This window comes from Juglans microcarpa x Juglans regia, chromosome 1D (assembly GCF_004785595.1).
Source record: "Juglans microcarpa x Juglans regia isolate MS1-56 chromosome 1D, Jm3101_v1.0, whole genome shotgun sequence".
NCBI lineage: Eukaryota > Viridiplantae > Streptophyta > Magnoliopsida > Fagales > Juglandaceae > Juglans > Juglans microcarpa x Juglans regia.
The window spans coordinates 25,165,542-25,237,630 of NC_054594.1; the positions used below are offsets into that span (position 1 = coordinate 25,165,542).

The following is a 72,089-nucleotide window of genomic DNA, read 5'->3' on the forward strand; positions in this document are numbered from 1 at the left end:
AAAATTGCTTTTGCCTATTTATTCCCTAGTTTTCATTGGGTTCTTGAAAATATTCAGAAAAACATACAATATTACTCATTCATTCTCACCCAAACACAATCCATCCTGATTAAAACAATTTTTTATAAAATCAATAAAACAAAGATGATCTTCTAGTGTTTATATATTAAATTTGATTACTAAAGAAAAATGGGGAGCTCATCCCTATAATACCAAGAAGATTCTTGATTCCTATGTTACCTACTGCAAATATAATTATGTCGAAGTATGGTTCAAATTCATGTTATTCCAAAATGCTGATATGTTTCATTCTTGGTTCATTAATTTTAACAAAAATTTCAATTCCCAATTCCCTCTTTGGTTTATGAGATGGTGGACATAATTTGGTCTTATTTCAGAAAGCTTCCCTGATAAACTCAATGGTGCTATTAAATATTTTACTACTGTCTACAAAACTAACCAGCATGGTCAGAAGTTCCATGTTTTTCTTCACTTTTGCAAGAAATACAAAGCTCTCTGGATCCTGAAGTGAAGTTATGCTAAGAAAAGTGATATTCTTGTTCGAAATTGGTATGGCAAGTGGCGAGACAAATTTCCTCACACCCAATACGTTAGTGAAAATGTTACTAGAGATTTTACTCTAACTTCTCCGAATTTGGAAAGTATTGAGGAATTTCCTACTATTAAAACCATGATTCAAGAGCCTGTATATCCTATTGCTTAGGCAATACAACAACAACTTGCTTCATCTAATAAATCAGGTAAATCTTCTAAGTCCAAGAATTAGTCTTTTCTCCAAGGGCTCAAGAAATAATATTTAATTTATCTGTTAAAGAAGTCCCTCCAGGATGATGGTGACAATTCTAATAATGAGTCGAAAGCATTCTCTGAAGCCTCTATTGATAATACTAATTCTTATGATGATATATTTAGACATGATCCAAAAACCACTCCAAGATTATTTAGAGATAGATCCCCTCTTTTGATGTTAGAATTATTGGCGTTCGCACCAACCAAGCAAAACTACTACAATTATTGCTAAAGATCCCATGATTTCCGCGACTGGTGCATGCAAAGTCAAATCCGTTGCTTTACTCTTATTTTCAATAGCTTTCTTCTGGTCAAATGAATAGTAAAAAAATTTAAAATTACGATTTATCACTATTCATCCCGAGAATTATTGTACTAGTAAGCCACTCTCTTGTGAGTATTATTTACTTTTTCTAATCTGAGTGTTATTTACTTATTTGCACTTTAATTACGCTTTATCTGGTCCCTATGGAATCCACTCATCTAGTCTCCTTCTATTTTGAGTATTTTGACGAAGTATTTTTACTTATTTACTTATTTGCACATTAATTATTATATGTATATATGTATATCAGAATAAAATATTATATATTCTGCATGCCTGTCTAGTTAAAAATTTTCAATGGAAAATGTTAATTTGTCTTCTTACTTTATTCAATCATTTTGATTGTTTGTGTATTTATTTTTTTAAAATTTTTTTGCTTGATGATTAAAAAGATAATTTTTAATATATTGTATATTTGTTTTTATTTTTTTTAAATATTTAAATATATTATGGGGTAGTGATAGGCTTACTACTCTATTACTACTCATCTACTATTCAAATGTATTTAAAGTTTTTTTATTTTTTTATCATTTTCTTTTAAGTATTTTTTTAACATCCTTAATCATTAAGAAAAAATTAAAAAATATATAACTTTACTAATACTCACTTCTTTAATTATTAAATAAAATTAAAAATTAAAAAAAAAACTAAATACAAAAAAAATAATAAATAGATAATAATAAATCTATCATTATTCTTTTCAATATCCATCCACCAGCCCCCCGGGCCCCTGTAATTGACCGCCTGTTATTGACAAGCCGGGTGTTGGTCAACCGCCACCCAACGGTCCCAACCCATCCCGAATCTTGATTCCCATCAGTGACCATTCTTAGCATGGGGGAAGATGTCCGTGACGTAGCCTGCTGTAACGGTAGCTTTAGGCTATTGAAATAAATAAATATCCGACTTATGTTAGGGAACAGAGAAAATAAATGGATGGATGAATCTAAGAAGAGGCGTAAATTTAGGGATAATGATAGGCTGAAAGGACCAACATGAAGCAGAGACCACCATAGAAATTATTATATAGATATTGATATTATATATGAAATGACTGGCGATTTTCGAGGATTCATGTCTTTGTGATCCAGATTTTGCCTCTATATCTGATCGAATCTCTGCCAGTCAACCCTTATATGCACTTCCTTTGCATTTTTCTTCCTTTGCAATTCCATCCCAAACCCAGTCAGTCGCCTCTCTGCCTCTGCCTCTGCCTCTGCCTCTCGTTTCAACCGCGGTCCTCCTCTCTAGGTGTCTTCCCGGTTAATGCACTTCTTCCGCGTTTTGTAGAAACAGAACCAAAAGCAGAGGCTCTTCGTCGAACACCTATTTCGCCACCCTGGTATGCTTATTTTCCCTTCTCTATTCTCTCTCTCTCTCTCTCTCTCTCTCTCTCCCCCTTGTTGTCTTCTCTCGGTTTCATATGCAAGTTCATATTTCTTTCTTAGTAATTATGCGTATATATGTTCTTTACTGATAAAAAAAAATTGTATATTCGATCAAATGGTATTGGGATTGAATATTGAATTTGGTAGAACCGATTAATTATGCCCCCAAGAATGTTTTGTCCGTGGAATCGGATTCAGCTGGTTTTGCTATATATTCAACGTTTGCACTGTGTTGTGATAGGCTATCGATAATTTGGCCTTGAGGAAAAGGCAGAAAGCAGCGGTAAGCACCAACACGGAGGGGTTTGCGACGGATCAGTTTGTAGAAATAGGGGGCTCTGAGTGTTTGGTGGGACTGGAATGCTTTCTGAACATCGTCAGAGCCCTAGGGATGGGGTCGTGTCTCTCGGGGGACGTGGCCAGCGCCCGCGCACTCCCTTATGCTTTGGCAGCAGCAGCAGCAGCAGTGACGGCATCCACATCTGCTTCGGATGTGGGCTCCGGCAACAAGAGCGTGAATTCAAGGAAGAAGATGAGGAAGGACACCTCCTTTGATACCAAGCTGGAGCTGTGGCTGCATAGAGTTCCAGAGCGGTTGTTCTTGAATGGCTCCAGTGAGGTTGCATCGTTGTTTAGTAAGCAAGGCAAGAAGGGGATCAACCAAGATGCTATGATTGTTTGGGAGGTTAGTCCGTTTGATTCCCCCTGTAGGGTTTTTTCGGTTTTAATTATTGATGCTCTTTTCTTAAGTAAAACTGCTTTCTAGTTCATACAGTTAGATTTCTCTTGATTGTTTAAACTTAGGACATATATGAAGTAGCAAGAATTTGGATATATGCCTAGAATGGGGACAAATCCATCATTGATGAAAATATGAAAATTACCTATTGCAGCATTCTGGGATTCCCAATACAGTTTTTGTTGCACCAACTACTCCATCCATAGCTGTATCTTTTTGTATTGTCTGTGAATATACACCACTAACTACTATATCATGGATAATTAATCTCTTGTTGTCACTTTTGTAGCTGTCCAATTCATTTTGCTTTTAGTTTATTGTCAACCACTCTATTCTAGGTTAGTCTGTCCCCTCATTTTGTCAGCCAGTTTCAATGGCAGGATTCTAGCTGAAGTAGAGCGGAATAATTTAGTAGGATGATCATCCTAATGTATTCTGTAAACAGAGTTCTGCAAAAACACAGCTAGATGGCTAGGTAAGGTAGGTTATCTAAAATGTTCTGTCGCTGGAGTTCTCATCTTTGTTGTGATTTATGTTTGTGCCTAGATGGTATATGTTCTTTGCAGGAATTTCCTGACCATATATGTAAAGACCCGGTTCAATATTTCTAGAGATGGAACATGGATAATACTATGGGGCCTAAATTAGTATTAATGGGCCAATATTTGGGAAGCCCAATTTAGGGTTATTGGATAATTTTGAATAGGCTACAGATCCAAAAATTTATTATGGGATTTTTATTTGTGCTCAATAATTAGGTTAAAGCCCATTTAATATTTATGGGCCAAATGGGCCCTATTTAATTGATATTGGACCCAAGAAATTATTTAAAGCCCAAAACTATTTATTGGGCAAGTTGGGCTCATTTTGGAATTAGCCCGTTAGGGCTGTTAAGTGACTAAGCCCATGAAATTATAGGCAAGCCCTAGAAATTAGTTGGACCCTTAAAATGGGCCAACCCATTTGTTAGAGCCTAATAAGAACCCAATAAAAAGTCCTAGGACCCATGGGTCAAGCCCATGAAATGGACCGGACCCAACCCATGAGACCCATGCATGTGGAATCTTCTTTCTCCCTTGTACAGCTAGGGTTTCTGTATGTATACATATATTCTCAAACTCACTCTCTTCAAGCCGCTACCCTACATGGTGCAAAACCTCTGCATAGTCGTTCCTCCTCAAGCCACCAACCTTCCACAGACATTGTCCCCTCCATACACAACAACACCACACGACAATACCTCCCCAACACCCAAACCACCACGAGCCACCCACTGCCGGCAGCAACCACCTCCCTTCAATCTCTATCACACGAAACAACAGCATCTAAGGAAATCTGGCTCTGAGCAAGCCTTCCGCTTTCAAGCTTCCATCACCACAAAACCGTAAGCCCTGCACCAAGATACCTTAAGCCAAAACATTCTCTTATGTCAAACCAGATCAACTAACTGCCCAGCCCATGTCACCCACAACATTGCACCTTCATAAACTGCCCAACTCCACATTTTATGTTGACCCACACACCAGCACAGTCACCTAACTACCATCCGAGAGCCATGGCAACCACCATTGTACCCCATATTTTCTCTAATTAAAACAAAGCATCCAAGCCATTCTCTCCCACATTGTGGTACCACACAAACCAGCAACCACAAGACCACTGTTGGGGCCAACAAGCCTTTGCACCATAACGCCATGTTGCACTACTCAGAAGAGCACCACCACATAGCCGAACCAAGTTATTTTGGCCATCTCGACTCATCTCTGCCCCGTTGCCTTTTCTAATCACGACGAGCAGTTCCACCTCAGTCTCACTCTCTCTCGATTAAGCCCTCTCTCACTCTCTCTCTCTCTCTCTCTCTCTCTAACTCTCAACATCTCTCTCTCGCCCCTGGCATATATATGTTACAGGCTACGTAATTTTAAATGGGTTATAGGTTTTTGTTGTAAGTGTTATGGGTTTAATGGGTTATATAGATTTATGAGGGTCCGAGCCCATGAAAGGTTAAACTATTTTGAAGACAATTGACGGGATGTTGGGAAATTGAAGTTGGATTTAGGAACACAAGGTTTACGGTTATCGTCAATAGTTTAGAGTTAATGTGATTTTAAGTTTACGATGGTTTTAGGCTTTTTGAAAAATAGGTCATTAGTATATCAAGTTTTAATTGCAAGTATGTGCTTAAGCAAAAATTTATGTACAATTGAAAATCAATGCAAGTTACGTGCCAATTTTATAGGTGGCTATTGATATTCTCTTATTACTGTAGTGCGGAAATTTAGAGGTGGTAAAAAGTCAGGTATACGGTGCTCCTATGCTAGATTTTGCCTAAACTAAGGTTGATTTTGTGAAGAACCTGCATATTTTGTTACAGAAACAATTTAGGTTATTTTCTGCACTAGTCTCTGTATCTAATCTTTGACATCTGACATTTTATTATGGCTAGTGTAGATATGAGTTTTGTACTTTATTTCCTCTACTGCTTAAAATGTGAATATGAAATCTGAAGTTATCTGCTTATATAATATTTATCTACTCAACACTCTGTTATGCTATAATATTGTCTGGTATTTGAAAAACGAGGCATAAGATTTTGTTTTGCTTTGGTTACGGGCCCCACCACTTGTTATAATAGCGGCCTCTGATTTCTGACCTCTCCACGAGTGTAAAACTATGGCGTCTGATTTTTTACCTTGCCATGGGTGTAAAATGGCGGCCTCTAATTTTTTATCTTACGACGGGTGTAAAATTGTGGCCTCTGATGTCTGACCTCACCACAGGTGGAAAATGGTAGCCTCTGTTCTTAGTGCAATCACTTTGATGACAAAGTGATTTATGTTCTGCTTAGCTATCCACAGAATGCACAACCCTGTCACGAGGGTAAACATGGCCTCTATTTTGATGCACACTTTGGTGACAAAATAGTGATTTATGTTCAGCTTGGTTAACTGCAGATATGCACATCCCTACCATAGGGGTAAACATAGTCTCTGTTTCTATTTCTGATACTGCTTCAGTTATGCTTGTGCCTAAGGTCTTTTTATATATTATTATGCTTTTGAAAATACTACTGCCATATTTTTTTAGAACTGTCTGTTTATGCATTATGTTACTGGCTCATGTTTATACACAAGTATAGGTTCCCTGCTTACTGAGTCAGTGGACTCACCCCTTTATCTCCAACATCTTTTTTTTTTTTTCAGATGATTTTGATCATTGTGATAGTAGGAATAGGTAGCAAAGGTTTTATTGGTTAAGTAGCTATGGAGATACCATGTGGGGATGGGAGCTTTGTGGAGAGTTATCATAGATTTAAAATATGGTGGATTGTGTGGAGCATGGTGCTCAAATGAGGTGAGCGGACCTCATGGGGGTGGGGCTTTGGAAACAAATTCAAAGAGGCTGGAAAAACATCCATCGATACACACGTTTTGCAGTTGGGATGGTTCCAGAATTAAATTATGGACTGGTTTATGGTGTGGAGATCGAGTCCTTAAGGAAGCTTATCCAACAATATAAGCATCGCACGAAGATAGGAGGCATCAATATCAGAACTCATGGATCTTTCTAGTGGCTCTTCCCAATGGAATATCACATTCCTTAGAGCTGCCCAAGACTGGGAAATTGACACATTTACAAATTTATTTAATCTGGTGTATAATTGTAGAGTGAACAGAGGAGCTAATACAATTTAGTGGTCACCGTCTAAGAAGGGAAGATTTACTGTACAGTCGTATTATAAGTCCCTTAAGAAACATTCTACAAGACCATTCCCATGGAAGAACAGAGGACCAAGGACCCCCTTAAAGCTTCTTTTTTTTTGTATGGACAACTTCATTAGGGAAGGTTGAACCTTAGATAATCTATGGAAATGCCAACTCATTGTGTTGGATTGGCATTATATGTGCAAGAACAGTGGGGAGTCGGTGGATCATTTATTACTACATTGTGACGTAGCCATAAGTTTGTGGAATGATGGATTTGCTAGAGCGGGGCTCCATTGGATGATGCCATGAAGGGTTGTGGATTTTTTGGCCAGCTGACAAGGCATCTAAGGACCACTCAAATTGCAGCTATGTGGAAGATGATACCAATATGTCTATGGTGGTGCATATGGATGGAGAGGAACTGTCAAAGTAGAATGTTATTTTTTCATACTCTACTCCATTGGTCGATTGTAATAGACTGGCATGAACATTCATGATTTCCTTGTATCTTTAGACACTCATGCATAGGTGTTGCTCTTGTATATGTCTCGTGAACTTGGCTTCGCCTATTTTTAATAAAATTCTTATTTACTGATAAAAAAAAAAAAAGGAATAGACAGCATGTGACAGGATTATAAGAGAAATGTGATATAAGTGGCAGATGGCATAAGTAGATTTGCTTGAGTTAAGAGAGATTTTGCCAATGTTTAGTTTATTTTACTTGGAAGAATTTTTGATACATTTGATTTTGGAGTACTTTGTGTATTTAAGTTCTTATTATTGTGGATTTCAGGTTAAAGGGTTCACTCTTGGGTACAGGGTGTGACAGTATAAATACTTATTTCCTTAAATCCTGTTTTTCCTCGGTAATAGTTCTGTGGAAGGAGGTCTAAGAACCTGTTTTAGTTCGGTTTGAATAAAATCGTTTTATTCCTAAGGCATCAGTCAATTTTATCCTTACATCTCCCTTCCCTTACCCGCTAAAGTTAACATCTGTCATAACAAATTGTGGCAGTTATGAAAAGTCTTTGTTAAAATGGTTAATTGCATCAAAGTGAGCCATGAAAGTGAGCCGTGTTATTGTTAAACTGGGGGTGAATAGCTGGAAGTGAATTCTAATCTTCATTTCTGCTTCATATTTTACTGTTTCCCCCCTAGATTTTCTCCCTTTGATAACTCTGCATTTGATTTTATAATTGTCCTTTTCTTTTTTTCCCCCCTTCAGAACTTTGGTTCAAAGACAGACACAATATTTTGTGGTGTTTTCGATGGCCATGGTCCACATGGCCATATGGTTGCGAAGAAAGTGAGAAATTGTCTTCCATTGAAGTTGAGTGCTCAGTTGCAGCTAAATAGTATCCTTAAGGATAATATCAGAAGTAACCATTATGATATCAGAAGTAATGCCTTGGAAAGTGTAGCCTCTGAAGAAATTGCACTCACAGCAACTGATGAGGAAGCCAGGACTCCTAATTATAAGGACAATAACAATGATATTTTTATGATAATGAGAGAATCATTTCTGAAAGCATTTAAGGTTATGGATAAGGAACTGAAACTACATCCTTCAATTGATTGCTATTGCAGTGGGACAACAGCAGTTACCCTGGTCAAGCAGGTAATTGGTGCACGGAACAACTTGGTTTTCTTGAACCGTGATAATAAATTTTGGTTTGTATAACCATTATTATCAATTTATAACAGAAACAGGATCTTGTTATTGCAAATATTGGGGACTCCAGAGCTGTATTGGGTACCAGAGATGAAGATGATTCTCTCATTGCGGTTCAGTTGACTGTGGATCTCAAACCAGATCTTCCAAGTCTCTCTCTCTCTCTCTCTCTCAATTTTATAGCTGATGGCTTATTTTTTTTACAGAATATATGCATCTTTGAATGTTCTATGAGATTGAGATTTATGGAAGTCAATCGAAAAAGATGCTGTTTACTTGTTTTGGAAAATGGTTAACAACAATGAGATAACATTAGTCAAAACATAATATTCTCTTCTATCTTATTATACAAGTGAGTTTTTAACGAGAGAATACTCTTGAGATTTCAACTGCAAACTGAGGGAATAATTATATAAAGAATCTCAAAAGATTTAGAAGGCAGGAGCAATGCACAATCTGACTGATTCTTTTGATATTTTAGTGTAACTTGATTTACCTGCTTCTGCAGATTTTAAACAATTGCTGTAGTGACCATGCACTGCTCTCAATGAAAATGTTGGAATTGGGGAAAAATTAAGGGGTCAACTTCAGGATGGGTCTATATTTAAATCTCAGAATTTTGTTTTCCTGTTCTTTTCTTCAATGCCAGCAGAATATATGAATTCTCCTAAATTCAAAATTTTTCTTCAAGTATGGAACTTTAGGATGGGTTTCGCAGCTTACTAAAATCTATAAATCTTCATTTCACCCTGTAGCCTTTACCAATTTGAGTGAAAAGTGAGTTTGGAGTTCACATCCCTTCTAGGAAACTGGCTCTCCTATTGTTGATTTTCATTAAGAAACTTTCAAGGTCAAATTCAAGGATGCATCAATGGCTGCAATGGATGTAAGACAACTTTTTTCCCAAGCAAACAAAACTCAAATATTTGTGTAGTCTGTCATATGTTGTTCGAAGTCTGTAAACCTCACCTATATTAGGATGAAAGTTTCCAAGCTATTGGAGTGATAGTCCCTTATTTATGTATCGATGAAATATGTTTCTGATGTTGCACATATGGTAACAAAAAGTGATTTTGAAATATTCTTATGCTTCTGTACATGCATAGGAAATAAATATATGAATAACCTTTTGTTGAAGTTATTTATATTTGTTAAAGTTTATGTGAATTTAATCTTTTTAGATTGGTTATTGGTTTATATGCAAATAGCATAGACGTGGTTACCAGACTACTCTAAACTGACTTTTGGAGTCCTGCTCATAGCTTCTTAATGGTTTCATGACAGTAAGTACATTTTTGTTATATGAGTAAAAGACTAAACAATGAGTATCATACATGGATAATTATCTAAGACATTAATAGTGAAAATGGTTCCAATATTTAGTCATGTTCTTTTACTCTTTAGGGGAAGCAGAGAGGATTAGGCGACGTAAAGGACGGATCTTTGCCCTTCAAAATGAGCCCGAGGTTGCTCGAGTTTGGATGCCCAACTATAACTCCCTGGCCTTGCAATGGCTCGTGCTTTTGGAGATTTTTGCCTTAAAGACTTTGGCTTGATCTCTGTCCCTGATATTTCGTATCGTCGCTTGACAGGAAAGGATGAATTTATAGTATTGGCTACAGATGGGGTAGGATATCAAACCCATATTAACCACCCCCCCCCCCCCCCTTCTATACATAAATACGTACATTTAGATATATTTTTGTGTGTGTGTGTGTGTGTGTGTTTACCTTATTTTGGAAGTGCTGTGACCATCATTTTATTGTTTAGCTGGGGGGATGAAATTGTTTCTATGTATTAGCAATCTTGTGGTTTCCTCCTTAGCAGGTTAAGAGTTTTAAACGCTTGCATTGTTTACTTGAAAAAATGTGACTTGTCAAATAAATCTATATTTCCACAGTTTTGTTTTTCTAGGACAGTTGAAAACTTGAAACACAAAATGTCATATATTTGTCAGGAGCATATCCTCTTAGAATTTTTTAATGTCAAGTTCTTTTTTCTCCTACATATATGCTAGATGATTGCCCTATACCACTTTACACTGTGGTCTTCATCTAAATTGTCCTTGTTATCATGTTTATTTCTGTAATCTGCTCTGTGATGAAAGCATAGTTTCCGATGCAGCCATGGAAAAAATTTCAAGTTGCTTTAAATTTAAGTTTTGGCTGCTAAGAGCTCTCTTGTTTGTGGCCGATGAACCAAATTAGATGGATGGATACAATCTAATGCGGCTTTGAAGGTTAAGTCATTACCAATTTAGTGTAAAAGCGGTTAATATGCAATTATTACTTCTGTAATGAGAGGAGATCGATTAATTTCAATAACTCGTGAATTAAGGCTATTTTGGCACTTGAGTCAAATCTAGATCATTTTAGGTTTAGGAGCTTCCAAATGACTTGGGTTTATTTTCTTGGGTATGAGGTAGTCTTGTATTAGATTTCTTATTTCTTGTCTATAATAAATGGGTCCATATGAACATCAAATATGCTTCATCATTGTATTTGAAACAAATTTATATGCTTCTATTATCTTTTTCTAACTTGAAATAGTTTCTCTCTCCTGTACCCTTTGAAACACTAATTTCTCTCTCCTGTACCCTTTGAAACACTAAGCCCAACTTTGAACTTCGAAGCCCATCACAGAACACGAGCAGATTACCCTAAATCTTTCCTACATGAGTAGTGCTACATGTACTTACACTTTTACTTGCAAGACTGATTTTGTTAATTTTTTTTTGAATTTCAAATTTTATGATTTTCCGCATATCAATAACTAACATGTGGAGAAGTAAGTTTTTTGTAAGTTTTTCTTAAGTACATTTAACATTTTTCTTCCTACATTTTCTCATCTATGGAAAATACTTGATCTCATTTTTCTTGTCTTTGGCTATCAAAAAAAATTCTCGTCTGTAGAACACAAACCGTGTCATGGATATGAAAGGTTTTTCCTCTACTAAATATGCCTGAAAGAAAGAAATTAGCCTGAGTGGTATGCAGTGGTAGATCATGTTTCATTTGGTTCTTTTTTCTTGACAGGTTTGGGATGTCCTCTCAAACAAAGAAGTTGTTGACATCGTAGCATCAGCCCCACGGTCTGCTGCGGCTCGTGTGCTGGTTGAGGTAGCCGTTAGTGCTTGGAAGTTGAAGTGCCCGTATGCCAAGGTTGATGACTGTGCTGTAGTTTGCCTATTCTTGGACTCAAATTCAAACCATTACTCTGCTTCCAATTCACCTAATGAGTCAGAGACGTCAGAGTGCCAATCTGACATTGGAATTAAGAAATGATTGTTCTGGACCAATGGACATGGACCATTCAGGTACCTGTATATTACCCCCATTAGAGATTTATTTTTTATTTTGATTTTTAAAGTTGGGGAGAAGGGAGACTATAGAAAAGTGTTGTAAGAGAAGCCGGGGGCCCCACCTTTGAGGGGTATCCTTGCTGCACTAGCCACGTTGATTTGATGAGGGCAAGTTGGACGGACAGAGGCCTCAAAATAGAGGGGAGGGCCATTTCTTACGATTGTCGTATAAAAATATATATAAATTTCGAAATTGTTTACAAATCTTTTATCGGCTTTCCTTCGTAAATTTGGTTTTCCAGTTAGTGTTAACATCATAGTTTCTGCTTCTGGTGTTGGTAAGGAGTTTTTGTAGCTCCAATTCTTGGGGTGCTCTGAAACTTGTTCTTCATCACCGAGGTTAGTGTGGTTTTGCACTTGTTTTTGGAGGTCAGCTTCTTTCTCTGTTTGGGGTTGGGCCTTCTGCTTTCCAGTTCCACGTAGAACTGGTCAGTCTGATTTTGTAAAGCTGCTCTTATGTCAAAACTGAGGCAGCAAGCGGGTCCAACCCCCACTGCCTCTGTCTCTATCATTGTATGCATGCATGTATGTATATCTATATACGTATATATTGAGCCTTGAGGGGACTGGAACATTTTGTTCCAAAAGCCAAATAGGGTTTTGGGGCAAATGATCCTTTTTTCGATCTTTAATCTTAAAACAAAAGATTAGAGATAGCGACATACTTTCTTGGTGGAAAAAGTACTATATTTTGAGGTGAAATTACTCTATGCATAACTGACCAAAATGTATACGAAACCAGCATTTTATAAAAGAGAATAGAAATGCTGTGGGTTTCATAGTTTATTCACTTTTTTCAAAGCGATTACGCGACAATTATACAATTTACGGTTACAAATATATTTTCTCATAGGTATATGTGCACATACGCAGGATTTTATACATACATACATATGTATACATGAATCAGATTCGAGATGTTGAGAAACAGAAACACGAAGTCCAAGTTGTCTGAATTTAACTGTATTAAGCAATGATTAAAACATTATAATTCCAATAGGACCAAATGTTTGTCCCGACATTCTCAAAAATCACATGCATTAAGAAAACTAGTCTAGTAGGTATAGGTTATCTTTTGTGTTTCAAATGACCGTTAATATATTCTTTAGAATGATGATTTCGAAGATAAAATGGAAAATGAAAGATTGAGATGTGGGCATTGAGTTGTGTTTGAGAATTTGAAAGAACATTTCATATCATAACAAAAGTCATTTTGCTATTACTTATATTGCCTTCGTGACTACTGTACCACGTATACGATGGATAGTCTTTTTTAAACGATTTATTCTTAGGAAAGTCTAAAGATATTTTTTTTATTATTTGAAGCCAATTAATCAAACATATTCATGACTAATAAAATAATCATCAGGATTTATGGAGTCCCATGAAATGAAACTGTTTTTTCAGAGAGAAATAAAATCCTTAAGAGGTATCCATCAAGGGATGAAAGAGAAACAAAAATCAAAATCAAAATAAAAAACCAATGAGCTCAAGAACTGAGGGATCAAATGGTGACGTGTCAGAGAGAATACATTAAATAATTGACTCCATTATCGTGAAGTGGCCATGTTTCATTCTTATGCCAATGTGTGGGTGCTGGTGTGGGTGTGCAATGTGCAAGCATGGTCGCGTGCGTTTGATCCATGGCACCCAGCACCTCTGGTTCCGTCTAAGCTCCTCTAGTCTGTTGTAAAACCTAATTGCCTAATTTGTAATTTGGGGAAGGTGAAACTCAACTCTTGTCACATGCTTCCTACTAACCTCCATCTTCAATGAGATACTCTTTTTTTTTCCTTTTCATTTCCCTTGATGAGTTAGAATGTAAATATATTCCATTCCGTTGTTGCCGCTGCCCTTGCATCCCAATGGCATACTCTACCATAATCGCGCCAACTAGCCATTTTTCTTAAGTGTATGGGTCGGGTCACATGCGCCGTCTCATATGCTCCTAGCGATACCTATACTCATAACTCTTAGGTGCCATCACTCCTAACGGTATATATATCATCGCTATTGACTTCTTCCTCTAAAGATGGGGAACTACTTCCAACTAGTGCTCCTCCAAACATGGATGCGGGAGCTTAAATTTCACCAACCACCTCAATCCAATCAAATCTAGTGCCCCTTCAGTCTCAAGTTTCATAGTATTTCCCTTTTAAGTATATCTTGATGTTCTATCAATACGTTGCCAATCAAGCCAACTTTGCAGTTGACCTTTTTTCATAGCAAATATGAAAGTATCTTAATGAAGAAAACATGGAATAGTGTCCATCCATAGTAAATCTATACCTCTCTCTCTGTCTGTGTGTACACACACATATATAGTTGTCTTCTTGTGTATTTGGCCTAATTTGGGATGATTATAGTAACTCTCACTTTTCTTCCTTTTATAATTGGGTTAATATCCAAATAAACTTAGTTGTCTGACAAAAATGAGGAAGGAAATAGGGATAGAGACTCTGTAACTAGTCACACATGGCTTGTCTGGGCAGGTCTTACCGGATTTTTTTCGACAAATACCCCTTAAATATGGAATGGATGAGCTTGAAAGCATGTGATTAGGCTCTGATTCTGTGAACATATCACCGAGTAAAGCGTGTGTACGTGAGAGATGCACGCGAGTATGAAACGCAAGAGGAATTCTTGTCATGTTTTGGGGGCTCTGACTTCACCATGTGAAAGGTGGTTGTTTGGAGGAGAAAGGACTCACACTCTGCTCCCCTCTCCACTACACATTTTTCCTATTTTCCTCGCACGTGACTCCCTTTTCTCCCCATCCTCTAGCTTCACGACACCTCTTCTCACAACCATAAACCTGATTCCACCTCGTCTATATAACAAGCAAATGCAGCCATCAAAACTCTTCCCCTCACCCTACCTAGACTTTCTACTACCTGCAAATGCAAATCTAACCAGCTTCAACGCTTCTCTCCACCTTCCTTGCATTCTCCTGTCTCTTATACCATGGTTATAGCCAATTCATATGCAAGAGTTATCTATGATATTTATTTTGTTTGGTTGGCTAACAAGATGCTGAAATAAATTGCAGGCTTGGCAGCAAATTGTTCAGGCAATTCTACCACGGTGCAGCAGACTAAGATGAGGTTTGGTGACCCTCCAAAATTCATGGTGGTACTGAAGAACAACTGCCCTATGTGTCCTGTTATCAATATTCATTTGAACTGTGGGAACTTCCCTCAGAGTCTGGTCAAGCCTAGGCTGTTCAAAGTGCTAGGCTATGATGATTGTGTTGTCAATAGTGGGTTGCCTTGGGGACCATTGCAAGTATTTTCCTTCAACAACTCTCATCAAAAGTTTCTAATGCACCCAACAGCCTGGTTTTTTCAGTGCGGGTGAAGCTACCTGTCAATTACCATGTCAAGAGTGTTATTTTTGTTTTCAGTTGTTCCTCTTCTCTATGCTTGCCTTTTGTTCTCTCTCTCTCTCTCTCTCTCTCTCTCTCTCTCTATCTTTTTTATTTTTAATTTTGGTAAAATTCACCCACTTTGTACTCAAAGAAAGAAAATGAATTGTTGTTCAAACAAAATGACTGCTAACAAATTATAATTGAAACATATTTTTATGGTGGAATTTCACAAAAACCCATAAAATCTTCATCTCAATTCCATTTTTTCACATTCATAAAAAACTTCTCAACATCTTACATTGACTCATCACATACCTAGGAAACTGGAATCAATTGATCTAAGAAAGAGAAGAAGGTAATCCAATTATCGAGAAACCATAGAGGTTAGCTCAAGTGGTAAAGCCATTGGCCTTGGTGGTATACTCGCTCCACGTCTAAAATTAGATTTTTCTTGGGTGCAAATTATTTATAGGGGACATCAGATTGGAGGAATTTTCCTTTGAATTATTCGAAGTACATTTGCAGAAAACTCCTTGCTAAGAACCCGTGCACCCCCAAGATTAATCGAGACTTTGTTCTCGAACACACAAGGCCAATAAAATATAAAATTTATCGGGATACTTCTCCATGAAAACGCTTTGGAGTTTGGAAGAGACGGAACCCGACAATGTATAACAATTTCGATTATAACAAACATTATTCTTCAATTTACAAGTTTTTTCTGATTATATTGTTCCATTACAAACCAAGAGAATTAGTTCTGTGCAAATCGAGCAGATTGCGTACATAGATGCACATCCAAATTGCCTACCTACCTCACATCAATAAATTTAAATATATTTTTTATTATTTTTTAAAAATATTAACAAAAACAGAGAAAAATCCTCGCTCTCCACACTCCACCCATCAAAACCATCGCCATCCTCTCTGCTCTTCCCGTGGTCTGTCGCGTTCTCACCCCTGTGGGCCATGTCTGGATTTGCCCCTTCCCCTTGGGGATGGGGACATGACGCATCCGACATCATCGCTGTAGGCCGAGTTAAGGGCCGGACAATCCGACCGTTCGACTGATAAATATAATAACTATAGTTTTTTCAAAAATGTATATAATTCCAAATTTATAATTTGCAATGCACAATATTTATTTTGTAAAATATAGAATGATTAAACTATTTCACTTAAAAAGGAGGCCGTTCCATGCCTCCTTTCTATCTCACTTTTGTCTAATCCGAGAGTAGCCACAACGTGTCTTTCCCCTCCTTTATCCTCAACTATCCGCCTCTATCGTCCCTCACCAACAGTTGTTGAGCTCTCTGCCTCTCTCAAGCTTGCCAAATTGTCATTTTTCAATCTAACCGACCAAAGGGGGTCAATTTGATTCAATGGTCGATTTCCGCCAACCGATCACCAAAATCATCCCTCGAATTCAACTATGAGGAAGAGCTCGCATCCACCCCAAGGGAGTCGATGATCAGCCTAATTTGCCACATCCCACATCTAGAAAACCTTGAATTTCCACCCCCACCACCCACGGCAATGGGAATAAGGCGAGTTTAAGAACACACTGCATTTAAACAGGACTGTACATAGAAAAGAAAAAAATAGAACTTGACATATCTATTATGCAGCATACCTTTCTATAAATGGTTTCAATCGTTGAAATTTTATATAAACTTCAATCGATTAATTAAATTTTCTACCAGGACGTAGGCCAAGTTCAAACTATATTTACTTTTAAACTCAAACCTGATTCTAATTTTTCATAAATTTACACATTCACTAGGTACAAAATTCAACACACCGTGAAGCATTGGTACAATGAATAATCCTAGCTATTTCCACATTAGGGATAAAAATAGATACATAACTGAGAAAAGTATACAGAGCACTATTTTATCAACAAATCTCATGATTTTCTATTTATATTCAAATTTTCTTGTTTCTTTACCTCAACCGTGGGTACTTTGTATTAGCAGAAGACTCTTAGTGTTTCAGTGAAAATATCGTACAGCAGCATGGATAGAAACAACATAACTATAGCCCATCGAATATTCAAACTGAAAGCAGAAGAAATAAAATGGGAACCTACTAAATGTACTGTTCCACTTTGTTCATCCTGTAATTTAATGCTTGACGAACCTGAAAACAACCATAAAAAAGTCAAACAACCAAACCAAAAGAAGCAAGATAGCAATAACATATGCTATTTTACTGCAACAGAGTTTAACAATTCCATAGCAGTTACTAAGTCGATTCTATAATCAATTTGTCAGACTTTCTAACTTAAGGTCACAAGCTCGATTAAAATATCACTGTTCATATAAGCTTCTTTATAGTGAAAAACCAAAACTAACTTTTCTGACATAAATAAAACTCAAGTTTCGTCCTTAAAATAGACTTTTCATTCAAGGAAATTATTAACCCAATTTGTCTTGCCATTTTAACAAATTGACATGTAAATACAGATGATTCGATCATCTCAATCAACCAAATTTATGAGATCTTTCTCTTGTTCTTTTTTTGTTTATATACAAAAATCAATCCATCAACTACAAAAAAGCCCACTTTTTGCTTCTCTTGATAATTACATTGATCAACAAAAGCCAGTTCTTACGATTCCATTGCTTATCAACAGAAGCCAGTTCACAGGATTCCACAAGGACCACAATGAAGTAAAGGCCAGTAACTATGTTAGTTCCACCAAAACAAGGTCCTAGGAAGGGTGATTATGTAAGGACATGTTTTTTGGCATTCATATAATTGTTATGTTTTTCCAATAATATATATAATATGCTAACAGGAGAACATTAAGATTTTTGGTCCTTTTTCCCGAGAGTTGTTTTTTCTATACCTCATCACTCCTCTCTCAATCTTTTCATTACTCTCTATCAACTTGGTATCAGAGAACTATTCAAATAATATATCTAGGTTATATGGAGAACCACTGCATGGTACAGATGCTGACAGCTTATGGATGCAGGTGTCAGCTTGAGACAAGGGAGCTCTTAATCTGATTAGAAAGGATTGGTTGTCTCATCTGTGAGGTTGTTGACAGCAGATTGGCTCATGCATGGTATGGAATTTCAGCCAAGGGACGATGGAGCTGGTTGGCATCTAAGGGGATGCTTGGGAAATGGAATGAGATGAGAAATCTGTGAATGGTAATAAAATGGTTTGTAAATAGCAGTGAAATGGTTTGAGTTATGATGTTTTATGGAGTTTTGGAAAAGGAGAGAGAAAAAGTTGCATAAAAATATTATAAAGTAAAAATATTGTTAGAATATAATTTTTTAATATAATTTTTGTTTTGGGATTTGAAAAAGTTAAATTGTTTTTTGCGTTTTGTTTGGAAGTTTGGAAAAGTTGTAATGATTACATGAAAAAATTGAAATTTTGAAATTGAAAAATGTATGTTTGAGTGGCGTTTGGATGTTGAGATGTTATGAGATGAGATGCTATGGGATGAAATGAAACCATCTCAACATCCAAACAACCCCTTACTCTGATATGTCCACATTTGTAGCTCAAATCTGGGGTTTCAAATTTTTTGAAGTCATCGGTGGTTGTTAGGTTGTTCTGTGGTGAAACTGGGGTTGTTTTATGGTGGAACTACACATAGGCTAAATGACATGCCATTTGGTATGTTGGGAAAAGCTGCAGATTGTTAAAATGAAGCAAGCCGGATGTCATTCAGTGCAGGCAGAAACGAAAGTCCGTTTATCCCCAACAACAGCAGCAGCTGTCATTTAGAGAGGTAAATAAAACAACCAGTGCTGTTTTCTCTTTGATTCTTCTGACAGATGTGCTAAAATACCTATTGTATCTCTATGGTGTTGTTTACTATGCTTTGAGGACGATGTGCTAGTTCTTTATACCATATAGTTTGCTGGGTCTCGTTGAGTAGTGAAGCTACTTGGTTGGATGAGTGATTTACAACACTAAAAAAGCGCAGTACAGAGTCATGTGACCTCCCGGAATGAAAATCAAAGTCATCAATTTACAACCGTGAAGTTGGATGGACTTAACAATCTTTGCTTGGTCTCAATCAGCCATACCATTTATTGAAACTAGAGGTAAAATAGGAAACCTAAATGGGTAGATTCAGGAACCGCAAGTAGATGATCTCATAAATGAAAGAGCAGAAAACTCCCCTATCAGATCTTTTTTTTTTTTTTGATAAAGTCCTCTATTATATCTTGGCAGCTGCATTCAATGCTACCAGATATTAGTCAGGGGTGCTCATTATTAAACACAACGAAAGATATTTGGGATGTGGCTGACCAAACTTGATTCAGAAAGGGGAATGCTATAGAAGTTTGAGTTAAAATGTCGTATACATGGGATGACACGGTGAATGGTCAGTTGCAACTTACTTTCACCGACTTTGTGCCTTGTAGCAGAAACAGAATCATTAGCAGAATTTTCAGGCTGTGCAGAGAAGAAACTTGGAGGCTTCATGGTTCATTCTAGTGGTGCCACTTGACTTCGGGCAAACCCTTCTTATACGGTAGAACCAACACCAAACTCCTAGCAGTCCCACTCCTGACACGGACTCTCAACAAGGATGTGATAGAAACTTTCGTTGACAGATGTCTCAAATGGAGCCATCCACCATTCCATTGCGTCCTTCTCTACTCATTTAGATAATTTTGGCTTCGTCTCTAAATGCAACCTCTACTAAAAAACCATGCTAGTTCTGATGATCCTTGGCTAATTGATTTAGGATCATCTAACCATTGACTGATTTATCATCCCTTTTCTCCTCATCATTTTTTCCAGATTGGGAAAACGTTAGAATAGCTGATGGTTCCCTTTCATCTGTGTCTGGCAAAGGTTCAATTTCTGTCACCCCATAAGTCTCTTCATCCCTGTGCTATGTGGTACTTAGGTAAAAGATACTGTATATTTTTTTTTTTAGAAATTATCCCTTGTGGTATGATACTCGATAACCAGTCATAAGGGGACCATGGGTTATGAAAATTGACATAAAAAACTGGCATGCATCACATACAATTCACAAGCGGAAGAAGACTTTAGGGGCCTCAACAAAAGCAATAGTGAGCCTGACCATGCATTATAAGGTCTCTTAGCCCTAACATATTCTAAGATACAACTTAGATTAAAATAAAATATAATGAAATTTTTGGAATGCGACAAAGGAAAGGTAACATGGTACTTACAGTTATATTCAGTCCATCCAATGGCTTGATTCTCGAGATCATACAAGACTAGCTTATTTGAGAGCACTAGATCTGCAACAGAAGAAAGAAACTAAATTTTAATTGATGATGCCCATGAAGCTCTACAAAGTTAAAATTCAACACAGATGAATTCCTGCCAACACTTGAAATCAAAAATTGATTCTCTCTGCCTCTATTATCAAGCCTCAAGGTGAGTCCTATCTTATGGGATCTCAGAAGACAACTGTAACAAGGCACCTTCAGGCTTCATTAATAACTACCTTAGAGGCAAATAACAATGTAAGGTTATTAGAGTGACTTGATACTTAGACATGAAAAGTTTACTTTGTTCCAACCACATTTAAAAAATTTAAATGAAGTCCATGGGCCCAGTATGCTTTACAGTGTTGAGGATTAAAAAAAGTGCTAAAAAACAAAAGAATAGATAACATGAGGATATTAAGATAGCAAAGGGGAGGCTGTCTAAATTGGATAGATTTCATGTGAGATCATTTTATGATTTGATAAGAGGGTTACCCTGTGTGGGGTTTCCTTGGTACTATATATGGTGTATGACGGTCCCTCAAAAAGTTCCATTTTTGCATGGCTGGTAGCTTTGTTAGGTGCGAGGATATGGACTAAGGTGGAGAAAAGCAACAGGTGATTATTGTAGCAACCCCAGTTATCGTTACTTAACATTCTCTAAGGGCATCCCAAATCATTGTTTCTCTTTCATAAGCTAACAGTTTCAAATTTCTCAAACCCGAAACAATTTCACAAACTACACTCTTATGATAATGAAATTTAATGAATTAAAGAGTCAACCGAATGAATACAACATTTCCTGTAAAATGTCAAAGATTAATATTAGGTCTAACACTCAAAAGGTTTCACTCAAAACAAAATGTCAAGAGGGTATTCTCAATGTTCTATAGCAATTGGAAAGTTCTACAAACTACACCACCATCTCACTCTTATTTCACTATGATGAGGTGGCATTACCCATCAATGCAAATAGTTGGGGTATACCTCCCAAAAGAGTCAAGTTCATGCTATCCCTGGATTGCATTCCACTGTTTTGCCAACCAATACACCACAAACCTTCCTGTAAAGATCCACAATAGTAAATTGTAAAACCAATGAATACGCATATGGCAAATCTGAAAACAGCAAACGCTACAGGAGAAAAAATAGCATCACATAAAAGACTAGATGAAGTGATGATAAGGATGAAAGAATTTCCAAAAAAAGGTTGATAGCATTTCATAAACATAATTTGTAAAACCAAGATTCAGAAAATAATTGAGAAATCTAGAGTAAACCAGAGGAGTATGATGGTTGGTGAACACAGATATATAGCCCTCATGCACTATCAATAAGTGCTCTCCATATACATTTTTTTTATTGGCACCGGATATCCAGAACAATGTCCCAACTAATCCCAGAGGTGCACTGAGGCCTTCGGCAAGGAGCTTCGCATAAATGTACATTGGGTAATTCGATGGGAAATTCCCCAGTCCACTCCATATATACTTCCAAGGAAAAGAGAATACCACATTCTGATCAGACAACACCTTGTACATAGAGTGAACTGTGAACTTCTTATTACTGGTATGAATCCAAATCATCTTGTCCATCTCAGCCCTGCCAATACTTGTATCATACAACAAACTAAACAAATCAGAAATTTCATCCATTTCCCAACCATTCGCTGCTTTAGTAAAATGTACATTCCATTGAGGGAAACCACTAGACTAATCCAAAACATCCGCTACTGAAGCATCCTGGTTATGAGCGAACCGGAAGAGGCCAGGAAAAGCAACCTTAAGGGCCTACCACCACACCAAGCATCATGACAAAAACTAATCCTGGAACCATCACCAACTGCAAAACTAACACGGTCAGCAAAATCTCCCCAATACCCCCCCCCCCCCCCCCCCCCCCCCCCCCCCCCCCCCAAAAAAAAAAAAGAGGCACTGCCATATTTGGAATTGATCATGGCCCTCCACAGAGGCTCACTTTCCTGATGATATCTCCATAACCACTTCCCTAAAAGGGTTTTTTTGAAGGTCTTCAACTTCCAAAACCCCATCCCTCCACACAAAAGTGGGGAACAAATCTTATCCCAATTAACCATCCCAATTAACCAGATGGAAATTAGCTTCCTCCCCAATACTTCCATAACCACACCATCTGTTGATGATATAATGAGAAAAAATATGTAGGGATATTAGAAAGAGTGCTTTTAATTAAGGTGAGTCTTCCCCCTCTTGATAGGTACAAACTTTTCCATCCCGCCAGCCCCGCCAGCCTTCTCTCAATCTTCTCAATCACCCCATCCCAAACTGCTATTGCCTTGAAAACAGCCCCCAAAGGGAGACCGAGATATCTCATTGGCAAGGAAGAAAACCAGCATACCAGAACCTTTTCCAAACTTTTAATATTTCGCACAGGACCCACCAGAACCTTCTCTGATTTTCCAAGATTCACCTTAAGGCCAGACACAGCCTCAAAACAAAGCAAGAGCACTCTCAATTATTACACAACCGAGATCCACATCACAAAAAAGTAAATGTGTCATTTGCAAACAAAAGGTGAGAAACATCAATTAATCCATTATTTGACCTACCCACCGAAAAATCTGCCAAGAAACCACCACTATCCGCAATCCCCAACATTCGACTGAGAGCATCCATAACAATGACAAAAAGGAAGGAAGACAACAAGTCCCCATGTCAAGCTTGCATAAAATACCCAGCTCTCCCGATTTAATTATACTCTCCAAGCATTCATTGGCCACTAACACTGAATCTAGAATTTGTTTCCCTTTGAAGAAAGCATTCTAAGATTTTGAAATAATCATCTCGATAACCGTACTCAAGCGGTTGGCAAGAACTTTGGAAATGATTTTGTAAACCCCATTAACAAGACTAATGAGACAAAAATCCTTCACATTAGAAGCCCCCGCCCTCTTTCAAATAAGTGCAATAAAGGTTGCTTTAAGATTCTTTTCAAACTTAACCAAAGCAATACAATTCATGAAAAGCCTTCATGATGTCCTCCCGTACAATATCCCAACAAGATCGAAAGAGTGTCATATTAAAGTCATCTGGGTCAAGAGCTTTAACCTTAGCCATGCATGTTACTACTTGTAGAACTTCGTTCTCCTCAAAAGCTCGTTCAAGCCAAGAAGCATTCAATGAGTCAATGGTGTCAAATGCTAAACCATCAAGATTTGGTCTCTAAGCAAATTGCTCCGTAAGGAGTTTCTTATAGAAGAGACATGTTATCCTTTATCTCAAAATGATCCGAAAGGATAACACCATCAACCTCAATCAACTCAATGGCATTGTTTCTCTTATGGGAAAACTTTGTGCATTCATCCCCTTCCTTCGACCAAAGAGGCCTTGATTTTTGCCTCCACAAAATCTCCTCCATCACAATCACCCTCTCAAGCTCTGAAGCAATAATAATTTTCCTCGAGGTCTCCTCATTTGAAAGAGCTTTACCCTCCACCCTATTCTCCAAGCCCTGCAACTCTTCAAGAAGAGACTCCTACAAGCTGTCCGCATTCCCCAAGACTTGCTCATTCCAAGTGTTCAAATCCTTGTTCACGGCCTTTAATTTGCCTACCAATATAAAACTCGAGGTACCCTGCATCTGGTAGGATGACCACCATTGTTTCAACATGTCTACGAAGCCACTGGCCTTAAGCCACATGTTTTCAAACTCGAAATATCTTCAACTCCCATGACTACCTCCACAACCCAATAAAATGGGATAATGATATGAGCAAATCCAAGAAATTCTCTTCCGATACACCTATGGAAAGTAAGCCTCCCAAGATGGTCATGCTAGGAATCTATCCAATCAGGATCAAACCCAATTGTTGGACCATGAATATGCACCCTCCGCAAGAGGTAAATCTAAGAGATCTAACTCAAAGATAACTCTGAGAACTCCCCCATAGCTGAAGTGAGGTTAGATTCCCCTAATCTCTCACTCAGGAACCAAGTGATGTTGAAATCACCTCCTATACACCAAGGAACATCGCACCAACTATCCAAACCGGCTATCTCTTCCCACAAAAGTCTTCTACTACTATCTAAACTTGGACCATATATTCTTGCTAGAGCCCACTCAAATATGTCTTCCACATTTTTAAAATGACACGCCACTGAATACTCCCCAAACACTCCTCCATGTTCTCCACTACCCTCATATCTTGGTTGGTGCACTTGTTAACAGTTTAATCCTTCTAGATTTTTTTTATAAATAAGTTTAAGCCTTTTAGATTGAATATGGTTTTAGAGCAAATGTGATAGCCCAAAGGCTAAGCTAGGAAGCACAAATAGTTCAAACTACTAGTCACAACCGTATCTAAGAAGCGCACTAGCCACATATGCATTATACCCAAAAAAGTCTAGTTAAGATTATATTTGGAGCTCCCTACAATCACTTGTATAACCTAGTTCCATTAGTAAACATCCATGGGACTTGACACCCAAGTGATGGCTTCACAATTCACTCACCCCAATGGACGATTTAATCACAATCTGAGAAATCAAAGTCTTTCCCACTCAAATCCTTAATGTCCTTGCAGCATCCTATGGAAGCATAAGCCACATCTGCACTATACCTGGTCAACATCTTAAGGGAACTTGGCACCCACGATATGCCTTCATCCAACCAAAATTTTCATTTACTTCTAAAAAACAAAATCCTTTCTAATGCTATTGTCCAAAGAAAGTTCCTCTCATAGGTGTCTTATTATTCCATGTGCACTTCAACGAGAAAAAAAGCCATCATGGGGACCAATAGAACAATAGAAAGATTTTGATTTCAAATATCAACCTTTTGGAAGGAACTAACAAATTCTACCCCTCCCCCGCTGTTCAATCAGAAAGAATACAATAGTTTAAAGGAAGAGGTAACCATTACTCTCCTGATCATGAACATGCCTGATAAATGTGATATAGCACTAACACTTATCTCGCAACACCGCCATAAGTTCTACCATTGAGGCCTCCCTAAAACATGCAGTATTTATATAACACCAAAAAAACATCCTTCAGAGTTTGTTCTCCACACCACAAATCGTGCCAAAACAGATTAAGCTCATCCCCCCACCTTCGTATCTGACAAATCTACAGAAATCTGCACCACTTCTTCTTACTATTTTTGAGACCCCCACTTATCAAAAAAAATAAAAAATTATTTTCGAGACCCCCCACTCCATATGACCCATGCACTACCCCCGAACACCACCCTCTCCACATGCTCTCATATTTAGCTTCCACCACCATTCTCCACAAGGTGTTCCTTCCTGTTCGATAATGTCATAGCAATTTACCCAAGACTTTCCTCTCCGTAAGTGATATAATTGAAATACATTTTTCACCTAGTTCTCAGCAAGCAAACTAAGCTTTTGTCACTAATGATTTCTAACAACAGTAATAATGGATATCAAACCTCCCATCGCAAAAGTTTCAAACATTGTAAATTGAATAGAAGCTGTGGACTTTCAACTGCTTTGCATTAACTACAAGGAAAACTTAAGCACCATTCATAAGATTTTTTTTCTTTTTTTTTTTTTATAAGTAAAAATATTGTATATATCAAAAGGAGTAACCAAGTACACTGAATATATACAAGAAAACACTTTGCCCAAAATGACACAACAAGCCCCTAATGACCCAAAAAGCCCATAAAAAAACCAACCCAAAGTACATAAGACCCGACCCCAATCCCTTGTTTCCCATAAAACTAAAACTCTACCCTAACACCAATCCCAACACCTTGATTCCTGTCTTCACAATGCCCTCTATTTAGACTTCCCTCTAGTTGAACTACCACCCTTAACGTCGTAGTTGATTGCCGAAAAAAGACGTTGTAACTCCCTGCTTTTCTTGAAGCTTAATTTGGTTTCAAGTGTGTGGTTTGCCTCGATCGCAGTAATTAGTTCGTTATATTGGTCTTCACATCCTCCATGTAAAATTTTCACGAACTGCTGAATCTTGTTAACTTTAGGAAAAATCTAATCCGCTATTGGAGGAAGAGAAACCAGGGGAGCCACAATATCCCCATCAAACTGCACTCCCGACTCTAGACATTCCTCTACACAAGGCACCAATACCAAACCCATTGGTTCTACGGTAACTCCATTGGTTCTTTCCAATGGTATCGGGGTCCCCATTTGAGATTTTAGAGTGACAGCAAGTCCCTTCACCTCTGGGGTGATAGCGGATCCTACATCTCCTTCAGACCTCGGCAGAGCACCCTTTTCCTTCAACTCTGACGAGGGAGCCATAGTTTCTTCAGGGACCAAGGGTGTAATACCGACTATCGATCTATCATGTGTTACACGAGGCGAATGACATTCCAATACTGATGTCTCTACGCCAATACCCGATGTAGACCCCGCTTCAAATAACCCAGATTTCCTTTTGACCCAACATACTCTCCTGGATTTGGTTATAGGGACAGGGCCGAATCTAATCTTCCGTTTTCCTTTTTCTAAGTTTAAAGGATTCGGGCCTATCATGTTTCTTACCACCCTGTTGCCTCCAGCTGAAAGTTGATCTATTTTCCTAGACAAGAAAGTTATCGCTACCTTCAACTCGACAAGTTGAGTTTCCATCTCCTTTAGAGAATTGTGCATCTCGACAAGCTGGTCCTAAGGCATGATTGGCTGACCCCCCACACTCTAAACTCCCAAAGCATGTCCCGTCTTTAGAGCTGCCACATAGGATTGCCTCGCCACCGAGGATGTACTTGGGTCTTTATGCACCTCCAAGTTCTCCCTCCCTGCCACACCACCTGTAGCACCTTGTCCTTCTAAGCCGTCACTCCCTCTCTTGCCGAAGGAAAAATGACGCAGCACCTCCCCCATCCTTCTCCAGCCACTGCCCCTCTTCGAGAATGAAAATAAAATTCCTCCTCCCCCCACCACCATATAACGTCCGCAAGCATTCGAGCAGCGATGCGCTGTGAAACTGGGTCGACCTTCCCTGACAGTGGAGAAAAAATCTTGTTTCTTATCCTTAGTGCACGCTTCTATGGCCTTGGCCAGCCACTGTACTGTTGTCGAACCCAGAACCAACTTAGATATCACCCTTCGACTCCTTTCAGTAATGGCCAACATGCTCCCCTTCTTCACCAGTGTAAAGGATTTAGATTCTATGACCAACTCCATAGAAGAACCCACACTAACCCACTCCCCTTCTTCAACAACCATTCATCATCTCAGAGATAGATCAGAAAACCGTTGGGAGCTGCAAGCACTACACAATTGTCTGGACTCCAGGTCGTGCTCACTGCAAGTACTAGAGAGTTGTCTTTCCAGCTGCAAATCGTGCACACGGGAGACGCCGAAGTACTCATCGGAGCCTTTAGAGTCAACGGCACGACCAACGGAGCCTTCGGGAGGATCATTGAAGTACTCTGAGAGACAATACAGCGATATCTAGGATGTCGGAGGTTGGACCGACGCCAGACGACTCTCAGCGAAATCGCCAAGGTTCGTCGGCTTTATCTGTGATGACGGTGCGGTGTGTCTCGCCGGCAAGGGTGGGTGGCGGCAGATCTGGTTCCTTAGGGTTTTCACGCTTTGTAGTGTTTTCTCTCTCCTCTGGACCGACGCCGGCCGGCCCTCAGGGAAGTTGCCGAGGCCCGTCAACTTTGTCTATCAATATTCTTATTGATAGAAGATCTACAGTGTAAATGAAGAACTTCCATCAAAAGATACAAGCGATTACTACAATTAATACAATGTTTATGTTGACGGTGTATACAAAGTAACAACCCAAAAAATAATTATTGTAATGTCAAAACCAAAAATAATCATTTTGAGGTTCTAAGTATAACAACATCATTTGAGGCCCTTAAATTTTCCAAGTATATTATGACAATAAAAAGCAACACAGAAAAATAAAAGACTAAGAAGAAATCAAGTAAAATTTAGAAATAGGAATGGCTGAATAGCACCTTTATTAAATTGCTTGATATACTTACATAGGGAAATAGATATTCACGAGGATAAACCTTTAAGGAGAGAGAATTCTCAAAATGAAAGGTGACGGGTGGAAATCCATCATCAACACTGCAATCGAAAGCAAAACACAAAAATCAGAAGTAAAATCATTTAAACATGTTATTTTCAATATGTCAAGAAGATATAGCATCAACAATCATACATGAACGATATCGAGCAAAACAGAATTGGCAAGCCTAAGAGACAAATAGAGAAACCCCGAGGGGTTGGCCCAAGTGGCAAAGGCCTTGGTCTTAGGATATCACTCTCTTCAAGGTCCAAAGTTCAACACCTCATGGGTGCAACCAATCATTTGGGGCCACACCCCCTAGTGAAAGCCAGCTATTTAATTAGTTCCATGTAGGGAAACTTTCGAGGGTCCGGTGCACTGGACCAGGGTTTACTTTGTAAGAGTGGGTCCGAAGGGCCCTGCCTTGGAGAGGTTCCCCGACATCAAAAAAAAAAAAAAAAAAAAAGATACAAATAGAGAAAAGGTCGCTACCCCAATATGGAAAGCTTCACCAGATGGCATTTTTTCCATACATACGTGTGGAATTTTATAAAACGTTGAGTGGCACATGTGGAGTGGAGTAAATGGGTTTGGTGTAAATATTTGCCTAATAAAGTTTTTGTATCTATATGGAAATGTTTCTTGCAGGGTGTTCCATTTGATACCAATATCCACAAATGCCAAATTTAATTAGCATCAAGATGTGATTGATGCGAAAGTGTCACTATCGAGTGTATGGATGATGTTTTGAGTAATGGAGAGTTTTCTAATCAGATTTGGAGGAAGTTTGCCATAATGTTGGGTATACATGACATCACCTACCAAAGGTGGAAGGAAAGAGTGATGCTACAGTTTAGAAAAGCGAGGACTGGTTCTCAATGGGGGATAGTGGTCGGCCTTCTTCCATCAATTATCAGTCAGTGCCTTTGGTTGAGGAGATGTAAGGCTTGAATGCAAGATCACATAGAGAGTGCAAATTAAGGCTCAAATGGCTATGAAGATATAATTATGAGAGGGAAGCATTATGGAAGGTGGTGATTGGTACTAAGTATGGGAGTATAGGTGGGGTTGGTGTTCTAATGAAGTTAGGGGGCATATGGAGTGGGGTTATATAAACATATCCAAAAAGGTTGGGGGTCCTTCTCTAGCCACACTAGGCTGAGTATGGGGGAAGGTAATAGAATTAGTTTTTGGTATGATGTTTGGGTTGGAGATATGGCTCTTAAGGATGTTTATCCCTCTATTTTCAGAATTGCACGGGAACATGATGCTTTGGTGGCTGATTTGAGGGAAATTACTAATGGCTCACAATAGCGCAATGTCGGCTTCATTAGGAAGGCACGTGATTGGGAGGTTGGTGTCTTCGCTAGTAAAGCGCTCTTAAGGCTGCTTTTTTTGTTTGGACTGCATCCTTAGGAAAGATCCTGACCATTGACAACCTAAGGAAACATGGGTTTATCCTTATTGATTGGTGTTGTATGTGCAAAAATAGTGGCGAAACAATGGATCATTTACTTCTACATTGTGAGTTTGCAAGGGCCTCATGGAATTACTTTTTCAGCAAAATGGGATTAGCGTGGTTATGCTGGGAGGGCGGTTGATCTACTAGCTAGTTGGAGAGGGATCAAGGGGATACCCCAAATTGCAGTTGTGTGGAAGATGACTCCCATTTGTCTACTTTGGTGCATTTGGAGGGAAAGGAATGACTGAAATTTTGAGGATTGAGAGCACTCTTTAGAAGACTTTTAAGAGTTTTTTTTGGAAGACTTTATTTATGTGGGCCATTGTTATAGACTTTAATGGTCTCAACTTTCAGGACTTCCTTGTATCCATTTCTAGTTCCTAACTATGTGTAATCTAATGTATACTTCCTGTGTATACTTGGACTATGCCTACTCAAATATCAATAAAATATCGTCTTACTTGTCAAAAAAAAGTTCCTTTCAAAATTAAGTCTATGTTAGGGGAACTATAAGCAAAGTGAGTCGGATAAGGAAGCTGAATTCCAGAGATGATGAAATACTGAATCAGCTGGGGTTGCTTATCATCTATACAAAGATTCAAAAGGTAGTGAGGGTGAAATATGGTTAAAGCCTAACTCAGGAATAGTTAAGTTGAATGTGGATGGCAGTATCCTTGGTAACCCTGGTCCAAGCGGAGGGGGTGGAATAATAAGGGATGAAAGAGGTCAAGTATTAACTGCTTTCTCCTCTCACTATAGAGAGGGATATGGAGACTAAGGTGCATGCTCTACTTGACGGTCTTAACATGTGCAGGAAGATGAATTTGGAAAAGACTGAGGTGGACACGGATTTACGGTCTTACCTTGTATCCGTTGTGATTCCTATCTTCCACACTGCCGCCACTTGGGGACAGCCTTGACTCTCCTTCCAACAAGCAAGTCAGTCCGCCACCCTCAAGGGCATTACCCAAGCCACACCAACTCTTCTAAAGATCTCATCCCACAACACTCTTGTCACCTCACAATGCAATAATAAGTGATCCATTGATTCTCCATACTTTTTGCACAAATAACACCAATCCTCCACAATGAGCTCCCTCTTCCTCAAATTATCTGTGGTCAAAATATCCTTAAAAGAAGCAGTCCATACGAAAAAAGCTACTTTGGAAGGCATGCGAGACCTCCAAATACTCTTCCACGGGAAGGTAACATTTCCTTGTGATACCAATGTTTTGTAATAGACCTCACTGTAAACTTCTTGCTACCGTTGGGCCTCCATTGCATCCTATCCCCCTGTGCCGTTACAACTCCCTTGGAGTATATCAAATTGAAAATTTCGGAAACAGTATGCATTTCCCAATAATGAATATCCCTATGAAACAGGACATTTCACTGGTGAGAACCACGAGAAAATGCAACCAGATCCGCCACTGAAGCATCCCTGTTAACTACAATGCGAATCGCGATAGAGAGCTGGAAAAGCCCTATCAAGAGCGCGTTCACCACACCAAACGTCATGCCAAAACCTGATTCTGGAACCCTCACCGGCCACAAAACGAATGAGTTTCAAAACTCTATCAACCCAACCCCCCCCCCCCCCCCCCCAAAAAAAAAAAAAAAAAAACAAGCACTTCCGTGTCTAAGATCAATAACTTCCTTCCAAAGCGAATCCCCTCCACCAATAGGGCTTTATTGAACGTCCTCAAATTTCACACCTCCAAGCCTCCATACGAGATTGGAGAGCAAGCTTTATTCTAATTAACAAGATGGAATTTTGTTTCCTCCCCCACTCCAACCCACAAAAAAAGCCTGAAATAACTTCTCAATCCTAGTGAAAGAATCAAACACAAGTTACATCCCAACTTCAAATGATGACAACGATTTTTTTTTCTATTCTTTTGATTTGTTTCCTTTTTTATTTTACTAATAATTTTAGGATTTCTATAATTTTGGGTGTTAGACTTTTCATATATTTTAGCCAGTAAACTAAAATTTATAGTTTCTTTTTTTGAGTCTATTAGCGGTTCTTGGATTTGTTTTATTTCCTTTGTATTTTTTAAAACCATAGGATAGGATTAGTAGCTACATAAAAGGCATCCAGTGAGCCATATTTCACCATCAACATCATGGAGTTCAATAATATTTTGAGATAAGAGAGATTTTTCTCATATTTTTCCTTTTCTTTTCCTTTTTTTTTTTTTTTTGGGACAAGGAAAGATCACAATTTAGTTTTTTAAAAAAAGAGCACTTGAAGCGCAGCCCAAGTACACAGATTTATATAGAGGAAAACATCTAGCTAAGAAAAGGAAGGAGAATAAAATTTAGAAAATCTACAAAAGATGAGAAGCAGTTGTTGTTATAGGCTATTGTCCAAGCATACAAAGATTTGAGCATTGAGGTATTTAACTCAAGCACGGTTCTCTCACAATCTTCAAAATGGAGTATATTTCTTTCCTTCCATATACTTCACATGTAGCATAAAGAAGTCATCCTTCATGCCCCCATCATTCACTTTACTACCTGGTCACATCCCCAAGCAGCCAACAACTCCACCACTCATTAGGGAGGTCGAGACCCTTGAAGATATAACCACATCACAATATCCAACAAATGGTCGATAGTTTCCTCACACATCTTGCACATACTATACCACTCTATAACCATTAGCTGCTCTTTCCTCAAATATACCAGGGTCAAGATCTTTCCTAGTGCAGCTGTCCAAAAAAGGGTCAATCTTGGGAGAGACTTATTGCACCATACACTTTTCCATGGAAATGGAGTTCTGGTTGTAGGGTGTAAGATTTGATAAGAAGTTGGGACTTCAAACTTCATTTTTCGGGAATGGATCCACCCCATTTTATGTCCTCACAATCCCCTTGCTTGGTCTCCACACCATACATCATGCCATAATCCAATCCTTGACCTGTCTCCCACCACATAACTGATGGACATAAAAAATCTCCCAACCTCAACGAATGTTTTTCCACACCCCAACACCATACAGTCCATTTACTGCATTAGAAGCCATTCAATTCACATGCTACTATTAAACCTGTGTTGTGTATAGGAATGTGGTGAATAAGATCCCAAATTGCTTGAGAATGAGAAGTTTGAGCCATTTATAATGATTCCAATGGGTTCCAATTGTAACCTTGACTAGTTCATTTGAAAATTGGAGTAAAGGCCCAAATATAGCTTGGGCCTTCTTTGGATCACTACAAATGGTATTAGAGCCAATCTCAACCAAAAGTGTGGGATTTGAGCCATGTTGCCTATGATAGAACAGCCCCATGAGGACATATGGGATGTAAGGGGGGTGATTGTAATACAACAGATTTTGTATAAGAAAGTGATGAATGGAGATCTCACATTACTTTGAAGGGAGAAGTTCAAGCGCTCTATAATGATGAAGGGTCCCTGGAAGGATATATGGTGGACTAAGGAGAGAGAAAACCCTAAGGCACCCAAACCCACCGCCACCCTTCACCCACCCTAGACCAGCGAGTGACACCTCACCAAGACAAGGCCGACGGGCCCCAACGACTTCGCTGAGGGCCATCCGGCGAAGGTCCTCCCTCTGGTGACCTGGACTTTCGCAAGCTTCTCTCTCTGTCTTTCTCAGAGGTGACATCGACCGTCGAACCTATGCCTCCGCCACCGCCACCGCCACCACCACAGACAAGACCGACGGGCTCCGGTAACTCCACTGTCATGAAGGATTCTTCAGGGAGCTAAGGATGAGTAATGGAGTTCTCATCATTCAACATCATATTAACGCAAGGGGCAGCTTTCTGCAACTCTCAGAATTCCAGATTGGAAGGAGGAAAGGTTTGTTGGTGATTCCAGAAGGCGCAAATGGCATTGGATGGAAAGGTTTTCTGCAGTCCATTCGAAGCATTACTGGGTCCAAAGCTGCTATTTTGAAGCATGCAAACAGAGGGGAGTTTGTTGATGGAAAGACAGTGGGAAGGCCTTCCTTGGTCAAAGGTGCCTCGTACGCTTCGGTGTTGAGATCACTGGCGAGTAGTCCAGCCAAGAATAGCTCCACGGCAGAAGAAAAGGATAAGGCACTTGTAGGAGACAGGTTGCCAGGTGACATTGGGAGAAGTGGAAGGGGTTTTGTGGGCTATTAAAGCTCAATTGACGAGAGTTATAGAGTATGTGAGTGATTTCATGATTAAAGTGGATAAGGGGCTGAACCTAGTCGTGGGTTTGGGTGGTGGGTTGAAAACTGACGAGGGGGGGCGGGGGGTAGATCTTACAGGTTTCAAGGCCTCAAGTGTGCTAGCAAAGGGCATTTCGATGCTGTCACAGATAGGGTCATCGGACGCCGGCATCACTATTCATGCCGGTGTCACTCAGGACATCAGTAGCTTGTCGTCTAACTGCCCTCAGTCACCAGTTGCTAATGGGGTTGGTACTTTTTTCCAGGGTTCACTTTCAGTTGAAGATGGGAGTCGTTCCAGGGTCTTGAGTACTTCAGAAGAAACTGACGAGCCTCTTTTAGAAGATGAAATGGGATAACAGAAGGTAGTGCTTCCCCTGCCTGCTCTATGCCTCCTGAGGGAGTAGTAGGATCTAACGAAGCGGCACAGAAGGGATCATCAGAGGGTGGAGCACACACAATCAATGTCCTCGTCAATGGAGGGGAGGAACATTTAATGGTGACAACAACAATGGACATCAACCATATAGCTGTTAAGGAGGTTCGGGATTTGAATGCAAGATATAGCAGGGGGAAGTTATGGTTTTGCCGTTGGTGCCTTGTGAGGAGGAATGTCTAGGGTCGGGAGTGCAGTTGGGTATTGTGTCTGGGGATAATGTTGTTCTCTTGGTTTCTCTTCCTCCGATAAACAATATAGCGAGTTCACCATCGGATTGGGTTCTGCATAAGGTTAACTAGATTCAGCATATCGTGGGGCTCTCACATGGAGGATGTTAAAACCAATATAAAACACTACTCACTGTGATTGAGGCGAGCCACTCGCTTGAAACCAAATCAAGTTTTAAGAAAAGCAGAGAGTTTTTTTTTATAAGAAAAGCAGGGAGTTAAAGCGTCTTTCTTGGGCAATCAACTACGACGCCAAAGGTGGTAGCTAAAGTCGAGGGAAGACTAAAGGAAGGGCATTATGAAGACGTTCTCGTAGAGGGAGTTTCGGGTAGAGTATTGGTCTTACAGGAAACAAAGGGTTGGGGTTGGGGTTGGGGAGGTGTTTTTTATTCCAATTCGGGCTTGGTGTATTTTGGGTAGTTTTTCACAGGCTTTTTAGGTCATTAGGAGCTCTCTAGTATGGGCTAGGTGTTTTCTTGCATACGTTCAGTGTACTTGGTTACTCTTATTGATATATATAATATTTTTACTTATAAAAAAAAAATGATGAAAGGTCCAATTATAACCTTGACTAGTCCTTTCGAAATATGGACCTAGATATCACTTGGACCTACCTTGGATCGTTACAACTACAAACTTAGGCTATGTTTCGTTTCAACCTTTCTCAAAAAACATTTCACAGTAAAATTTCAACTTCAATCCAAACATCTTCAAATCTCAAAATAATTCACCGTACCAACTTTTCAACCAATCATTTGCCTAGAGTTCAATGAAAAGTCAAAAGCACAAAACTAAAACAACTTTTACAAAAACCAGAACAAAAATACCCAAACAAATTACATTTAAACAGCTTTTCAACTCATCCCATCCGCTTTCACAAATCCCAATACAAAATATATTTCAAAAAGGTTTTGATTCAAATTTTTCTATCATCTACCTACACAATACTCAATAAAAAATTTCCAAATTTTCAAACAAAATCTCAAAATTTTATTAACCAAACATGGCCTTAATTTCCACCACTAATTGCCACATTGCCTCCGTTTTGGTTGCATGGCACCGCAGCCATTTTCCCAATAGTGCTTGATTAAAAACAAAAAAATTTTACCCTAACTCACCTAATGATTCTACATCACAAATCATTGATCAAATGACTAAGTGATTTATGTACCACGTCTTCCCCATCCAACAAGAAGTCCATCTGCAACTTCTCAATGTGCTTGGCCACACCTCCCAAAATGGGAAAAATGTAAAAGAAAATTAAGAAGGCAAATTCAAAAGAGTGCTTTGAATTAACATTATCCAAATCCTTTCAAACAAATAGAGTCACTTAAAACGAGCTTATATGTCGTTTCCAACAACCAATTGCCTTTCCATTTTCTCAGTGACACCATCACATATTGATTTTGCCCTATGTGACGCTTCCAAGGGGAGACCTAAATACTCTATTGGCAAAGACAGCACTTAACATCCAAGAATACACGCCAAGGCCCCAAAATCCTCCACATTGCCCACCAGGACTATCTATGATTTTGCCAAGTTAACTATAAAACCTGAAACAATCTGTAACATACGGGTCTAAATTTAGGGTTTAAAACTAGTATTTTACTTATTCATTTATTGGTATTTTAATTTCTTTATATTTATTTATTTATTTTAGATTTTTTTTGTGATAACAGATAGATCGATTTAGTGATCCCTTTCCTTTTAAAAACTTCGAATATTCTATCCACTTAGTCCCCATGCTAGTTTCGGTTTCCAGAGTTTGAGCAACTCCAAGTCAAACCTTTCAAACTCTCTCAGAAACGGCATCCACGTGAGAATAGGTTCCTAAAGTTTAGGCAATTTCAAAATTCAACCAATCTCTCCACGTCGCTTCCTCCCATCGCCTATAAAAAGACCCTCAAGCCTCTGTGATTTACACAGTGTTATATCAAGAGAAACAACATTCCCGCTTAAATCTTACCTCTGCCCAACCATCGTCGTCCACCCCGGGACGTCGGAGCCCTACCCACGGCGCCAGAAAACACCGGCCAACTCAACCCCGTCGAACCCACCCCCTCAGGGACCCCCAGTCTCGTCGCCGGTCGCTTCTAGCCACCTAGAGCCGCCGACGCACTCTGCTCTCCCTCGTGAGCATCGCGCAGCCCTCTCTCTCCCGTAACGCGCTACAAGTTGGAAATCAGGAAGCAGCGCTAAGAGGTAAATAGTATGATCATATTAATAAATGCGTATTGTGAATATTATTATTATGTATAAAAAAAAAAAAAATGTGATGTGCTTATGATTGCTAACTACGCTACACTAAGAGGCAAGTCAAGGTTAGTTTACTTTTCAATCTTGATGAAATATGAGATTATACTTGAGTGAATGAATTTATTGTTGATTGATTTAATGTTACTAAATTCACATGAAAGACATGAAATGTTGAAGTAGTAGTTCAAAGTCAAGTATGCCATGTAATAGTCAGATTATGCAAGCCATGTCCATGAAATGCTTAGATTATATATATGCCATGTTTGTGTAATACTTAAACCATGTATGCCATGTTCAAGTAATACCTGGATCATGTATGCCTTGGATCGTCTTAAAACCTTCATAGCATGTTATGTAATATCACGTTATACTATGCCATGCTAAATCATACAAGAGTATGCCATGCTAAATCTTACGAGAATATGCCATGTACAAAGATATGCCATGCTAAATCATACAAGAATATGTCATGTACAAGAATATGCCATGTCATGTCATGTTACGCTATACCATGTACAAGATTATGCCATGTTAGAGATGTTCATGAAGCAAATCCCATGCATTAAGAAAGATAAGAAATGTAACGGTACCACGGACTCAAGCGTGGTTAACCACAAGTTTAGTGAAACACGGACTCAAGCGTGTTTCACTTCATGATATGCAAGTTTAGTGAAACACGGACTCAAGCGTGTTTCACTCCATGTTATGCAAGTTAAGTGAAACACGGACTCAAGCGTGTTTCACTCCATGTTATGCAAGTTAAGTGAAACACGGACTCAAGCGTGTTTCACTCCATGTTAATACAAGATAACTAGGACGTTATGCATTCACAATGACATGTTTTGATTATATATGCTTCCGCTTATGTTAATAATGAAAATGTGTGCCATGTAAATCTGTGATGATATATGTATGTAAAGTCTTCCAGAAGATCATGTTACGTATTTGATTGAAATCCATGAAGTTGTATGCACGTTCGTAAGGGTATCCTAGAGATGAATTGTATGTTAGGCAAGGACTATATTTTACGATACGACGTACTACTTACTGAGTATTCAACTCATTATTTTTGTGTGTTTCTTGTTTCTTCCATGTTTGATTCTCGCAGATGATGTCTATGATGATGAAGAGCGGAATGGCCAGGAGTAGATCTAGTACCAAGACTTAGAAATGAATAAGTGATTTTATCACCAGAATTAGATTTCTTTTATGTCATGCATAGGATTAGTTATGTTTCGTTATATTTCGTTCAGTTTCCAAAACAATCATGTTCAGTTCAGTTTTAATGTTTTGATGAATTTCAATAAATGAGGTAATTCAGGATATGAATCTCTCTACCGGGCATTATGTTTTAAATGTTGGTAATATCTCTATCCTACGGGAATGGGGTGTTACACAATCTCAAAGCATAAAAATAACCATCTCAAGTGACAAAAATGTTCTTGGATATCCTCACAATATATCGTGTTCATCTGAAAAGAGGAGATGAGACACTACTAGTTCATTAATGCCCCTTTACCGCACAGAAAAATCCTTGTTAGAGCCCCTTTTCTACAGTATCACATAACTTTCTATGCAAAGCCACCAATTATTACTACAAAAAACAAGGGGGAGAAAGGGTATCCTTGCTGCAACCAGTGAGAGCTCTTGAAAAAACTGTATGGCATACTATTTATCAAGATTTCAACTGTATGGCATACTATTTATCAAGACAGAGAATCTCACTATAGAGATATAGTGTGCAATCCATTTCACCACTTTTTCCCAAAACCACATCTCAGTATATACAAAAAAAAAAAAAAAATCCCAATTGACATGATCATACCTACTCTAGATCCAATTTGCATAGCACCCTTGGGATCCCTGAATGAATTCTGTTGTCTAAACATCCATTGCCAACTAGAACTATTTCTAAAATCTGCCTCCCTTTTATGAATTCATTGTTGGCCCTAGAGATTGCCTTCTCCAACTCCTCTTCCATCATGTTTGCTAGGACTTTAGAGATGGTTTTGTAGACACCTCCACCAAATTAATAGGATGAAAGTCCTTAATCTGCACAACCCTTGTTTTTCGTATAGGTGGGATCATACCAGCACTAATGCACCGGATCCGATCAAAACTCCGCAGTTAAGTGTGCTTGGGCGAGAGTAGTACTAGGATGGGTGACCTCCTGGAAGTCCTCGTGTTGCACCCCTCATTTTTACCTATAAAAAAAAAAAAAAAGGTGTTGTTAACGATTCTTTCAAATTCACCCAGAATATGGATTCATCGTGATTTTTAACTTGGATTAAAACGCTGTTGAGTTGCGATTCAAGTTATTTTCGTTTTCTCTTGAGGGCTTTTGTGTTCTTGAGAATTTTCTCTTGGTTTCTGTCCAGGAGTTGTAGAAGATGGAGATGGGTTCCTTACTTCCAGAGAATCCGTCATCTAAGGTGAGTCAAGTAAGCGGTGATGAGGATTTCAATGCTCATTATGAATTCATGAAAAACACCCCGAATATGGAATTCGTGGTAAAAGGAAACCCATGCAAAATTAGAGGATCCATCGAAGTGATAGGAAAACCAACACTTCTTAACCCTGCCCACAATACTGTCTACTTTAATCCACATGTTTTCAAATTTGAAACACCATTTGTGCTTTCGGCACCCTATCACAATCAAGCAGAAAGGGAAAATTTGATAATAATCTAGGAAGTCTCCTTTGAGATCAACAATTGAGCCTCCCATTCATAGGAATAAGTAACCAATTGATTCTTAACCTTTCGGCATGTCTCGATTGTAAGACCATGTAGACCTTCCATCCACCAAAGATATGTCCCTAAAACCTTGATCAAAAATAAATTTAGAAACACCATCAGATGTGAGGATAGAATGGTAGTGCCTGATCTATTACGAATATCACAATCACCCCCTATGCACCACGGCAAAAAGTCCACCAGATCGTCAAACTGGCCAACTCCTCCCAGAGCCTGCTCTGTACACTATCCAAATTTGGCTCATACGTGCCCTTAAAACCCCATCACAATTATTTTCAACATTTATGAATGAACATGATACTGTGAATTAATTCCCCTACATATGCTCACTCTTTTCTACCACCCTTCCATCCCACATCAGCAAAATACCTCCAAAAGCCCTCAATGCTCCTTGGTTACACCAATCCACATGTTGGCATCACCACAAACTCTTTACAACAGCCCTTGTCACAAGTTTCAATATAGTTTCTTGAAAGCCCAAAATATCACCCTTCCACTGCTTCAGAAAATTCGAAACCTTTGTTCTTTTATCTCACTCATTCACTCATCACATATACTACAATAGGATTGTAGCCTGAGCCCTTTCCCTTAGGAATCTACATGTTGATGCCTTCAATCCTAGTATTATAAGAAGAATCAACAAGTTTGGAGAAGGCTTTTTACAGTGTCTGAATTAATAGGTATCTCATCAACCATAAGCACCTCCTTACATCAGTGGGTAGGGGTGTACAAAAACCATTAAAACCGGCCGGGACCGACGTGTACCGACCACTGGAGAATGCAACCGGTCGGCCGACGGTAGAAATAGGCTGCAACCAACGTCAGCCGGTTCAGTTCCAGTTTGAACCTGGTTCAAACTGACGAACCAGCCGATTATATATATATATATATATATTATATTATACGTGTTTAAAACGACGCCGTTTCACTTAAGTGAAACGGCGTCGTTTTAAACTCAGGGTTTTGAAAAAAAATATATGAAACGACGCCGTTTGGTTTAATACACCAAACAACGCGGTTTTGGGTTAGGGCTTCAACCCTAACCCCCGACCCCCCCCCCTTCCCCCCTCATTTTCACACCATTTCCCTTTCATTTCTCTCTCCAAGCTCTCTGTCTCTCTCAGCTCTCTCACCTCCCTCTCATATCTCTCTCTCTCCGATGCAATCTCCCTCTCAGGCTCTCAACTCTCTCATCTCCCTCTCAGCTTTGATAGGATAACACACAGCACATACACAGAAGGCCGATGAAGGGCTACCTCCCTCTCCGATTCATTTTTGAGTTTTTCTATTTTTTGTTGTGATATGTGATTTTTTGTTGTGAGATTTCCTGATATTTGTTGTGAGATCTCATATTTGTGAAATTGTTTTAATGGGAGTGAAACCGACAGGGTCACCGATAAACCGAGGGTAACCGGCCGAAACTACACTGGCCAGTTTTACCCCCGTTTATCGGCCGGTTTCAGTCGGTATCACCCCCTGAAAAACATGTCGGCGCAGTTTCAATTTTGGACCGAAACCTCACCGATATGGTCGGTTTTCACCCCTATCAGTGGGTATCAGATTCCCACTTCCCTACATCAGTTGGTATGGTATCAAAGCCACAATTCTCCACACCAATGCTTAGGTTTGTCCGAAAGCATAAACTACCTTTTAGCACTATCTTGTGCCACATTGTGGATCATTGACTCGCATACCTCAATGCATGATTGCTAAGGCTTCTCTATATAACCTAGATACTTCTTTATCCCAAAACTTCAGTTACCCTGGCATTTAGTAGTTCTCAATCAACTATTGATCGTGGTACTATGTCCTCTTTCTTCTACATCTTGGAGAGCTTTACATCACAATGCATAGTATTCATTTAATTATGTTGTTTAGTAGGTCAGCTGAAGCCCCAACTTGCTCCATAATCTCTTACCTCTTCTTCAAACAAGCCAACTAATGAAGTCCATTGTACAATGAATGGAATTTTAGTTATAATCTTACCAAGATGCCATAATCTACGTGCCATGTACTTTGATAGTAATATCCTGGTTTGTGAAAGGACTGAGCACATTGGGGAAGACTTGCTACATCCAAATATAATTATGAAGATGCAAATTGTTTCATATGTCAAGTGTGGCAGTCATTTGGGAGATCTATCAAAGAAGGCCATTTATAAGGGTCACTTATAGCTCATAGATTGTAATCAGGTGCTTTTACTCTTGTATACTACATGTGTACTTGGGCTATGCCTAATTATGTGGATTAATAAATTTTCTTACTCATAAAAAAAATAAGGGTCACGTTTTAATCTTTGTGTGTGTGTATACATGTGTCTTGCAGCTTGCACCGGAGAACCCGAGAGTATTACAACCAAAGGTAGTCTAGTCATACACCTTGGGAAGCAAAATCACTCTTAAATTTTAGATGACATGTTCTTTCTGTATTTCCTTTCTCACAGGCCATCAACACCACATCTGCATATTAGCATCTATTAACAAAAAAGTTCCATATAACAGTGATATATTAAGCAACATACCTTTCGGAGTACTGAAAGCACGTATACTCATCATGAACAGTATGAACTTTTAAATCTGCCTGTTGGGAGATTATCTATTAAAGATAATAAAATATGTAAGCACAAAACTTGAAATAAGGAAGCCAACAAGATTGAACTCTAATATATGAGGTGCCTTGCTAACGGCTCACATATATCACATACCTTACTTACTAATGGTTCATAAACCATTTCTGGGAGATAGGCCAAGGTTGTACCACTGTCTATTATTGTCCCTCTTCTGTCTCCTACCTCAAACACCTCTTTTGACACGTTTAGAAAAACGTGACCAACTTGAACAGCTGTCATATTAACATTGTAATGTGGCCTATAAATTAACAAGAAGAAATAGTTTACTCAACAAAACTCAAATGATTGAGAAGAAAAGGTCCAAGTGCAGAAGGCAATATGAATATCATACTCACAAACATGTAGATGATACAAATTATCAACAGATCAACAACATATTTAAGGAATTCTATTCAATTACTATATTTTAATGCATGACAATAAACATATTTAATATAAATAGCCTTCTATTTCAGTATGTGTGGTGCTCCTGTCTTCTTACTTCACAAATTTATGGCTTCTTGGTTCCCCTGTAATTGAGAAATCTAATTCAGCAATTTTTTTTTTTTTTTATAGGTAAGAAAATTTCTGCAAAATACTTTTAACCTCTATCTCTCATTCATAGAGAACTCGAGAATACCAAACTGAACCACACACTACATCTACTTCAGATAATTGCTCACAGCAGATGCACCTCTTAAAGAGCATAAACAATTAAGCAAACCATTAAAAGCAAAAAATATATCCTGCTCACTGACTTCAAGCTTGAGCATTTTTCCAATTTTTAGGGGTCAGCTTCACTTGATCATGCATTAAGTGTGGTGTCCTACTTAATTGACCTCTGTTAAGCCTTCAGCTTGTCTTAGGCTATGAGTAGCCCTACTTGAAACAAATGAATGCGAGCTAAAATGAAAAAAGAGTAGTAATCCGGATGCGGTGTCCATTAAGTGTGGTGCCCATTAAGGACGCCAATTGAAGATATCCCACAGCCATCTCATATATTCCATCTAAAATAAAAATTAGTCTACCATATAATACCACAAAAAAGCACGCACAAAGAACATCTGAGATTACATATTTAAGATAAAGGAGAAAACAAGACCAACATAACACCTATAAAAGACATCACATACTGGTTTGGTACCAATGGAGTCATGTTAACTTTTGGTTGCACAACACGCCCAATAGCAAAGATACCGCCCCCATTGGTTCCATCTAAACAGTGAGCAAACATCTTTTTCACTTTCCCAGATGAAGCTAGCTGTGAAATTATTGATGCATTTGATTTTCCGAAACCAAGTATCCCATCCAGTGCCTCTTCACTAGATGAACCTAGATCACCAGATTGTCTAGCACCACACCTATGCAAAAACATCAAAATCATGACATAAATAGTAAATACCCCCAAAAAAGAAAAAGTGAGAGAAAAAGAATATTTTGTTGATGATACCATAACATGTGAAATAATGATAACTTAACAGCAATAAGACTCGGGCCGACTGAAATTATGAATGGGAATTTAAAAATTAAAATTATGAATGGGAATGACATTAAGACATTGCAAAAATTTTATATGACGAAAAGATAAACTAGAACAAAATAGAAAGCATCAAGGGGAACTACATGATAGTCAAGAAACCAATATGAGAAAATAAAGAAAAAAGTCTTAAAGTGTATTCATTCTCTACCTCCCCACAAGCAATCACATTTCCAATTTTCATACTCCAAACCAAAAGCCTCATAAACATCCATTCCAGCCATCAAAAAATATTACAATTAACAAACTCCTTTATAATTAGGAAGCCACCAGTAGTTTTTCATCAGAGGGCTGTTCCCGTAACACCCACTCTCGACTAGGATTATATATCCAAAAAGGTCCAGTCTCGGCTATTCCACATGCTGCCTAGCAGTCTGCAGTGGATTCTCTGTTTTATAGTAGATGCCGAACCTGCTGACCCATTGAACACATCGCGCCTCGTCCATGACATCAAATTATAGCTCCCAAATTCGTCCTCTACTGCCCAATCCAATTCGCTTCCCTAAGTATAAGAAAAGTAAGAAACCCCACCCCAACACTCTTTGCTGCCAAAAAAATGCCACCCTTACTGTACTCTTGTAGGGTGTGTCAAAATAGTGAATATAAATTGGTTTGGGCCCCATTTAAGAGAGGATCGTTTGACGTAATTCTTTTAGGACATGCTATGTACTCATGACAGGAATCCTTTCCCTTGGAAGCTCATTGTAAAAATAAGGCTCCCCCTAGAGTGGCTATTTCACTTGGACTGCAGTAGTAAGAAAGATACTTACCTTTGATAACGTTGAGAAAGTGAAGCATGATCGTGTTTAACCTTTGCTGCATATGTAAGAAAAGTGGTGAGACGGTGGATCATCTCCTTTTACATAGTGAGGTCTCTAGCATCCTATGAAGCATGATTACCTCCTTATACATAGTGAGGTCTCTCAGATGGTGGAATTTCTAACATGTTGGAAAGAGCGATTTGAAACCATCACTATGCACCTTTTTGGAAGATGACCCCATCATCCATGCTATGGTGTCTATGGAGACAAAGAAACAAGTGCAGCTCTGATGATTGCAAAAAATCAGCGTCGAAGCTCAAGGCTTTCATTGTAATCAGTCTTTTCCATTGGACAATGGCCCAAAATGGTGTTGCTCTCTCTGTCTACTTTTAAAGAATTTTTAGATCTTTTTCCATTTGTTTAGTAGGTGCATCTCTTGTATACTTCCTATATACTGGGATGACACCCTTTTCATCATTAATAAAAATAACCCAAAAACCATATTAAATTTTCAATCAACTGCCTTCCAAGAAAAAAAAAAAAGGTCAAAACTATTTCTCATGAGTCTATCTAGAATTACAATTTCTGTTGAGTTTTATATCTTTTATTTGGTCTCAACAATCAACAAGAGCCCAATTCCAATAGACAGAGTGACAGGGGCTGAGCATGAGCCAGAGGGGTACGCATGAACCAGAGGGGATGGTGGCAGATCTCCTCAAGCAAGCTTGGAACTCTTTGGGTTTGATTTTAGGAGATCGGCCGGAGACCAGTATCTGCCCTAGTTCGCAATTGAACTGGTCAAACGATCCAATCCATCGCTTTTAAAAACCATGCTCATGAGCTCAAACTATATTTCCCTTCAATGACATCACTAAAAAAACTTCCTAACAAGACATTACTGCCAAGTCCAAAAGGGAATTTGAGACATTCCAAGGAATCTACCCTGAATCAAATTTGACCCTCCTACATCTTTTTTTGCATATAAGTAAAACTGCCGCACTTTATTTAAAAGTGCTAGGGGGCAATGACCCTACATCTCTTGGCAACAACGGCATTGCGCCACCTTTATGCATTGTAGTATATTCAACAAACGTCAAACAAGATTGCTGGACTCCAACTGTCATGCCAATATACGCATTTATGCTCCAGATCTCAAGGATACCAAACTTCTACTTCCAAAAAAATTAATCAAAAGTTGGCACTCCAAGTCCAACTGATAAATTTACATATCTAAAAAATCCCAATTGCAAAATTCATCCACTACAATTTGGCCAACAATACATGAATCTTGTGCATAGATATAAAATAAAAGAAATTTATTTCCAAATTCACTCATTGGGCTACTTCCATTTGTACGATAACCAGGAAGCTAACTAATTTTTTTTTTAACAAGTAAGCCAGGAAGTTGAGTATCAAAATGGAAATGCAGAATCTGAAAGCAGCAACTTACATTTCCACCACTGTGGTATTCAACGAGAATCTCAAAAAATCCACCAAAGCCCTACAAAGAGTTTCTTTACAAGAAAGCAAATTCATACAAACAATACAAACCTGTTTGAACTGCCAACAAGGAATCGCCATTAAGAACATTCGGATTCTAGCCTTGTAGGTCTGAGGTAAGAGGGTGCGGAAAAAGCTAGAGAACATCACACTACCAAGTCCCATATCTATAACCTATACTAAACATCACACTCAATCTCACATGAAGAAGAACCTATAAAACCTAAATCTAAAAGTATCGTGTTTATATCACTGATGCTGTTATGAATATGTGAACACACATGCAGAAATCTTGTTAAAGTATACCATGGATCAGATTATATTATGAGTGCACAAAGAAATCATGAACATGCCGCCAGAAAAATATACCTATAAACAACTTCACTAACAAAACAAGTATGGATGTTGTTTTTCCTTTTTTTTTTTCTTAATAGGTGGAACAAGTATGGATGTAAACTCACCCGAACATAACACTTCCATTGGAAGAAGTAGTTTGGAGGTCTCCAGACACCAGGTCATAGTGTAAGACATCCTTTACAAAGTATCCAGCAGTGGAACTGCCATCTCCATATATCTGAAGATATGGACAGGACATATTAGCCATGCAGCCAGATAAAGGACCCCCGTTTATCTCCAAGCAAAATTCTTTATTACAAGGAACCAATTTCCCTGTCTCCGAGTCGTCTATATTGTATAGCGTCAGCTCAATCTGTCGAAAGGTAGACAATGAATCAGAGAGAAGGAATCAAATCCAAATTTATTTGCGATCTCCAAAACACTAGGCAGGTTGGCCCCAAAAAAAGGGACAATAACGACAACAAAAGAGGAAGAAGCAAAGAATCAAGGTAGAGAAGGGAGACAGCATACACCAAGGGAGCTTCTACTGGGGCACTCAGTGCACTGAATGCAGTTGACCCACATAATATCACTTCCAGTATCTACCTGCACATAGTATTCTTTTGGAGGTGTCCCAATCCCTATTTTAGCATAGTAAAGCCTACAGCATCCCCAAAAGTTGAAACAAAAGAATTAAGATTTTATAACGATGGTAATTCCAAAATAACAATCACATACACAAGGATATGGAAATAATAGCATGTAAATTTGAGAAGTCCCACTGGTAAAATCGCTTGGAACAGAGTGAAACTTTTCAAGAACGACAACATTAAGTATTTACCCCGCGTGTACGCGTGCGTGCAAAGAAATCAAAAGAAAAACTTAATTCAGAAATTGAAAAGAAAATAACAAATAGAAAAGAGTAGAAGGAGGACCCGACGGCAGCGGGACGACCGGAGCCGCCCAGGGGAAGATCGACGCCGGTAAGAATCCGAAGCTGGCGGCGGCTATCGTGAGCTTTGAGCTGAGTGAGGGAGCGCTCGAGGCCGGCGTATCGGTACTTGACGCTGAGGACGCCGTTGGGGGCAAAGACTCCGGCAATAGCAATAGGAGGGGTGACCAGAAGGGAGAAAAGCAAGAGGCAAAAGCTGCAGGAACTCAGGATTACAGCCATGAGGGTCACCCTCGAAGATTGAATTCAGTCCACGGGGGAGACTTGTTGCCTATTGGAAGAAAGAAGCCAAAGCTGGCTACGGGGTTTATTAGTTGGACTTTCCTATAGGAGTAGAAGAGGGAGGTCCATCCGAGACTTAACCCAACCAAACCCAAACCCAAACCCAAACCCAAACCCAAACCCATCCACGTCTCATGTCTGGATGCTGTTTGTGTTCCTTTTGTTTTGGCGAACTGTGTAAATTCTAGTCTGACATATATATTTTTGACACAAACGTTTGTGCTATCTGTCGATGCCGAGTCATGCGACGCCAAGCTTGTTTCCATCGCTAATACCATTGAATGAGGAGTTCCTACAATGACTGAATCGGAATACAATTTGGATTTTACTACTCATCATTCTTACCTTACACTTTTTTTTTTATTTTTTTTAAATTAATTAAATTATTTTACTCATCCTTCATATATCACATATTTAATAAAAAAAAATATATAATATATATTATATGGAGATGACGAATAAAATTTTTCGTACAACTTTTTACAACTCAACCGAGTTGGTGTGCACGTGGTTTGAACGGTACTCTTTTAACAAAGGGAAGAATTTTTCCAACCGAGTGAACGTGATCCCAACGGTGCTTGGTTAACTAAGCCCAAATTAATCCAAATCGACTTGCGACGTAGTTCCGTCGGTGCTTCTTCATCAAAGATCAGATTGCCCCAAACATTGTGAATTTATATTGATATTGGGTGACGAAAAATGTTGTTGGCAACTGCGACGGGGAACCGTTGCCCCCGTGGAAAATGAAACGGCGCGTTTTGATATTTATCAAAACGGCGCGTTTCATTTTTTCCTTCAGCCCTGGATTGCCTCCCGTGTCCCGAACCCTTTCTCCCTTCAATCATCTTCAACCCTCGAACTCATTCAGCAGTCCAGCTCTCTCTCCCTCCCTTCGTCTTCCCCAAGCAACGAATGTCTGAGGACCCACACGAAGCCGACGAATCTCTGCCTTTCCCTCGTCTTCCCCAGATCTTCTGAGCCACGAAGCCGTCTTCTTCCCCACCTCTGGAAACAGGTTGGCCATGTTCTTCAGATTTTGCATTGGTTTCAATTAATTTATCCGGGATCATGGATAGTCAAATAGTGTTGGGAAGAAAGCATGTTTGGTCAGTCAAGCACTCGATCTGCATTATTTTTCTGGGAAAAATTATTTTGAGGTAATTTAACTGATCTTTACATTACAAAGCTCACAGACGAAGGAGTGGTGGTAAGAGAGTATGATGAAGAAAGTTATCATTTTCCTTTTTTGGTTTCCAAAACACGAGAAAGGAAAGTTAAGATCGGAGTATCTAAATTTTGTAGTTGGATTTCATGGGCTATGCTACTTCAGGCATATATAATTCTTGGTTCTCTGTTTTCTTATTAGAACAGGTTGCAGAGTATGGAGGGGGAGAGAATATTGTGGGCGTAATAAGAGGGAGTGTAAAATCTGTGACGAGAGGGAACTCAGTTCACGTAAAGCTAGCTTATATTCTTATCATATTCTTTGATGTTAATATCATTGTTATCCTTGTCATAGTCTTTAATTTGACAAAAACATTAAAAGGATATTTGGCCTTTCTTAACCCACGACTTTGGATGTGACTGAGATCACGAATGAGGCATGAGGTGCAGTCATTTGGTGAATTGTTTTTGGCAAGATTGCTTTGCTATAACGCCAATAAAAAAAATTACAGGGCAACATGCAGGAGGAGCTCCCAGAAGTTCTTCTCGGAACATGTCGAATTAATCATCTGGATGCGTCGAAATAAGTGGTGGTAGAACCATAATTTTATCCTGGAGGATGCATCCAAATAGTTCCCAGGTGCTGTGTGTTGACTCCAAGACAAAACAAAGATGATGTCAAGAGAGTCTGTCTTGTTCATAGAATTTACTTGTGCATAGGCATTTTTCCATCCAATATGGATGCAGTGTAATGTGTAACTATAATTTCAAGTTGTAACAATGCAATTGTAAACCGTGGGTTCCTTAATTGTGCTTTCATTCTTCGATTTAATAGTATTTGTATCATATGTAACATTATTTTTTAATAGAGTAAGTTGATCAGATTACTATCCAATATTATACAGTTCAAACACCGTAACATTGGTTTTTAGAAAAACATTTTAAACAAGAGGGATATAACTAAAATTTTGTGGAAATCAGCTCTGTATTTCAAGGAATTGGGGAAATATCTGACAGGGTTTGAAGGGTTATTCTTTATAGCGTGTGCAAATTGTAATATCATCTTTTGATAATGGATACTTGCAAAAGTTGTTAGTATGCTCTTGTTAGTAAAATACAGCTTGCATAATGAGGAGAAAAAGGGAAAAGAAAAGAGAAAGCCATCAAACGCCATTTCCATGAAGGAATCCATTAGAAAAATGCCTTCAACAGAAAGCATAAGTGAGGTGCTAATTGGAAACGGTTTGTATATAAAGCCGGACAACAAATCACATTTTTTTTTAATTTAGAAGTGGTCTTCCAATAACTGCAAAGACAGTAAGGCATAATAACCTATACTAGTTTTGGCAGTATAATTGACACAATCCAATGTGCAAAAAACATCTTTGTAGATGAAATAGGGTAAGTCAATCCCCTTCTAACAACTCCTGTAACATTTTCAAAAGACACTGAATCTTAGCGTAGCACAAAACAACCATAAACCTAAATGTTTGACTCACTAGTCACTTCCTTACATATTCAATACACAAAAAAGGTGATGAAAAAAGGGACAATTTACACAACAATTCCCTAGATTGCATTACATCTTCAAGAGAATTAAACTTCATCCCCGACTTTGGCTCATCAATCGTATCATCAGCATCCATTTGCATTAAGTGAGACGTGAATTCATTTACAACATGTTTAAACTCGACCTAAGTAACAGAAAAGAGAGCAAATCAAACCAACTATAAAGAGAACAATATCAATATCTTTGCGAGACATTAATGAAAGTTTCCAAATCAAAGCATTATGATCCTTGTTCTTTTCTAAAATTATTTCAAGATCTTTCCGTTAGGATCCTTGGAAAACTTTTAGTTTATAAATCCATTCCTCCCCCAGAAAAACACAAAAGATACCAAATTTATTTACAAGACCATTGGTGTTCTTATTGAAAGCCAAAAAAATTTAAAAAAAAAAAAAAAAAAAAAAAAAAAAAAAAAAAAAAAAACACTTGCTTGAACCGAATATGTGCTCTAGAGGAAAGATTGAGAAGAAGGGAAGGGTCTTTTGGGGGTCTCAGACTTTTGTAGTCAGTTTTGTTCGGGTGGAAAGTAAATCATCACCGGCATGTACATCAAAAACCAGATCTGAAATAACGCATGCTGGTGATCGCATCAAGCAGTTCGGTCCTACCCACAACGGCGACCAGAGACAACAATTGAATATATATTTTTATCTCATCCTTAAAAGCATATATATGGGGAAATTTACTACTAGAAGTTGGATATATTAAGATTTTAGCAAACCCAGATCTTCATTTGTGCAATCATCAGCATGGATCTTGAGTTGATAGCCTATAAATATTATGATTTTTCTTTTCCTTTTCCAATTTTACTTGTGCAGTCATTTGCAACCATCAAGTGACGAAATATATGTAGATTTTTTGACGGCATGTGGCCAAATATATAGAGATTTATATCCATTCCAGTTGCTTCCTTAAAAAGCAAATTACATACCAGTGGAGTATTATTTCCAAAAAAATAATAATAACAACACCATAAATGCATTGTTCTTAGACATGAAGCCCCTTCAACAGATGCAAGCAAATTAGCAATAAAAACTTGGGTTGATATTTGACCATCCATCACTTCCTGAAGACAATAAACCTCCCATTCAAATGCTCAAATACAACCAAACCAAAATATAACCTCAACAGCTTACATACCAATGGAACATTATTTCCAGAAAAAAATAATAATAATAAGGGCAGCTTTGAAGTAAAGCACACCATAAATGCATTGTTCTCAGACATGAAGCCAGAAGCCCCTTCAGCAGATGCAAGTAAATTAGCAATAAAAAACTGGGTTGATATTTGACCATCCATCACTTCTTGAAGAAGATAAACCTCCCCTTCAAATGCCCAAATACAACCAAACCAAAGTATAACCTCAACATCCAAATCCACACGCAAATCTCCATTTCAAATGCCCAAAAACAACCAAAATATATATAAATTCAACAGCAAATGGGTTTTTGTAGTTGAATATAAACTCAACAGCAAAATATAAACCAAATCGCAAAATATAAACTCAACAACAAAATATAGACCAAATCCACACCCACACGAATGGGTATTACCTTAAGCTAGCCACGGAGACCTAAAGACGACGATGACGCAGTGAGGAAACGGAGTTGTTCTTCACGTTTTCTATTGCTATATTGAAATTCTGAATTATTCCCTCCCGTTTTGTCTGCTTTTCTTTTTTTTATTAAATATATCAGCTAACGTGGTGCCGATTACCCGACGGTTGTATGTAGCATTGTTGTTGGGTATATTAGTTCAGAGGGGGTGTTCAACCAGGTACTGGACCGGGTATTCGGTATACCCGGCCCAAAATCCAGATTTCAAATCCGGACCGGGTTCTGACCTGGATATACCTGGATTATAACCAGGGCCGGAACCCGGATTAATCTGGATTTTTACAACCCAGAAATTCAGGTTCTGGACTATACCTAGGTTTTTTTTAAAATTTATTTATTATATACAAAAGTCCATATTTCAGTTTAAAAGCCTAATTTTTTTTATTTTAAATGCCTATATTATATTAAAGACTATTCAAGAAAAATCCATGTTCAAGAGCATAATTTCCTTTATGTAAAAGCCTATATTTGTTATAAAAAAATGTTGAAAATCATAATTTTTTATAAAAGCCTATATTTTATGAAAATCTTTTCTAAGTCCAATTAAAAAGCATAATACTAATATTGTCCAGAATAATAAAAATATATAAAAATGAAAAACTAAAATGCATGCAATCCACTACATATTACATTATTTGTTATTTATACATTACATTATAAAATACAAAATTACAAGATATGAATTATAAAATCATTAGCATGGTCTTCCATCAATGATTTAATCTTACACCAAGTAGCAACTTCAAGTGATCTGACTGACTGAAAGAGATCCTGCAAAAAACAAAAAATTTTGAATACTTAGAAAAGCTGTGTAGTCTTTTAATCTCACACAAAAATAGTAACGCCAAAATTGTTGATGAGAACAAAACTCACCTTGAGATAAATTCCAATTCTTCTCTTTATGAAACAGTAAGATAAATTACATTTCCAAGCTACGTTCCTCACAATTCATAACAAAAAAAAAATGACAAGTCAACATGTCCCAACACTTCATCAGAAACTCTAGATAACAAAAGGAAGACACTCAAATAATAAACCAAAGATATCAAATCCAAAACTTTTGGAAAGAAAAATGCTACCACCAAACAATACATTTGATCTCTCACAGCATGCTTAAAAAGGAAATACACATGGACATGTTTATGCCAAGTAAACAAAGTTTCCCCTTCAAGTTCAAGGTGTTGTTGCATTCCATATCATATAAAGAAAACAATTGAAAGTAAAACCCAAGACACTGAAGTAAAGAAAACCGAATTAGGTTTACCACTAACTAAAACAAGAAGAAGCTAATGTTAGCTGAAAAATAGTGACAATTCACGAAAAGGAAAATGTCACAGTTCAGACCCATGTCACCGACAACCCCACCCAATTGTTTTTACAAGACTTGTAGGATACATACCACATGCTTCCCACCCAACAATTCGAGCTATGATGAAGCAATGCAATGAGTATCAAGCATAAAGCATAAAGCAAAGTAGAAGTTATATAAATTAATAGAAGAGAGCCAATCTTGGTAAAAGCTAAAAAGTTTCTTTAAACTTAAAAGCTTACGGTCCTAGTTGAAAGGAGATAGTGTCATAAAAATCCAGATCTAACCCATAAAAATACTCCTCAAACATTGTCATCAAAACAGGGAAACATCAAGCATCTGTTTACATCATGACTCATTGCTAAACTAATAAATTGTTTCTATCATGTAAAAAGAGCAGATCGAGAGTGTATACTGGAAACGTCGACAGATCATGAGAAACAGAAGAACCAAAACGTAAACCTTCAAAAACTTAAAAATAAAAACCATGTTTTACAAAAAAGGGCACATCAAGCAAAAGAACCAAGTATTACTTATACCCACATAAGATTTGTTCAAAACCCGTATCATGTGAGAACTGAGAAGAACGACAACATAGATTCCAACTATAATATGAGAAGAATATAAACATAGATCCAACTAGAAATTTTTTTAACCAAAAAAAAAAAAAAACACATTTATGATGAACAAAATCTTACCCAAAAGCCATGTCTTACCTAAAGAAGAGGAAGGCTAAGCTGTAGAAGGCTAGGGTCCCTCCATTCCATATATGGATTCTGTATTTATTTTTCCATAACTCGTATTAAGCTCTATTTGTTTTGATGGAAAAATGAATGAGAAAGAAAACACATAATATACTAACCACGCCTTATCCCCCTCTAGCACAACAGCCATTGGGGATCTTCAAAGACTGAACACCATACCACTCTGTAAGACTAGCTTTCCCTAAAATCAAGGCCCTGGTCCTTCTCAGGTGGTCGACCATGCCGGCGTCCCCATGACCCCAGGTACCTTGGATCCCAACAACGCGTACAACCCAACCGTGTTGTTGAAAGCGGCCGAAGCTTGAACAATAGTTTCTCTTCAAAACTCGAATGGGGCATAGGGGAGAGAGGGGGTGGCGGAAACAATGGGTATTTCAGAAAGATAGGTTTTTAAAACGTAGGATTTTGTTTTGTAAATTTGGGTATTGGGTTTTAAACCTGGTACCCGGGTTACATAACCGGTACCCAGACCGGATAGGTCCAGTTTTGCAATCTAGGTTCCAGTCCGAATTTGATCTGGGTCGAAACCTGTAATCAGAATCTAGTTTATCCAGGTTCCAAGCCAAGTTTAAACTCGGCTCGGATGAACAGTCCTAGTTCAGATTCTATGTTTATTGCATTGACTATTTTAAAATGATGAATTTGCACAAATATAAAAAGAAAAGTTTAATATCTTCTTTGGACCGAGGTAGTTTATTCATTTTTTACATCTTAGCACATATTTGATTTCAAGTTTTGAAAGTGATCGTCATTTCAATTTTGACCAAATTTTAGTATAATTCTTGTTTATTTACGTATATAATTTTCATGCAATAATTTATATTTTATATTTATTTTTCTTAAAATGGGGTTATTAGTTTAAAAATAATATGGTGGCATATTCTTATGATAAAGTATAGTCCAATTAAGTTGTAAACATGTTGAGTAGAGTTTAGGCTGTAACTGGAATAAAAAGTATAAAGATTGCAACTTTACAAGATTTGATGAGATCAATGTAGCCGAATTAAATCAGTTCTAACTTTTTATTCCCATATCGGATTGAGTTGATAATGGTTTCGTTGGAAAGCTAACTCATTTATCTACAAATTCATGTTTCATAAAAATCTTCAAAATCCAATGTTTATAGGAATAAAAAACTGAATAGAAAGTTCACTCGATAGTTTGCTCGAACGAGAATTTCGAGAATCTTTTTTCACTAGTGTTTAGACTCTTTAAGTAGTCTACTTAAACTTGAGTATATATAGAATAATATGCAGGACTTCTAGGGTGTGAAGAAAGGCCAGAGATGCCGTATTAATTTTATTCTTGAGAGAAAACCCTAAGAGATACATTATGCATTAAAAATCAATTATCTCTTTATAACAAACATTCATCATATTTTGCTCGTGTTAGAGTACTGCTGAGTCCGTTAGTGTGGACGTGTTCTTTGGTAGGAAGGATTTTCGGAGCTACTTGGGAACTAAGATTGAGTTGGCGCTGGTGGTGAAACTATAGAAAGGCTGATGGTTTGGAGCTGCCAAGGTGCAGAGATTGAGTGGGATACTCGTAACGTTGCAAGCTAGATTTAGCTACTTCAAGAGTCTTGTAAGTGTTTCTAAATTAGTTGTAACAAACTAAATTTCTATATTGGATTTTAGATAGTGACTTATACCTAGAGTGATTTTAGATTTTGAAAACGTTCTTCAAACAGATTTCCACTTCGTTACCAAAATTGATGTGTTGATTATTTCTTGCGATCTGATCTCGTTTGGATACAGAAATACTCTCAACCTATCTCACATCATCTCATCATTACAACTTTTTCAAATTCTCACATAAAATATAATAAACAATTTAATTTTTTCAAATCTCAAAACAATAATAATATTAAAAAATAATATTCTAACAATATTTTATTCAACTCATCTAAAACCATCTCATCTTATCTCACTATCTAAACAAGCCCTGAATGATTGGTTGTTGATTTAAATAATTCAATAAATTTTGAAATTACATATTCATCCCTCTAGGTATATTTGGGATTTGAACCCCCTATTTTTAAGTGATTGGCGTGGAATTATTGGGATCATGTTTAAAACTTTGATTGTTGTAATGTCACATGGCTACTACATTGCTAGTCGATAAAGCAAGAAGAAGAAGAATAAAAGTTGTACACACTAAGTGTTTGAATAAACGTGTAAATGAAAGGCCTCTGTTTTTGGGCTCTGTTTTCAATTCTCTATCACGCTTTTACAAAGTATTTCAGCTCCTTTATATACACTAGGAGATCATTTACAGATTGCTCAAAACAATTCATATCACAAGAATAATTATACATGAATATTCTGGAAGATGCTAGGCGTGGAAATGCTTCACTGGTCGTTTGTTGGCAAAGCCTCTTGCAGAGCATTCGGACTTGATTTTCTACAGCACACTAGTGAGGTGAGGTGCAGTGGTATTTTCTTTATCATCGTGGCTAAGGTCCTGCAGCACAGAAGAGGAACGTGGGACAGAGTTGTTCTTGTGGCTAGGACGTGGTGCAATGATGTCCTTGTGGTTGGAGACCTTAATAGCCCCCCTTGATCCAAAGGGCACCAATGAAATGGTGAGGCTGAATTGCAGTAGATTGTATATAGCAATAGACAGCGGCTCAGTAAAGATATCAGTTATTTGATCTTTACATGAGATAAAGGACACCTTGAGTGTTTTGGTAGCTACACGATTTCTCACAAAGTGATAATCAAGTTCAACGTGTTTGGTGCGAGAGTGTAAAACAGGGTTAACAGATAAATATGTTGCACCAAGATTATCACACCACAAAGCTGGTGGTTCAGACAGAAAAATATTAAGTTCCCCAAGTAAGGATTGTAACCAAATAATTTCACAAGTAGTATTAGCAAGGGCCTAATACTTGGCCTCAGTGGATGATCTGGCAATGGTGGGTTGTCTCTTTGATCCCCAAGAAATTAAATGCGAGCCAAAATACACACAGAATCCTCTAGTGGACTTACGATCATCAGGGCACTCGGCCCAATCAGCATCAAAAAATGTGACGAGGAAAAGGATGAAGAAACAGAAAAATAAATACCAAAATTTTGAGTCAGACGCAAGTAACAAAGGATCTATTTCACAGCTTGCCAATGGGAAAGTCTAGGACAAGGCATGTATAGACAGACTTCATTAACAGCATAGGAGATATATGGCCGTGTAAAGGCCAGATATTGTAAGCTCCCAACGACACTGCGATATAGATGAGGATCTTCAAAGGAAGATCCATCAAGGGCAAACAACTTAGCAACTGATGACATGGGAGTGGACACAGATTTAGAATTATGCATATTTGTCTATGTTAATAAATCAGAGATGTATTTGGACTAGGACATGTACAGACCGTGTGTATCACGAGTAATCTCGATGCCTAAAAAATAATGTAAATGACCTAAGTCTTTTACTGGAAATGAGACTTTCAGAGCTGTGAAAAAATAAGAAATAAACTTCGGATTTGACCTTGTGACGATGATATCGTCCACATAGACTAATACAAAGATAACATCAGATTCAGTAGTGTAAATAAAAAGTGAAGTGTCAGATTTTGATGCATAAAATCCTAAGCAGAGAAGCTGATTGCTCAGCTTAGCAAACCAGGCCCAAGGTGACTGTTTAAGACCATACAGAGATTTTCATAACTTACATATATGATGAGGATAATAGAGATTTGCAAACCCTGGAAGTTGTTGCTTGTAGACGGCTTCCTCCAAGTCTCCATGTAGAAATGCGTTTTTAACATCCAACTGATGCAATGGCCACCTGGAAGATACTGCAATGGAAATGATTAAATGGATAGTGACAGGTTTCACAACAGGGCTAAATATTTCTGTAAAATCCAAACCCTCCTACTGATGAAACCCTTTAGCCAAATGCATGCCTTCCGTCGCTCAAGGGTGCCATTAGCATGGCGTTTGGTTTTGAGTACCACTTGGCACCGAGTATGTTGAAAGAAAAGGAAAATGGAACCAAGTACCAAGTGTGATTCTGCAAGAGTGCATGGAACTCAGTTGCCATGGCTTCGCGCCATACAAAGTATTTAGAGGCTTCGGTAAAGGACTGTGGTTCCTCAAGAATGGAGATTTGTGGAGCCTTGTCGAGAGAAATAGAAGAAACCTAGAGATGAGTGAGGGAGGTTTTGGGCATGGGCCACGGGATAGTGACTTCCGTGCGTTGTAAGGGTTTATGAATTTGGTTCTTGGAACGGGTTTGCATGGGGTGGGATGTAGTGTTTGGGTAAGGAATCATGGGATGAGAGGAAGACGGCGCAGTGTGATGAGGTACCAAGGGAGAGGGAATTGACCTAAGAGGCAAGAGAGCAAGAGACATGGATATGGGGCTCAGGAGATAACGTGTTTGGGCTGGAGAGTGTAAGTGATGTTGGTTGAGATGAGATGTTAGGCTGAGGTGAATTAGAATCCAAAATAAACAGGAGGTAGGGGCTGAATTGGACTGTGGGCTTTGATAATTTGTAATGGGCTGGGAAATGGGAAGATGATGTGGAACGGGCTATGCAAAGATAGCTGGCCGTGTAGGCAATGAGGTGTGGGGAATTTTTGGGCTGGGCTGAGCAAATGGAAATGTGGTTTCATGAAATTGGACATATCGGGAAATGTAGATACGACATGTGGGTATGTTAAGGCAATTGTATCATTTGTGATCCGGAGTGTAACCAATGAAAACATAAGGTTGAGAGTAGACATCCAATTTGTGATGATTGAAAGGCCTTAAGTTGGGCCAACACAAGCATCTAAAAGTCCTTAGAAAGGTGTAGCCAGGAGATTGATTCAAAAGAACTTGAAATGGACATTGATTTTTCAAGATTTGAGTGGGCATCCGATTAATTAAAAAGATCGGAGTTTGAAAGGCCTCGGCCCAATATTATTGAGGAACCAAGCCATGAGCAAGCAAGGAGAGTTCGATTTTGATACAAGCATTCAACATTCCATTTTGTTGGTGAGAATATGGGCAAGTGATGCGATGGTGAATGCCAAGGGATTGACAAATTTTTTGAAAGGGTCGAAATTCTCTCCCCCCCCCCCCCCCAAAAATCGGTTTGGATGGAATTAATTTGTGATGAAAAGAAATTATTAACATATGTAAAGAAGGCCAAGCAAAAAGTAGAAACATCCAATTTAGATTGCAAAGTGAAAAACCAAACATACTTAAAAAATTCATCAATGATAGAAGATAAAACCTACAACCATTGGAGGAAGGCACAAAAGCCTGTCCCCAAACTTCTAAAATTAGTCAAATAAAAGGCTTAAGAGACCTAGATGGTGAGGGAGGATAGGGAAGAACATGAGACTTTGCTTCCGAACAAGCTTGGCACGGTGACATAGTGGTTTTAGACTCAATGGGAAGATGAAAATTATGGATAGTAAAAGATGTTGTTCTAGGGGATGGGTGACCAAGTCGGTTATGCCAAGTTTGGGAGAGGTCCGTTCACCAATGCATCCTTGAGGTGTGGCCGTGGCATCCAATGGAAGTTCATACAATCCTTTTCTAACATGGCCTTGACGTAGAGCCCCCCGAGTGCGCAAATCAAAAAACACAGAATTATCCAAACAAAATTGACGAACGAAGAGAAGATATCTAGTAATAGAGGGAACATGAAGCAATCGAGAGAGAAGAGATTTGCCTGAATTTGAGTAGAGGTGAGTTGATCCAACATTTTGAATCGGTGAGGTTGACCATCACCAATGCTAACTTAATCGGGACCTTGATAGACCGTAGAGTCCTAGTTGACGTTGGAGAATTCTGATGTGAAGTGGTTGGTGGTTACGGTATTAGGAAACCAAATATGGGATGGTGGTGCCATGGGAGAAATTTGAGGTGATTAGTGAGGTAAGGCCGTGTAGTTGGCAACAAAAGAGGATGGTGGTGGGGCTTGATAAGCTTGATCAAATCTGTGGTTGCAAGTTAACGCAGTATGACCAGGTTTCTGGCATACTTGACAGAAGGGTCTTGGTGCAGCTTGACTAAAAGGGAGTTGAGAACCTCCTCTACTAGGGCCACTGCCACGGCGCCCTCTTGAAAAAGAGCCTCTACCACGATTTGAGGGGAAGGCATTTGGGCGAGTTGAAGTCGCGTTTGCTGCAAGAAAGGTTTCTGAAAGTAATGTATTAGTTTGATGTGATAAACGAGATTCATGATTCAACAAATAACTGTAAATCTGTGGGGTGGAAAGAGCATCGAGTCTAGTTGTAAGTGATGTAACCAATGATTCATAATCAAAACCAAGGCCAGTATGGAGGTAGATGGTGAGTTCGGATGGAGAGAGAGCTTGGCCAACAGCCCGAAGGGAAGATGCAAGAGAGGTAGCTTGGTTAAAGCACTCTGTGATTGAGGAAGAACCCTTCTTGAGAGTGGCAAGTTGGTATTTGGTGTGCATGATATGTGCTGTGGATTGTGCAGCAAAGAGTGTGTGTAGAGTAGACCAAACCTCTTGAGAAGTAGAACAAGCTAGAACTTGTGCAAAAATAGAATCTTTGAAATAATCAGTTGTAAGACCCATTTTGTATATGCTAGATTTGGTAGATTATCAAGAATGGGAAGGGGCGCAAGGAATGAGTCATCAACATATTCATACAGTTGATGCCCTTTGAGAAATGGCACAATTTGTGCCTTCCAAAGTAAGTAATTTTCTAAGGTAAGTTTGATAGTAACAAAATAAGAGGATGAGTTGAGAATGGAGGAGGAAGGAGCGAGTGGGTGAGATGGAGAAGAGATATTTGAATTTTCGGGAGAAGCCATATTCGTGATTTGAAGCAGGAAGAGGGACGATGAGTCCTTTCACTGCTCTAATGCCATGATAAAGCAAGAAGAAGAAGAATGTTGTGCACACTAAGTGTATGAATACATGTGTAAATGAAAGGCCTTTGTTTCTGGGCTCTGTTTTCAATTTCTCTATCATGCTTTTACAAAGTATTTTAGCTCCTTTATATACACTAGGAAATCATTTACAGATTGCTCAAAACAATTCATATCACTAGAATAATTACACAGGAATATTCTAGAAGATGCTAGGCGTGAAAATGCTTCACTGTCCCTTTGTTGGCAAAGCCTCTTGCAGAGCATTCGAACTTGATTTTCTACAGCACACTAGTGGAGTGAGGTGCAGTGCTATTTTCCGTATCATCGTGGCTAAGGTCTTGCAACATAGAAGAGGAACGTGGGATAGAGTTGTCCTTGTGGCCGAGACGTGGTGTACTGTTGTCCTTGTGGCTGGAGGCCTTATTAATACTAGTGGATCTAATAAGAGTTTGGCAAATGGATTCAACTACAAAAAGTTTCAAACCCCAGGATTAAAATGCACAAATGCAAACGTGTGAAAATCTAAAATTTTATGTTGTCTTTAACCCCATTTTTTAATCTTATTTTAACAAAACATTTTTAATGTTCTTCCGCCCTTCATCTTTATTACAAATTTACAATTGCTCTTTTATTTCAATAATTTTCTTGTAGGTGTAAGGAAGTGATATCCATCAGTTTCCTTCGTCCACCACCGCAACTTCATTCCATGACTTCTAACTATTTGTTGTCTTTTTCGACACGTGGCCTCATTTGTTTTCACAAAACTTTTCAACTTATCTCATCTCTTCACATCTAATCATCACAATTTTCTCAAATTTTCGCACAAAAAAATAAACAATTCAACATTTTCAAATCTCAAAACAAAAATAATATTAAAAAAATATATTCTAAAAATATTTATTCAATTTTCAACTTTTATCTCAACTCATCTCATCTTATCCCATCTACGAAAACAAATGAAACGTACGTTAATACTTTCTTACTCTTTTGTTGCAAAATGGCTTTTGTTTACCTATATGTTCCCTAATTTTTGCATACATTGCAAATCACAAGGGCATGAAAATTTATATTGTAAGAATTTAAGCCATATGTAGCAATTGATTATCGGCATCTTACATATTCCTTCAAACTGCTTTGTTTCCAATTTTTTCGTTGTTTATGACAATTGTAATTTATCTTCTTCGTAGATATTTGATTATAGTGCTAAATAATCTATCTTTGCTCCTTGTTGGTGGTTCTAATATCATAAAAATTAACGATGAGTTGAGTGGAACATCATTTATGAGAAATTGGATGATGAAACCTCCTCCTCAGATAAAGATGTCTTCGACACTACTCTTATTCTAGACTAAAAAATTAGCTTTAAAATTGAAATTTAAAATGTCTTAAATAAATAAAAATCCGTTCATACGAAATAAGTCTTTAAAGTGTTTAAATATTTATTGCAAACTAAATGGAATTAAAAATATACATCAAATCATAATTCTGGAAAAAGTATTGAAATCAGGCAAAGTTTACTCGACGACGCTTTTTGAGCAAGCAAATGCTTGGTGACTGTTAAGGACATGCTTCATTGTTACGAACTCTCAATCTCCTACAACCAAAGAGTAAGGTGGCTTGGGGTTTGATAGAGCCCCTCTGATGCTTAAGTCAACAATGATAGGAATCTTCTTAGAGCCAAATTATTCAAGAGCTTTCATTAGCGTACCTGGATTCTTTAAATAGAGCTTTGGACTTCTTAGGATCACACGGACTAACTATTTCGCCCATTATTTGAAATTCAATCCCCGGAACATTCGGGTTATTTACTCACTTTGAATGGGTGAATATCCCAACTGTCACATAATAAGCAGGCGAGCATTCATGTCCTTAACAAACTGGCATAAGCCCTATCAGGCTAAAGGGGTTTGAGCCTCATCACGCATTGTGTGATGGGAAATTTACACTAGATGACGTTGAGCTCTTTCAGTAGAATTGAAGCCCCTCCAATTAACCCGCGAAGCCTCATCATGCATTGTGCGATGGGGCTTTTATGCAAATAGATGTTGGGTCTTTTGATTTGGGCCAGAGCCATCCTAACTACCCTGTAAGTCCTTGTCATGTGCGGTGTAATGAGACTCATACTTGAGGCAACGTTTGGGGCTCTGCTCATTATTCCTCCGACGTCTATCAAAGTCGTTTTATCCTCACGTCGATACACATGCCCCTTTATCCACCGCCGCTTCCTGCATTTTTTTCCTCTACTTTCTGCGTACCCATGGCTACTGGAAGAAATAAAGGTTCGAGGCCCTCTCGTGGTGGTGGTTCTTTGCGACTCTCCGATTCCTTTGTCAATCGCGAAGACGTTGCGACTAACCTTAGCGTCGAAGGAGATGCTCCTCGTTCAATCCTTGAAGGTCATCGCAGGGTTTCCACCCTCTCACATTGAGAACTAGACACTGCAAGGGACCACCTCAACATTCCCAATTCAATGGGGTTGTCGCTGCCCGGCTAGCGACGTGGGGTCGTTGATGTCAGAGATATGCCGGTTTCTGTTGCTCTCTATTTAGCCATGTTTTCAATGGGGCTTCGTCTGCCCTTCATGCCACCTGTTCTTGATGTCTTAGACGTCTTAGGTCTTGTGACAACCCAATTGGTGCCTAATACTTGGCGTATTTTAATGGTCTGTTGTGTTCTATAGCGGCGGGTCTTGGAGCCCACTGGTGATGACTATCTTGACCTTACAACTCGGCAATTCCTTTCTCTTCATTGGTTTAGGCATTTAGATGGAAACATTTGTAGCTTTAGGTCCCACAGCAAATTGGTCTAGCTAAAGTGTAAATATTCCCATGCCAAGGACTAGTAGAAGAAATTTTTCTTTGTTTCGGGTAGGGGTGGGAATTTCCGGCGAATGAGGCCTCATATCGAGAATTCCCCATCAAAGCTTCTTGGTCACCTGTTCCTGACAAGCTTGACCTTGAGATTTTGTTGTCTTCCCAAGAGGAAGCTCGTATTCGCCTGGTTCAATCTTGGGCGATAGCTAACATTAAATCCACTTGGTCTGCTGCCCTTTTGACACCCACCAACATCGATAGGTTCCTGATGGTACCTAGCAGGGCCCATGTGCTTGGTCGTGAAATTCTAGGCTCCCCCATCACCGGCTGGAAACTTCAAAAGCAAATCACTCCTAGAGGAAAGGAGTAAAAAAAAGAAAGCTCACCTTGGGGCCAAGTCCTCGGACGAGTCCAGCTCTTCCATAGGTGTCCCTTTGCCCCCTCCAACGGGTGGTGGAAAGGGCTCGGGCAACCCTCAAGTTCCTCGGACCAATTTGTTAGATGACATCATGGACTAGGCAGACGCCGAATTAGATTTCATACTGGAGGCTGAGGCGGGCACGAGGTCAGAGGCTCACTCTAGAAAGGACGCCTAGACTTTTGGGAAGCAGTTAACCCCAAAGGTGACCCTCATCTAGAGGACGATGCTTTTGTCATTGTTCTGAATCCAGACTTTTTTAATGCAACTCCCATGAGTAGCCTTCCTACCTCACTGGACGACTTTGGTGACTCGTTTCATCTTGAAGATGTTGGTGAGTCATCTCCTGCTGCCTCGATGGGCTCGGGCGGGTATACTCCTGAGTTACCCTTTAATTTCCCAAACCTATCTTTCGCCAATGGGAGCAGGGTGTCAATATCTTCCTCGTCCTTCAATACTTCCCCCAAGGGGGTGAGCAACTTTCTCCAACCTTTCCTACAATCGATCTTCAAACTGGCTCTCTTAGACGATCTCCATTCCGGGAGGAAGTCGTTGTGCCTCAATTTAATCAAACAACCGAGACATCAACTCAGGCGACTGGTGGCACGTCGCCTCAGACTATTCGGGAGCCGTTCACCCCAGAAGGTGCTGCTGGGATCTCCTTCTAAATTCCGAGTGCTCACCCTAGTGACTCCTCCCAGTCCACCAGGTCGCATCACAATGAGGATTTATGTTCCACTGTCCTCCACCTTCGTAGTATCCTTTCGCCATTGAGCTTCATTTTTCTTTAGTTTAACTTTCTGTTAGGTTGTTACCTTTTTGTCCTCACTGGGTTTTTGGAGGGAGATGACAAGTTGGCTGATGCGCTAGTGGAAGATTGCAAAGGACTCAAGGAGGAAAATGACTCCATGCGCGCATTCATGGCAAAGCCCATAGGGCTGTTGTCTCTGCCCAAGCAGAGAAAGAAGAGCTGGCTGGGGAGCTCTAGCAAGTTGAAGCCACCTTTAGCGACCAGATTGCCTCTCTCCAATTTGAGTTGGCGAGTGCATTAGAAGAAACTACCCTGCACAAGGCTAAAGTGGCTGATAGGGACGTTGAACGAGATAATTTGGCCACCCGCCTGAGTCAAGTGGAAAAAGTGGTGGATGGACTACGGAAAGTGAAGGCTGACTACATTAGCCGCTTGACTACCTCAAAGGATGAACGTCGGGAATCCGTTATCCAACTAAGCATAGCTCAAGGCGAGAAAACTAAGGCAGAGTAGGATTTGGCCGAGGCTAAGAGTGCTCATAGGGAGCACGATCGCCATTATTTAACATTAAATCAGAGCTTGGAGACCTGCAAGAAGAACTTGGCTGCTTCGGAATTGAGGATACCCAAACCAAATGGAGAGCTGGGCCACTCGCAAGAATATATCAATCTCCTTCCCTAGGTTAATTCTGCCCAAGCAGTCAGAGACCGTGGTTTGGGCCTTGGCTTCAAGCTCGGGATTAAGCAGCTACGGGAGCTTCTGCTTGCACATCCTGAGACAGATCTTTGCAACTTAAAGTGGAGAGAGATAAGAGCCAGTTTTGCACCTACCATTACTTCGACTCTATCGGAAGAGACGTCATGCCAGACACCTTCCCTCCTTCTCATCGCCCTTCATGTTTTCTTCTTGTACTTTTGTTTTCTTGAACTTTGGACAATTGATCCTTTGTAGTTGTATACTTTGAACTGTGGCTTTTGTGTTAAGTGAAATGAAAATTTCCTCATAAAGGGATTACTACCTTTGTTTTGTTCCAACTATGAGAGTGAAAAGAAGGAATTTTGTTGATTAATGGAGCATGAATGTACTTAATTCTGGTCTCAATTATGTAGAATCAAGTTTAAGGAAAACTAAGGACATAATTAACTTAACCGAAATTCAGCCGTATGGACTTTGGTGAGAAGGTGGAGCGGGAAAATCTCTCAACCGCATAGCCTTGGCGAGTGGAATGTAGCGAGAGAGTTGCTCGATCGCATAACTTTGAAGAGTGGCATAACGGGAGGGTTCCTCGACCATGTAGCCTTGGCGAGAAGGTGTAGCGGGAAATGAGCTCGACCGCATAATTCTAGCAAGTGGCGTAACGGGAGGGTTCCTCAACCGTGTAGCCTTGGCGAGAAGGTGTAGCGGGAAATGAGCTCGACCGCATAATTCTAGCAAGTGGCGTAACGGGAGGGTTCCTCAACCGTGTATACTTGGCGAGAAGGTGTAGCGGGAGAGTCCTTCAACCGCTTAACACTAGCGAGTGGAATGTAGCGAGAGAGTTGCTACATCGCGTAACTCTAACAAGTGGTGTAATGGTAGAGTTCCTCAACCGTGTAGCCTTGGCGAGAAGGTGTAGCTGGAGAGTCCCTCGACCTCATAACCTTGGCGAGTGAAGTGTAACGGGAGAGTTGCTCAACTACATAACTCTGGCAAGTGGCATAACAAGAGGAATCCTTGACCGTGTAGCCTTGGTGAGAAGGTATAGCAGGAGAGTCCCTTGATCGAGTAACCTTGGTGAGTGGAGTGTAGCGAGAGAGTTGCTTGACCTCATAACTCTGGTGAGTAGTGTAACTAGAGGGTTCCTCAACCTTGTAGCCTTGGAGAGAAGGTGTATCGAGGGAGTCTCTCGAATGCATAACCTTGGCAAGTGGATTGTAGCGGGAGAGTTGCTAGACCGAGTAACTCTGACGAGAGGGGTAACGGGAGGGTTCTCAACCGTGTAGCTTTGGCAAGGAGAGTGTTCTGAATATGATCATAAAGTGGCAAGATAACATATAAAGAAAGAATATGACTTGAATAACTGAGTTTACCAAAGTTCCTTCAGTAAGAATATTTCATAAAAAAATGTCTTAATAAAAATTTCCAGAGATTTTCATCAAAAATAACTTAAACATAAAATTTTCTCAAATGTTTAGCGTTTCAAGGGTGAGGCAATTCACGTCCTGCTACGTCTTTTAGGCAATAGGCTTCCTGGCAACTACTGCTTCTGCCTACATATGGCCCCTCCCATCTTGGGCCCAGCTTTCCTTCTTCTGTGGTGGACACTTTAGTTTCTTTTAACACCAGGTCGCCAACCTTGAAGGACCTCGGCGTTACTTTCATGTTGAAGTACTGCTCCATCTTCCTCTTGCAGGAGGCCACCTCTGTGTCGGTGCTCACTCTTCTTTCTTCCAGTAAGTCCAGATGCTCTTCCAGCTTCCTTCCATTTTCATCGACATCGAAGCTCTGCCTCCTTGGCTTGGAATCCCCACTTCCACCGGTATCATGGATTTGGTTCCAAATTCTAGGGTGAAAGGAGTATCGCCCATTGACGTCTTCGTGTTGTCCTGTACACCAATAAGATCTCGGGGAGCTCATCCGCCCACACCCCCTTCCTCTTGCCTACCCTTTTCTTCAATATCCCCACAATGGTCTTGTTGGTTGCTTCGACTTGTCTGTTTACATGTGGGTGTCCAGGAGATGAATACTTGACTTTGATCTCGAGTCCTGAACACCTACGATAGTGCTTCGAATCAAACTACTTACCGTTGTCGGAGATGATGCTTTGTGGTATCCCAAATCTACATATGATTGCCTTCCATATGAACTTCTTCACACTTTGAGCAGTCACCATCGCCATTATCTCAGTTTCTGCCCACTTGGTGAAGTAATCGATGACAACAATGATGAATTTGGTTCCTCCTTTGCTCGAGGGTCGACCAAATATATCCCCATTGTGCTAACGGCCATAGGGAAGTTATCAACTTCAGTTCTTCAAAGGGCATCCTTGGCATTGGCACTTGTAGCTAGCACTGGACACACTTTTTTTATGAACTCCTTGGAGTCCTGCAAGGCGTTGGGCCAATAGTAGCTTGCTCTCATGACTTTCGCGCCAATGACCTTTCTCTTAAATGATCCCCACGAACGCCTTCATGTATCTCCCTCATCACATACTCGGCTTCTTTCTTTGATATGCATCTCAGTAAAGGGCTTGAAAAATCCCGCTTGTACAGTGTTCTGTCTATCAAGGTGAATCGAGCTGCTCTGTTCCTGATTTTCCTCACCTCCTCCCGGGAAGTGGTAGCTCCCCAGCTTTCAAGTACCTGATAATGTTATCTACCCATCCTGGTGAATTCCCTTCGATTTTAAAAATTTCCTCTCCAATGGCTACTGCGTCTACTATCCTGAGAGTTATTTCCCATGGAAACATTTGCTCTTGCCTTGTTGATGCCGCTTGTGCTAACCGATCCACCTTCCGGTTGTCCCCTCTAGGAATCCGTTTGATTCGAAAATACTTGAACTAACGGGATCTCTCTTAGACATGACGAAGGTACCTTATTAGCTTTAATCCCTTCGTCGAATATTCTCCCGTGATTTGGCCCACCACCACCTAGGAGTCTGCTCTCATTACTACCGTCATTCCACCTGACATTTCAGCTACGACCAACCCTATGAGCACCGCCTCATACTCTGTTTCATTGTTCATCACCTTGAAGTTTAGTCGGACCACATGAAATGACTCCACGCCGCCGTCCGCTATCATGTTACCTCATGTTCGACAGGATGAACCGTCGAACTATACTAGCCACGGGTCCTTCTCAAGTGCCTTAGGTGTCTCCTCGGGAAAGTTCGTCTGTTCCGCGACAAAGTCGGCCAGTATTTGTCCCTTGACAGCAGTTTTGGGGATATAACTGATGTAATACTCGCTCAGCTATTAGGACTATTTCACCAGTCGCCCCGAAATGTCAGGCCTTTGGGGTACTTTCTGCAAGGGTGTGGAGGTGATGACCCTTATGGGGTGGGCTTAGAAATAAGGGTGCAATCGTCGTGCCTCGATTTGCCACAAGTGAAAAAGCGATCAACTCTATCTTTGGGTATCTCGACTCAGCCCTCTTAAAGCTTTGCTGACATAATACACCGGCCTTTGCTCCTTGCCCTCATCTCTGACTAGAGTGGCTGAAACAGCATCTGGGGTGGCAACTGAATACAGTGATAAAGGTTCCCCCTACACAGTTTGACTAGGCAATTGCAGGTGAGTCAAATATTCTTTCAACTGTGTAAATGCTTCCTCACACAGTGCATCCCATTCTTGGGCCTTCTTCAATACTTGAAAAAAGGGCATGCACTTGTCCGTTGAACGGGACACAAATCTGTTGAGGGCCAATATTCTCCTTGCCAATTTTTGTACCTCATTAAAAGCCATGGTGACTTCATCTCGATGCCCCTCTCAGACACTATGAAGCCCAAAAACTTACCCAGTTGCACCCGAACGCACATTTGGTTGGATTGAGCTTCATCCTATACTAATGTAGCACACCAAAAGTTTCCCTTAAGTCTTCCTTGTGCTGCTCAAACTCCATGCTCCTTACCAAAAGGTCATCCACATATACTTCCATCTTCCGGCCTATCTGATTCTTGAACATTTTGTCTGCTAGTCTTTGGTAAGTTGCTTTTGCATTCTTCAGTCTGAAGGGCATGACTGTGTAACAGTACATGCCCCGATCGGTTATGAAGGTCGTCTTATCCTGGTCAACAGGGCCCATCTTGATTTGGTTATACCCAGAGTAGGCGTCCATGAAATTCAACACCTTGTGACCTGTCGTGGCATCGACTATTAAGTCTATCCGAGGGAGAGAGAAGTTGTCCTTTGGGCAGGCCTTGTTGAGGTCCGTGAAGTCTACACACATTCGCCATTCAACTTCTTCACCAACACAACATTCGACAACGAGTCAGGGTACTGAGTTTCCCTGATAAATCCTGCCACCAACAATCGATCCACCTCCTCTACCATCGCTAAAATTCCTCTTCTTCTGCTTAACAGGCCTTGCGTCTAGGTTAATGCTCAGTCGGTGCTCTATAACCTCTTTGCTTATCCCTGGCATATCTTGATGATTCTATGCAAAGATGTCTTTGTGCTTAAGGAGCAGTTGGATTAGCTGGACCCTTTCTTCCTTCGCCATTGTAATTCTGATCCTCACATGATTATCCGGTTGGGTTGGATCAAAGGAGACGAGTTCCAATGGCTCGCCGACTTCTCCCTGTCTCAGCATTTCCTCATCCCTCATTTCCACCTCTGTTATGAAGACTTCAAAGGGCAATGGCGGGAGGGTCTCATCGTCGCATTCCCATGACTCTACTACTTTCACATCTTGCTTTCCTTTCTTCAGTTCTTGCACGTAACACTCTTGGGCAAGCACATGCTTGCTGCGTACCTTGCCAATTCTCGTTTTCGTGGGAAACTTCATCTTCAGATGATAAGTGGACGTGATCACTCTCAAGGCGTTCAACGTTGGTCAACCTATAATGGCATTACACACCAACTGCATCCTTACCACTAAGAACATGGTCAAGGTGGTGGTGAGGTAGGGGTCAGTTCCCACCAACACAGATAGCGTAATGGACACCATGGGTTGAAATGCATCTCCCGTAAACCCCTTCAACGTGGTTGGTGCAAGGCAAAACTGACCCATACTTAACCTCATTCTCGTGAAAGCGTCCCAGAACAGGATGTTTGTTGAACTTCCATTATCTATTAATATCTTCCGCACCGTGTAATTTGCTACCAGCATTTTTACCACCAATGCATCATCTTGTGGGTACACTACTCCTCAAGAGTCATCACCATCAAAAGAGATTGGGGGAAAGGTTTGTACCCGCGCCTGCTTGATAGGCCTCTCAACGCTGTATATCTCCTTATATCTCGCCTATCTTGCATAGGCCTACCTTCCAGGCGAGGTTGGCCCACCTCCTGCATAACCCCTAGGTATGGTACAGATCTTCCCCAAAAGTGGGTTTCTTCAATCCATATCTTCTCTTGGTCAGTGATTTCTTAGTTCCTGCAACCTCCTTGCCCTTTTAGGTGATTCTCTCCTCCTCGGGCTCTCGCTCCATCTAGGTTTATGCTCCTGCCTTCGGTCATCTAAACGTTGTGGTGGAGAGGCATTTTCGGCAACAATGCATTCCAGCTCCCCGTTACCCTTCATCTCCTCAATTCTTTGTTTGAGTGTGTGACAATCCTCGGTTCGATGACCATTCGCCCTATGGTACGTACACTACCTTTGGGTTCGCTGCCCGCGGTCCTCATCGCACCTAGTTCCCTTTGCCTTGTCGTGGTCTTGCATACTAGAATAGTGTATATGGTTGCTACTATATTGCCCCGTGTGTGTATCTCACTTCATCTCATACTGACTCTTTCTTGGTTTTAGACCGCTTTCTCGACCCTTCCTAAAGCCTTTCTTCAACGTGCTCTCCTTTTTCCTCCCTGGCCTGGCGGACAGGGTGATTAGCGTATCCTTGTCATTTACAAAGTCATCCACCTGATCCATAAATTCCCGCAAAGGGGATGGAGTTTTCCTTGCTAATTCGGCCATGTAATGACTTTTTGGCCAAATTACCCAAAGTAGTACGGCCAACATGATTTTCTTGTCTTGGCCGTTAGCGATCATTCTTTCCTTATTGAATTGCACCAAATACGCATTCAAACTCTTGTCCTCCCACTGCTTTACAGTCAACAAATATGTTGATGGCCGCCTCCGCCATCAGTTGGCCGTAAACTGAGTAATGAATTGCCTTCCCAGTTCCTCAAAACTCTCGATGGAGCCTTGCTGCAATGCTCTGAACGAACCTCGAGCTGCTCCTTTTAACGTCAAAGGAAAAGCCCTGTATGCAATCTCCCTTTAGAACCCATAGAGAGTCATGTGGGCTTTAAAAGTTTCCAAGTGCTCCACCAGGTCCTTGG

The 72,089-nt window shown here is 39.4% G+C and overlaps 1 protein-coding gene, 1 non-coding gene and 1 pseudogene across 3 annotated transcripts; 2 read left to right on the plus strand and 1 right to left on the minus strand.

Moving 5' to 3' along the window:
- Nucleotides 1-1,902: 1,902 nt before the first annotated feature.
- On the plus strand, nt 1,903-12,206 carry LOC121254265 (annotated as a pseudogene).
- A 4,876-nt stretch (nt 12,207-17,082) lies between these two features.
- LOC121254274 (aspartic proteinase 36-like) lies at nt 17,083-47,943 on the minus strand. Of its 2 annotated transcripts, none has more exons than XM_041154258.1 (10): nt 47,573-47,943; nt 47,169-47,298; nt 46,763-47,010; nt 43,637-43,864; nt 42,600-42,762; nt 42,417-42,490; nt 28,563-28,650; nt 21,579-21,654; nt 20,550-20,621; nt 17,083-17,508 (listed from the first exon to the last, which is right to left on the minus strand). In XM_041154258.1, exons 1-10 carry the CDS (start codon nt 47,809-47,811, stop codon nt 17,339-17,341), a joined length of 1,488 nt encoding a protein of 495 aa, XP_041010192.1. In that variant the 5' UTR covers nt 47,812-47,943; the 3' UTR covers nt 17,083-17,338. The 2 variants fall into 2 exon arrangements, with proteins under 2 accessions (XP_041010192.1, XP_041010182.1); XM_041154248.1 differs by having other exon boundaries at nt 21,552-21,654; nt 47,573-47,935.
- LOC121243652 lies at nt 39,217-39,334 on the plus strand. Its single transcript, XR_005936212.1, has one exon. It is a non-coding gene; the product is annotated as a 5S ribosomal RNA (ribosomal RNA).
- Nucleotides 47,944-72,089: the final 24,146 nt, after the last annotated feature.

What these genes read in the sequence shown, in the direction of transcription:
- LOC121254274 (XM_041154248.1), bottom strand. Translation starts at nt 47,811, where the DNA reads ATGGCTGTAATCCTGAGTTCCTGCAGCTTTTGCCTCTTGCTTTTCTCC. An exon ending in CCAGTAGAAGCTCCCTTGGT is followed by an intron (nt 47,011 to 47,168) that starts GTATGCTGTCTC and finishes ACCTTTCGACAG; the next exon opens with ATTGAGCTGACGCTATACAA. An exon ending in GTGAATATCTATTTCCCTAT is followed by an intron (nt 21,655 to 28,562) that starts GTAAGTATATCA and finishes GGATCTTTACAG; the next exon opens with GAAGGTTTGTGGTGTATTGG.